At 39.5% G+C, this 72,089-nt stretch overlaps 6 protein-coding genes across 6 annotated transcripts; 4 read left to right on the plus strand and 2 right to left on the minus strand.

Annotated features, from left to right (window-relative positions):
• The first annotated feature begins 683 nt into the window (after positions 1 to 683).
• Positions 684 to 1,613, plus strand: LOC142855655 (olfactory receptor 1078-like). Its single transcript, XM_075982111.1, has one exon. It carries the CDS (start codon positions 684 to 686, stop codon positions 1,611 to 1,613), a length of 930 nt encoding a protein of 309 aa, XP_075838226.1.
• A 12,682-nt stretch (positions 1,614 to 14,295) lies between these two features.
• Positions 14,296 to 17,803, plus strand: LOC142855389 (olfactory receptor 1078-like). Its single transcript, XM_075981889.1, has 2 exons — positions 14,296 to 15,210; positions 17,759 to 17,803. The coding sequence occupies exons 1-2, from the start codon at positions 14,296 to 14,298 to the stop codon at positions 17,801 to 17,803; spliced, it is 960 nt and encodes a 319-aa protein (XP_075838004.1).
• Positions 17,804 to 30,995: 13,192 nt separating this feature from the next.
• On the minus strand, positions 30,996 to 32,594 carry LOC142856605 (bifunctional phosphoribosylaminoimidazole carboxylase/phosphoribosylaminoimidazole succinocarboxamide synthetase-like). The gene is given in 5 exon segments (XM_075984292.1): positions 30,996 to 31,134; positions 31,136 to 31,199; positions 31,202 to 31,225; positions 31,428 to 32,162; positions 32,165 to 32,594. Coding segments are annotated over 5 exon segments (1,326 nt in total). The 5' UTR covers positions 32,559 to 32,594; the 3' UTR covers positions 30,996 to 31,025.
• A 12,517-nt stretch (positions 32,595 to 45,111) lies between these two features.
• Positions 45,112 to 46,071, plus strand: LOC142855656 (olfactory receptor 7A17-like). Its single transcript, XM_075982112.1, has one exon. The coding sequence runs from the start codon at positions 45,112 to 45,114 to the stop codon at positions 46,069 to 46,071; it is 960 nt and encodes a 319-aa protein (XP_075838227.1).
• Positions 46,072 to 56,512: 10,441 nt separating this feature from the next.
• Positions 56,513 to 57,472, plus strand: LOC142855391 (olfactory receptor 7A17-like). The gene has a single exon (XM_075981890.1). The coding sequence runs from the start codon at positions 56,513 to 56,515 to the stop codon at positions 57,470 to 57,472; it is 960 nt and encodes a 319-aa protein (XP_075838005.1).
• An 11,390-nt stretch (positions 57,473 to 68,862) lies between these two features.
• Positions 68,863 to 69,795, minus strand: LOC142855657 (olfactory receptor 1073-like). Its single transcript, XM_075982114.1, is given in 3 exon segments — positions 68,863 to 69,438; positions 69,440 to 69,537; positions 69,540 to 69,795. Coding segments are annotated over 3 exon segments (930 nt in total).
• Positions 69,796 to 72,089: the final 2,294 nt, after the last annotated feature.

A 72,089-nucleotide genomic window follows, 5' to 3' on the forward strand; every position in this document is an offset into this window, starting at 1 on the left:
AGCCCCATCGACATCTCACAGTCACTTATTCTCAGCATTTCCACCAGTTTATAAAGCTCCCCCAGCAATGGGACACTTCTCTAACCCAGGGTGAGAACAGCACATATTGATGGATGTAAACATGTATGTTTAGAAAGCAGTTTCACAAAACAATAATTCAGAAAAGTAACGTAAGTATGTTCTGTACCGGGACCTATAATTCCCCTGGCCATTTTTTTGTACATCTATTTCACAGTATTCCCTATGATTTCATTCCTGTGGAGCAGGCCTTGAATTCCAATTTTTAACACCAAGTCTCACACAGTTGTAGCATGTGTTGGTATGGACCTTGTAGAAGTCTTCTTGCCTCAGGCCTCAGAGTGTTTGGATTACAGGTATAAGATACCCAGCAACAGCCTCTAATTGTTTGTCGTCTGGAATATGGTTAGTCCTTCCTATATATTACTCATCTGTGAAAAGAAAGTTCTTATTAAATTTATAATAGACATGACCTCTCAAGGAAAAGGGATCAGAGAGGGACAGGGAGGGATCCATCCTAAATCAGCACGGGATGTCCTGAAAGGACTAGATCCATGACTAAGTGCAGAAATTATTTGCTAAAAATTATAAATCTGTGTGAGCAATATCTGTTGTGTGGAGAATTGCTGCAGTATTTTCTCTTTCTTTCTAGTGCAATACAATACATGGACCCATGTAACAAGACAAGAGTTTCAGAATTTCTTCTTCTGGGAATTTTAGAAGACAAAGACCTGCAACATCTTACTTATGGTCTTTTCCTCTCCATGTACCTGGTCACTGTCTTTGGGAACATGTTAATTATCCTGGCCATCTTCTCAGACCTTCGTCTACACACGCCCATGTACTTCTTCCTTTCCAACCTGTCTTTTGTGGACATTTGTTTCATTTCAACTACTGTTCCAAAGGCGCTGGTGAACATCCAGACCCAAAGCGAGGTCATAACCTATGCAGGGTGCATCGCCCAGATATATTTTTTCCTGCTTTTTGTAGAATTGGACAACTTCTTACTGACTATCATGGCCTATGACCGTTATGTGGCCATCTGTCACCCCATGCACTACACAGTAATCATGAACTACCAGTTCTGTGGACTGCTGGTTCTAGTGTCTTGGATTGTAAGTGTTCTGCATGCCGTGTTTCAAGGCTTAATGATGCTGCAGCTGTCCTTTGGCACACAGCTGGAAATCCCACACTACTTCTGTGAACCTAATCAGGTGGTCCAGCTCACTTGTTCTGACTCTTTTCTTAATGAGCTGGTGATGTATTTTACACTTGTGCTGTTGGCTACTGTTCCTCTTGCTGGTATCTTCTATTCTTACTCCAAGATAGTGTCCTCCATACGTGCAATCTCCTCAGCTCAAGGGAAGTACAAAGCATTCTCTACCTGTGCATCTCACCTCTTGGTTGTCTCTTTATTTTACTGCACAGGCCTAGGAGTTTACCTCAGTTCAGCTGCAAACCACAGCTCACAAGCAAGTTCAACAGCCTCGGTTTTGTACACTATGGTCACCCCCATGCTGAACCCCTTCATCTACAGTCTTAGGAATAAAGATGTTAAGAGTGCCCTGAAAAAACTCTTTGGGAGGAAGTTATAAGGAGTCCCATGTCTCTCCACCTAGTGTCCCTCCTAGCTTCATGTCATCTCCATCTTTCCTTTTTGTTATTAATAACACTGTGAGGCCAATTAGTGCACATGGGTGTGTGGCCTTCCACTGGGGCATGAGTAACCTACTAGTCATCACATCTCCAAAGGAGAGAGAGACTCCCGGGACCTGAGACTCAGGTCAGATGGTAGAAGAGATTGTTCCTTCTGTTTACTTCCTGAAATTCTCATCACTTGATTTAAGCTGTACATGGCAAGCAACTCATTGATTGAAAGGTCTGATCTCTGATACTGAGACCATCTTCCTGGTGTCCTGTCCCAAAGTTATTGCAAAATGACATGAGAACCATTTAGAAATACCCATTCATATAAAGGACAGGTATACCTTAAAAAGCATAGCCTACTTCCAAAAGGCATATACTTTTATTGAGGAACATGTCTTTGTTTCACTGTAGATTCCATCATGAGATTAATTATACATATAAAACATTAACTGAATATGTAAATTACAAAATTATGAGTATATAAAATTTTTTCTCTTTTGCACCATTTATTCTTTATCAATACCTTAGCTTTTTTTAAATTCTCTCATTTCCCATTTTTCTATGTGCGTGTGTGTACATGTTTCTGTATGTGCTTGAGCTCACGTGTGCATAGGTGCATAGAGTGCAAGCTCATGCAGAGACCTGGGGCTGATGCTATAAGCATCCTCCATTTCTCTTTGACTTTGTTCATTCTCAGTGCTCCTTAGCTAGCATGCTCTGTGGACCCCTAACTCCTCCTTCTGAGGATAAAATTAGAAGCAAGCCATGGTGTCCACACAACATTGGGCTCTGCCAATTCCGGTTTAAGTCCTTCTCTTTGTATGAAAGGCATTTAACTATATTCCCAGGCTTAACTTGTCTTCTTAATAATAAGGAGTTTAATTTGTAAATTAATTACTTTTTTTTAGAATGTTATAAATGTTAGTATATTACATCATTTCTACCAATCCCCCCCCCCCCCAAAATCAACCTGTGCATGCCAATCCTTCTCAAATTCATGGTCTTTTATTATTTATTATTATTATCACTCAGTATATATGCACACACAGTGTATACCACCGACTGAGTTTACTTGGTTTTGCTCATAGATGTGTGTTGTTAGGGCTGACCAAATAAGAGTGGACAACCTACTGGGGGACTTGTTCTCAGAGAAGACTCATTCTCCTTTTCTCTATTCATGGATAATTTCCTAGATTTAGAGTACCAGATGTGAATTTCTTTGTATGAGTGAGACTTAAGTTCAATAACTATTGGTTACCTCTTGTACATAAATGTCACTGTTACATTTTGGGAAAGTATTGCCATTCTGGTCATAGCTGTGGTTCATAGACTTTGTCACTGGGTAGTACTAATGATTGATTTTCTCCCTGGCCTCTTCCATTGTTCCTTCAGAAGTAGACAATATCTTCAGCAACTGAGTCTTTCACTCCCAGTCTGGGAGGTAAATAGGGCAACAGCAGTAGCCTAAACTGTTTAGATCCTCTTGGTCAACAATTCAAAAGGAACTTTTCCATTCCTGACACTGGGGGTTTTGGCTCCGAGGAAGATAATCCTCACCCTTGTGTTGTAACTTCATTTAAATTGAATATATACATATATATGTGTATGTGTGTATAGTTTAAGTAAATAGAAAATTATTTCATATGATATTTCCAAATATACATGTTGTTATTTTGTTATTTGTTCCCTGTCTCAGTTCTGTGTTGCCCTCCATTTCCCCTCTAAAGGTAAGTTCCTATCTCTTGGTTTTCCATTTAAACCCCCCCTTTTAAAAATATTTATTTATTTATTTATTATGTATACAATATTCTGTCTGTGTGTATGCCTGCAGGCCAGAAAAGGGCACCAGACCCCATTACAGATGATTGTGAGCCACCATGTGGTTGCTGGAAATTGAACCAGGACCTTTGAAAGAGCAGACAATGCTCTTAACCTCTGAGCCATCTCTCCAGCCCTCCATTTACCCCTTTAAAGCACATATCATAGTTGTCCCCTGTCCAGAGGTCTTTCTCTGTCTTACCTCTGTCATGATAATTTTTTAAAAAACCTTTTCATTTTATTGAAAATAGATTCTATTCTCATAAAATATATCTTGATTATAGTTTCTCTTCCCTCTACTCCTCCCAGTTTCTCCCCACTTCTCCTTCCATCTGGATCCCTTCCATTTTGGTTTCTCATTAGAAAAGAATAGGCTTTTAAGAGATAATAATCAAACATGACAAAATAAGATATATAAGATGAAGCAAAAATTATCTTACTGAAGTTGGGCACAGCAACTCAGCAGAAGGAAAAGAATCTGAAGGACAAGGAGAGATTTGATGGAGACCTCCAATTTAGACTTTCTCTCCACTTAATGTCTGTCTGTGAGTCTCCCATTTGTTCCCGTGTGCTGCTAAAGGACTCCTCTCTGATGATAACTGGATAAGGAACCAATCTATGCCTATAGCAAAATATTACTAGAAATCATATTAGTGATATTTTTAGAGTAGTAATGTTTAGCTTTACCCTAGGTCTCTGGACTATCTAGTTTCTAGGTCTTGGTTACCCAAACACTGTTGGTATGAGTTCCTCCTTGTAGAGTTGGCCTTATGTCAGTTAACATATTTAGTGCCTTCTCCCATGATTTCTGTGTCACCATTGCCCTAGCATGTTATCCAAGCAGGACAGACTGCATGTCAGAAGTTTTGTGGCTGGGTTTATGTCCATGTTTCTCTTTCAGTAGCCCGCAGAGTACCTTCCTGCGCCAAAGAAACTAGAACATGGGTATGAGGGGTTCATTTAAGCACCAGCTTGATTTCTCCACATTCAGTGAGTTCTGTGGAGTGTTGTTTTTTGCAATGGGATCCTGCTATCAGTTTGCAGAAAGCAACCTTTTGTCTAGCAACAGTCTGAGTTGTTTGGAGATTTCCATGAGATTTGTTTGGGACCATGACCATTTTTAATATTTTGGTTTCTATATACTCACATAAGAATATTCATATCTGGGATTCAGAAATAAGAGAGACTATACAGCTTTTGTCTATCTGGATCACCTTACTTGGTGCAATATTTTCTAGTTCCATTTGTTTACTGAATATTTCATGACATTTCTTTAAAGTGAACAATATTCTGTACTGTGTGTACCACATTTTCATTGTCCATTCATAAGTTAAAGAATATGTAGATTATTTCCATTTCTTAGTTGTTGTAAATATAGAAACAATAAACATGACTGGGTAAGTATCTGTTGAGTAGAATGTTGACTTCTTATGGCATATATGGTCACCACTTAAAAACAATCACCTAATGCTTCTACCAATGTATTTTTAAAGTGCTTTCATTCTTTTCTATTATAGTAAAAACTTCATCAAACTGTTATCATATTGGGACATGGAATTTGTAGTAACATAATCTGCATTCCTGGGTCCATGTTACTCATATTCAGCTATAAAGTAAATGGTGTCTTATTATCTTTGAGATGAGAGCTGTGATTTTTACCTCAACATATCTTTTTTTTCTCATTTTTTTATTGAGAAAAGGAAAAAAAACAAGTTTCCGCCTCCTCCCAGCCTCCCATTTCCCTCCCCCTCCTCCCACCCTTCTGCCCCTTCTCCCACCCTTCTCCCCCTCCCCCTACTCCTCTCCTCCTCACTCTCCAGTCCAAAGAGCAGTCAGGGTTCCCTGCTCTGTGGAAAGTCCAAGGTCCTCCCCACTCCGTCCGTATCTAGGAAGGTGAACATCCAAACTGGCTAGGCTCACACAAAGCCAGCACATTAAGTAGGATCAAAACCCCATGCCATTGTCCTTGGCTTCTCATCAGCCCTCATTGTTCGCCATGTTCAGAGAGTCCGGTTTTATCCCATGCTTTTTCAGTCACAGTCCAGCTGGTCTTGGTGAGCTCCCAATAGATCAGCCCCACCTCAACATATCTTTTGATAAGAATGTATCCATTCTTATCCTGACTCCTATTTACTTTCTTTCACAAATCTACTCTTCCATTTTCACTTGTTCATATTTTAAATTTTAATTAACACAGTAGTTGTATTTGCTTACAAAAATGTGAAGTATTAATAAAGGTCTATAATATGTAGTGATCCAATCATGATAGCACTTAAAATTCCTTATGCATTTAATCTTTGAATCAGCAAATAGTATTAGAGCATATTTATGATATTTCACTATATCTATGTTATATATACTAATCATGTGAAGGTAACTATATCTCCATCTTCATATTACATTCTAATTGGACCCTTCCAAACTCCTAATAAAGTTATTTATTATAAGAATCACTAACAGAAAAAAAATACAATGTGATATTTAAAAGCTATTTCTCTGAACCCAATTCTTCTGCCTCTATTCTCTTGATTGGGTAGAGCTTTGTGACTACATTTGATAGAAAGCTCCCTTCCAGAGGTTTGCTCCTCAGCAGGTCTATTCATTGTGATACCTTAGTCTCCCTCTTGCTTATAATCAAATGCACCCTGAGGTTCTAAGAACTGCTACAAAGACATTTTCATTAGCATATTAATGTATGTGACTCCAGGTCCTTCATATAAAACAATCATAAGCAGTACTTCTAACAAAATTTCAAATAAAAAGAATACACCATTTCTTCTTTAGAATTACCTACAGTGTATAGGATTGTTTTGGCTATCCTGGGTTTTTTGTTTTTCCATATAAAGTTGATTATTGTCCTCTCCAGATCTGTGAAGAATTTTGATGGGATCTTGATGGGGATTGCATTGAATCTATAAATTGCCTTTGGTAGAATTGCCATTTTTACTATGTTGATCCTCCCAATCCAAGAGCAAGGGAGGTCCATCCTTTTTCTGGTATCCTCTTCAATTTCTTTCTTCAATGCCTTAAAGTTCTTGTCAAATAGATCTTTCACTTCCTTGGTTAGATTTACCCCAAGATATTTTATGCTGTTTGTGGCTATCGTGAAAGGTGAAGCTTCTCTGATTTCCCTCTCTGCTTCCATATCCTTTGTGTATAAGAGGGCAACTGATTTTTTGGAGTTGATCTTGTATTCTGCCACATTACTAAAGGTGTTTATCATCTGTAAAAGTTCCTTGGTGGAGTTTTGGGGGTCGCTTAAGTACATTATCATATCATCTGCAAATAACGAAAGTTTAACTTCTTCCTTTCCAATTCGAATCCCCTTGATCCCATTATGTTGTCTTATTGCTATTGCTAGAACTTCAAGCACTATATTGAAGAGGTATGGCGAGAGTGGACAGCCTTGTCGTGTTCCTGAGTTAAGCGGGATGGCTTTGAGTTTCTCTCTGTTTAATTTGATGTTAGCTGTCGGCTTGCTGTATATAGCTTTTATTATATTTAGGTATGACCCTTGTATCCCTAATCTCTCCAAGACCTTTATCATAAAGGGGTGTTGAATTTTGTCGAATGCTTTTTCAGCATCTAATGAAATGATCATATGGTTTTTTTCTTTCAGTTTATTTCTATGGTGGATTACATTGATAGATTTTCGTATGTTGAACCAGCCCTGCATCTCAGGAATGAAGCCTACTTGATCATAATGGATAATTTTTCGGATGTGTTCTTGGATTTGGTTTGCCAGTATTTTGTTGAGGATTTTTGCGTCGATGTTCATGAGTGAGATTGGCCTGTAATTCTCTTTCCTGGTTGAGTCTTTGTGTGGTTTTGGTATCAGAGTAACTGTAGCACTCATAATTGGTTTCTAGTCATAAATAAGGGTCACAGAGTCTACAATAGGTGAATCTAAAGAAGCTAAGTAAGAAGGTGAACCCAAGGAAAAACATATAGTTATCCTCTTGGATAAGGGAAGTAGACAAAATTGCCAGGGAGAAAAGTGGGATCTTGGGGGTGGGGTGGGATGGGAGTAAGGGGAGATGGGGAGAGAAAAGTTAGAAGGGAAGGAGGTGGGGCCTTGGGGAAACAGGAGGATTGTGATAAAGGAAGGTTGGATAGGGGAGCACGGAACCACAATTCTTAGTTAAGGGAGCCACTTTAGGTTTGGCAAGAGACCTGACCCTAGAGGGGCTCCCAGGTGCCCAAGCTGAGGTCCCCAGTTAGTTCCTTGGGCAGCTGAGGATAGGGAACCTGAAATGACCCTATCCTAGAGCAATACTGACGAATATCTTGCATATCATCCTAGAACCTTCATCTGGTGATGGATGGAGATAGAGACAGAGGCCCACACGGGAGCACTGGACTGAGCTCCCAAGGTCCCAATGAGGAGCAGAAGGACGGAGAACATGAGCAAAGAAGTCGGGACCACGAGGGGTGCACCCACCCACTGAAACAGTGGGGTTGATCTATTGGGAGCTCACCAAGGCCAGCTGGACTGTGACTGAAAAAGCATGGGATAAAACCAGACTCTCTGAACATGGCGAACAATGAGGGCTGATGAGACGCCAAGAACAATGGCACGGGGTTTTGATCCTACTTCATGTGCTGGCTTTGTGGGAGCCTAGCCAGTTTGGATGTTCACCTTCCTAGATATGGACGGAGTGGGGAGGACCTAGGACTTCCCACAGGGCAGAAAACCCTGACTGCTCCTTGGACTGGAGAGGGAGGGGGAAAGGAGTGGGGGGAGGGGCGAAGGGTAGGAGGAGGGGGAGGGAAATGGGAGGCTGGGAGGAGGTGGAAACTTGTTTTTTTTTTCTCCTTTTCTCAATAAAAAAAAAAAAGAATTACCTACAGTGAAGATTCTTGGTGAAGACCTAACGTTATATATGATACAAGGTTTTGGTGCCAAGGGTGGGAGAGAAGCTTTGGGCATGCCATTAAGTTATGCATCCAACTCCTGTGCCTAATTCTATTGCAGAATCCCCACCTATATAGAAACCTGTAGTGTCAACGAGATAATTGAAGTTAGAGACACCCAGTGCATCTGCTTCATTTAAATCGGGCTGATGAGGGAGGGGGAGCTGACTGAGGGAGGGGGAGGGAAATGGGAGGCGGTGGCGGGGAGGAGGCAGAAATCTTTAATAAATAAATAAGTAAAAAAAAGAAAAACTTTATACTTGAACTTGATTCCTTTGAAAAAGGAAGTTGCTCTAGAATTGGTTTCTTATATTCTTATTGTTGGCGTTTGAGGATCAGAACATTATTTGCATTGAGAACTGTTTTGCAGATATTTAGCTAGACTCTTTGGATATTGTCAAATAACTTATGGAATAAAACATCTATAATTTATTACTGGCTCAGTGTGTGAGAATTGGAACCCTATGCAAAGGTTCAAACTTATGACACCTTTCACTCCCAATTCAGCAATAGATATGGAATTCATAACAGTATGTCTACCTCATGAAATACTCTTTACTAAAAATCAGATTGCATAATCTCTGTAAGATTTCAAACTTGGGTTTTGCTATGATTTAAATGTGAAATGACCCCCAAAGGGACAAACAAAAATGTGTTTGAGCATTTAGGCCCCAGCTCATGGTGTTGTTAGAACTTTGTAGAACCTATATGACATGAAGCCCGGGAAAATCCCTATTTGAGTTATTGCCCAGAGATTTCTAAGAGATTCTCATAACATACACCCTAATGATTTTCCCCTTGGTTACTCCACAGAGGTGGAAGGTATGTCCCTATTGCTGAAGACACTGTGTACTTTGGAAATGACTGCAGGGACCCATGAGCTCAGACTGACCTGAAAGTTCCTTCCTCAAGACTATCTTTTGTAGTACCATAAGGCAAGCTTACAAACAAGAGACACTGTGGCCCTACGCAGCTATGATACCTATGAAACATACCAATGACCAGCACAGCATAATAACCTTAAGGGTACACTAATGGTTTGCATACCTTGGTCGTAACAAACTGTTCTCTGATTGGATTTAAAACCCTCTCAGTAAGAGGCAGACCATGCCTGTTAATGGAAACCCCTCTGTGAGAGTGGAGTTGTACAAGAGAATCTATAACTACCACTTTAATAAACCTGTAAAATCTCTGACAACAATCTGTAAACGTTTGTTCTCTTTTTTCTTAGTTTTTTTGAGAACGGTTTTTTGGTGTAGCCTTTGCTTCCCTGGAACTCGAATTGTAGATCAGGTTGGCTTTAAACTCACATAGATCTACCTGTCTATGCCTTCCGAGTGCTGGGATTAAAGACATGTGTCACCACCACCCTGACTGAACATTTATTCTTATGCCCACAGCTAATGTAGCCTTTGCTCCTCACCAAGGAAGTTTCTCTTTACAATATATAGATACCATTACAGAAAGCCACAAACAATCAAGATGCAGAATTTTGCGGCCCAGTACCAATGAATACATGTATAAAACACTCCTGCTCCAAAGGCTCAAGGTATGTTGTAGAAAGGAGCACAAAGATTGTAACACACAGATTATCAGAGGCTTTGCTGTGAGACTGGGTCTCCTAGTAATATCAGAATCTACACCTATAGAGTCTTACCAACACGACTTCTCACATCTAAACTGAACAATGATAACATCAATGACTATATCAAACTGAATGGAGGAAAATCTACAAGGCCCCCAGCCTATGTGAAGAACTATAAACAACTGAGGAAAGCTGGGAACAGGGTCAGTGACATTCCCATGGAGGAGCACAGTACTTAGATATCCTGTGTCAAATATGTTTTCATTTAGCCCTGAAAACATACATACAGGTATGACTGAAAAACTTATATTTAAACATACATATGTATAAACATATACTTACATGCATGTAATAGGAATTAACTGAAAGAGAGGTCATGAATTTGAGTGAGAGCAGGAAGGGATATATGGGAAGGTTTGGAGGGAGAAAATGAGAAATATTGTTGTCAAATGTTAACCCCCAAATAGAAGTATAAATAAGAGGTGGAGCCTTGCAGGAGTCACTGTGGATGGGCTTTGAGGTTTTATAACCTGCCTCCATTCCTCATTCTCTCTCCTCTGTGCGGACGATGTGTGATGATGACTCTACCTCCTGACTGCTGTGTCTTCCCATGCATCACCTCTGAAACTCTAAGTCCAAATAAACTCCTCTAAGTTACTTTTTGTCAGGATGCTCTAATGCAACAACAGAAATAAACTAATACAAATATTACTCCCTGAATAAATGTACTTATAAAGAAGGTATAGTGAGACTTATTGATTGATTAATTAGGACTTCAATGATATGGAAAACTTGATCTGAGGTCTGTAGTAGAAATTTCTTCATGTTGCCACAATCCAGACACCTAATATTTCTACTAACATATTTGAAAAGTATATCAATTTAAAACTTCTCTTAGTTCTGTAGCAGATAAACTGCACGAAATTGTCACCTCTTCAGAAGATGATATTTGGTCCAACCTGGACATATGGTCCTGGGCCATGTTCATTCATAATTGACTTAAGAATAACTATTCCTCTTTTATCTTAGTGATGAGAATTATTTTTACATCATCATTTCACAGAATGACCCAAGAGCATCTCTTTTAATAAGCATCAATTTTAAAATGAGAGAACTAAATGATAGCTCTAGGGTTCAGATAATAAAATTTCTAGTCAGGTTGAGTAAAGGACCTTGGAACCAAGAAATATAAGCTCCATTATTTTATGCTAAAGGAACACACAAATACCCACCTTGTTATATAAGGGCTAATAATTATGTAAACTTGCCAGGGGCTTGTATCCACCACCAACACCAATGCTGTAGTTACCCATGAGAGTCAATCAAGAAAGGCTCATCGCTGTTAAGATTCAACCTGAAGCAAGAATATAATGCTAGGAGGTCAAGGCTCTGAGCACTATGTGAATTTATGAATGAGGAAGAATTAAAGAGCAGATTGTAAAATGGCCCCTAAGGGAAAGAGAATCAGGAGGAGAATTTCTTTTCTTTCCAGGCCAGTGCTCCACAGGGAAATTGGGTGGTTAGAGAATGATGTAAACAGAGGAGAGGGTGTCTAATGAGAAGACATAGGGAGCTTCAACTGCCTCCTCCAATGACCAGAAGACTAAGAGCATTGGGCTAGACAACACGTGGGGTGTCTTTTGAGGTCTTAAGTCTCCTAAGTGTCAAACCCTTGACTTCTTACTGTTGTCCTATACTCTGAGTTAGACTTTAAGTCTCTGATTCCTTAGTCTTTTAGGAAAGACCTTGACCTTCATGACGAGACCTTCCTCCACATTCTTGGGTCAAGGTGAGTCTGAGAGCTCGGTGATTACTTCAGGGAAGGAGAAGAGAATGTAACCTGAGAACACTTACCTAAGGTCAGTGAGATCCAGCTCTACCTAGCCCAGAGTGAGATTGCTATGGTTGGCTGCTTTGTGTTTCACTATTCATTCAAAATATGCCATTTATTTGTTATTACTAATTTGCTCCTATTTTGTATGTATTCATAATGCTAAAACAGGAAATGAATGTTGAACTGATTAGCATCAGGTTCATGGATGAAAACAAATTGATAGCAGGCTTAAAATGATTCCAGTAAAAGAACGTAATTCTGTGGATCTTTGCACTTACAGTTGATAATCAGGGTATTAGTTATGGAGTAGAACTTCTTTCTGTTTAAGATGAGATATACTCAACTATATGTGTATTGAGGAGAAGAATGCAGAAAAGGGAGTTCTTGAAAATCTTACCTAGCAATATAAAAGTTTTTGATGTACTATTCAGTCTGTATTATCCCTTCCTCTGGGTATCCACATGGAAAGTACTTTATATGTAAGTAATATATGCCTATGAGCCTAGTTCATAATTATTTCAACACCTGTGAGACTGTGTATTTATATTTGTTAGTCATTTCCTTTATGTGGTGCAAGCCTCTAATCAAGCCTTTGCTTTGTATATTGAGGCAGAACACTTTCAATCCCAGTTTCTTTGCTTTCTGTCAAAGAAAGTATTCTTTTTTTTGCCTGCACAGATTACCCATTTGCCATATAGCACTATAGAATGTATTTTTCCCATTTCCATTTTATCACTATTCATCACTCTTTTCATATAAATGTGTGTATATGTCCACTCAGATGAGTTGAGGAAGTTAATAAAATTTAGTCCTTTGCTCATTTGTCCATTACAAAATAAAATTTTATGTGTCACTATACAGTAAGAGAAAATGGCATGAATTGTACCCAGTCAGTGTGCGTAGATCATGAGGAGCATATCCCTAGCAACAGAGGCTCAGATGCAATGGCATGGTCGTCGTATTGTGGACATGCATACTTCTCAGAGCAGGGATGCCTGGACCCATGTCCTCCAATATAATTCTTATAATATAGAAAGATAGCTAATTTAATTTAATCATAGTATGCCATCTATCCACTTTGCTCAGTGGTTGTCTTTACACTAAAATTAATAATAAGCAATTAGCACATATTATGAAGGAGGTCAACTTCACAGTTTCTCTCCTAGCTTGGAAAGCTCCACATTCCTCACGCCCCTGTAATGCCATTTGTCATCGCTTCCCTTTCTCCTTGACCTAACACTGGCTCCTTTACGGGTGTGAACATCTGAAAGAAACACCTGCTTCAGGGCCTTTCTGCAGGTTGTTCCTCTGACAGGTGAAAATTTCTGAAACAATTTCCTGACTCTTTCATCTCATCATCCTCTTTCTCCCTTCACCATTAATCATCATCATCATCATCATCGTCATCGTCGTCATCATCATCATCATCATCATCATCATCATCATCATCATCGTCATCGTCATCGTCATCGTCATCATCATCATCATCATCATCAAGGTATTGTCATTTGTTTCTTCCGCTTCCTTCTAATTGCTATCTATATATTGCACAACATGTTGGATTTGTATTATGATGTATTTGTGTATCATACACTTTTTTGAGTTCTTTTAAACATCTATTTATTTGTGTTTGGATAGATGAAGAGATGGCTCAGATATTAAAGGCCAGGCTCACAACCAAAAATGCTTTGTATTTGGAAATGTTCACAGAGAACAGAGGACAACTTGAGAGGGTTCTTTTTTCCTTCTACCATGTGGGTGAGCCCTTTCTATTGGCTTCAGATTACCCAGCTTGCTGGTCTTTGCTTATATCATCTTCTCTGCCAGCAATGTCTGGGCATCTATAAGAATTATTATTTATGGGTGTTAAAGGTACAGTTTATTGAGAGTGTGCTTTGTATGCCCATGGGTTCACACACCAACCCCTCACACATGCTCCTGTATATCCACTCCTTATAGATGCTTTTTTTCATAACATCTTAACCATCTTTCACGGTATTACTTATTTCAAAAGAATTTAACTGAGGTATAACTACTTTTTGCAAAGATAAGAAATATTTAATTCATATAATCTGGTTAGTTTGTCTCTATGAAAAATATGTTTATACATAAAAATGATATACAATTAATTTATTTGGATGTCATCTTTGTTATCAATGTGTGGAAGATTTTGTTTCACAGCAGCGTCTGGTCACAGTGGAGACAACACCTGGAATAGGGATGGGTGGCAGTTTACATATTACTCAACCTTAAAAAATAATTATCATGAAATATGTGGTATTTATAGCCTCTCAGGGAAATGCCACAGTGTAAGACAGGGATTCCTAGTCAGTACCAGCACTAGCAATGGCCTTGAGGTGGCAGGTAAAATGAAGAAACTTGGGTGCCATAGAATGCAAATTGTATTGCCTAAAACTTTCAGCAACATCAATTTTCATGAATACTTCTCATGCTCTTTTGTCACAGTGGCTTAAAGCACATGGAGCCAAGAAACAACACACACCTTTTAGAATTCGTTCTATTGGGATTTTCACAGGACCCAGACCTACAGCCTGTTATATACAGCCTTTTCCTCTCCATGTACCTCATCACTGTAGCTGGAAATATGCTCATTATTCTGGCCATCATCTCAGATGCCAACCTGCACACACCTATGTATTTCTTTCTCTCTAACCTGTCATTTGTGGACATTTGTTTTACCTCCACTACTGTCCCAAAGATGCTAGTGAATATTCAGACAAAGAGAAAAACCATTCAATATGCAGACTGCATCACCCAGATGTACTTTTTTCTGATTTTTGTGGAACTGGACAATTTCCTCCTGGCTGTGATGGCCTATGACCGCTATGTGGCCATCTGTCATCCCCTACATTATACTAGCATCATGAGCCGCAGACTCTGTAAATTTCTGGTTCTGGTATCTTGGATTGTGAGTGTCCTGCATGCATTGTTACAAAGTATGATGGTGTTGCGGCTGTCCTTCTGCACAGACTCGGAAATCCCACACTTCTTCTGTGAGTTGAACCAGGTGGCCCAGCTCACCTGTTCTGACACCTTTCTTAATGATGTGGTTATGTATTTTGCACTTGTGCTTTTAGCTACTGTTCCTCTCTCTGGCATCCTTTACTCTTACTCCAAGATAGTGTCCTCCATACGTGCAATCTCCACAGCTCAGGGGAAGTACAAAGCATTTTCCACCTGTGCATCTCATCTCTCCGTTGTCTCCTTATTTTACTGCACAGGCCTAGGCGTATACCTTAGTTCTGCTGCAAGTCACAGCTCACAAGCAAGTGCAACAGCCTCTGTGATGTATACAGTGGTCACCCCCATGCTGAACCCTTTCATCTATAGTCTGAGGAATAAAGATGTAAAAAGAGCACTGAAGAGACTTTTAGTTGGGGTTGAAGAACTTAGCGTTATTGCAATCTTCAAAGCTTAACACCCAGAAGCTTGGATTCTGGGGTTAGGTGGTAGTAGTATGTTTATTTATTTTCTGGAGTTTGCATTACCTGGGTCCAAGCTCAGCACTCTTTATGAACCTCTATTTTACCTGTCTCATACCCTGTCTCCTATTCAGCATTTCTTCCATCTGTTGTCACAATCTTCTAGTTATTTCAAACATCAGACCAGAAATATGTAGAAATACATTTGCCTCATCTGAAATTTACATTTTAAGATATATACCAAATACATATATATTTCTTCTAACGTGACATAAATTATGTCCACAAATATTTATTTTGCTTTACAGAAAGATATTATAAGATATACATATATATGCTGTATGAGTTTTACTGTATATGTGATAATAAAACTACAGGTAGCAATTAGTGTAATGTATATGCTTGTTGTAGAGGAAAGTCTGAGGACATAGCTCTTTTTTGCCTTTTTGCATGTTAAATTATGAACATAACTACATTGACTGTTATTTATAATATGGGCTTTAATATACCACTTGCTTTATAGTTGAAAATTGCAGCCTTTAATGGTCCATTTGTTTCATTTGCATTGACTTAGTGTTTGCATCTATTTGTGGGTATAATATTTTGATTCATGTACACAATGAGTAGTGGTCAAGTCAAGGTAACTAGCATATTTGTCACTTTAAACACTAATCAAATTTTGACAGAGTATATTTGAAAGTCCTTTGTTCCCACAATTTTTATACATAGCATGCATCATTGTGCACCTTATTGTGCACGGAGTTTCACGTTTCTTTCTGCGCAACATAGATCCCAAGTTTAGGATCTTTTGCAATGCTTGTTGTCCAAAACTAGAACCAAAAGAGGCTTCAGAGCTGTAGAGCTGTCCACTCTCCATTAATCTCAGGGCAAACTTTTAAATATTTATATATAATATATACAGAGAATAAGTCTTTTTTCAAGACAGGGTTTCTATTGTATCCTTGCTGTTCTGGAACTCACTTTGTAGGCTAGGCTGGCTTCAAAGTCACAAAGATCTGCCTGCTGCCTGCTTCTGTCTGCCAAGTGCTGGTATTAAAGCTATGCACCCCAACACTTAGCTAAGAACAGGAGTTTTTGTTCATATATATCGCTTTACATACATACATACATACACACACATGTATATATTTCTTTTGCCTGAGAAAGTTTCCTGTGACCAGAGATACATAGTTATTCAACATAGAAAAGCAAACAAATTTTTGAGTGAAATTATTCATAAACAAATTTATTTTAAAAAATTCTCTGAGATAGATATAATTTCATCATTTACTGAAGAGTAAAACACATTAGCATATTAATGAAATGGATGTGCTTGCCTATCTTACACAATCTAATCCAAATACATGCCGATTTGGTTCTTACACGGTAAATAATGATGTTAGGAGTTCATGAAATCTTTCTTTTTGTAAATTAAACATGACTTTATGTAATCAGAAATATTATCTGTAAAGTAAAATCATTGCAGTCCATAATATACATTTTTCTTCAATCTGGACTGTTTCAGATGGTTGTAACAGATATCTAGAAGAGTCATTATATCTAGGGCCAACATTAGAATGTAATGCTTGTTTCTCACTCTATCTCTGGCAACAGTAGAATGTATTAGTGTTTGTAGAAAGTACCTAGACCTTGAAGAAATCATAGTAGAGAACAGTGATTGTTTTCTGTGATTTGTAGAGTTGCTTTTCTGAAGGGGTTTTCCATCCATTGCATGACTTTGGACACAAGACTATCCAGGCACACTTGGAAGTCTTAAATTATGGTGTATGGCAAACAGTACACAATAAAGACTAAAGGTTGTGGGGTTGTGATGACTTCCTCCAGAGAACACATAGAATAGATCAAAGGAGCTTTGGCATGAGAAATTCGTTGTATCCCAAACACAACCTTTGTGTACAATTAATAAATATGCTACTGAAGAATAGATAAGGAAAATATGGTAAATTTATACAGTGGAGTACTACACAGCAGACAAAAATAAAAGCATCTTGAAGTTTGCAGGCAAATGGATGGAGCTAGAAAATACCATACTGAGTGAGATAGCCCAGACCCAGAAAGACAATTATCACATGTAGTAACTCATAAGTGTTTTTTAAACATAAAGCAAAAAAAAACCCAGCCCATAAATCACAATTTCAGAGAACCTAGACAACAATGAGGACCCTAAGAGAGACATACATAGATCTAATCTACATGGGAAGTAGAAAAAGACAAGATCTCCTGAGTAAGTTGGGATCATGGGTATTTTGGGAAAGGGTTGAAGGGAGGAGGGTAGAGGCAGGGAGGGGAGCAGAGAAAAATGTAGAGCTCAATAAAAATCAATAAAAAATATAAGAATAAATAAATAAATAAATAAAAATATGCTTCTGAACAGAAGTTCGAGACTCACTTCACAGAATATGTTCCTCCATGCTGCCAGAGAGTCTAAAATTACATTCTGGGATGTTTCTCCTTCTTTGAATATTCCCTGCAACATAGAACACCCGACGGATTGTACTTTTGGGAAGTGTTCGGAGTACATGACATCATGCATAATGCAAAGCGGCTGCGTCCTATATCAGAAAAAAGGCGGCAGTGAAGTGGAATATGGACATTCACTGCCATAAACATTTTAGATTTATTCCATGTTTGATTTTAGATAATTTTTGGTCTTCACATATTCAGAAATATTTTATTGTCACTTTTTTCAACTCCAACATTCATCCACTCAGTCCCATATAAAGTCAAGAGTTACTTTAGTTAGTTTTGCTGTAGACAACAGGTATTTTAACATATACAATACGTTTTGATCATAAGCTTTCTTCTTGCCAAATTTATCCCCGTTTCTCCCACTCTTCCTCCCTACCCAACTTCATGTTCTTTCTCTCTCTTAAAAAACTAACACAAAATCAAAGCAAACAAAAAGAGCACAGAGCACGCATGCACACACACACACACACACACACACAATGCACACAATGATAACCATTTTGTGTTGGCCAGATACTCCTGAGCATGAGTGGTTTATATACCCATTAGAATTCTTTTGATTCCCCGCTCCACTTTTCCACCAGCTATCACTTCCTTAGCTAGGAGCGGGACTTTGTGTCTACTTGTCCTTCTCCATACTGGAGTTCTGTTTGGCTTGAACCTGGCTTGAACTTGTGCAGGTATTATGTATGCTGTCACAGTCTATGTGAGTTATCAGCCCTATTGTGTCTGGAAAACACTGTTTAATTAAAGTTGTCTACCACTTCTGGCTCGTACAGTCTTCCTGCCTCCTCTTCAGCATAGATGCCTTAGCTTTGAGGGGGAAGTTATGATAAAGACATCCAATTTGAGGCTAAATGCATGAAAGTCTCATACTCTCTGCTCATTGTCTAGTTGTGAGTCTCTGTGTTCATTACTATCCACTGAAGGAAGAAGTTTCTCTGATGAGTATTGAACAATGCACTGGTCTATGGGTATATATATACCATTTGTGGCTGTTTTATTCCTACGTTTCTTTGGCAGAATGATAGTAGTAAGTTACCCCTTAGTATTTATGTTATCAATATGGAGAAAGCAAGGTGGTGCTCAGATAGAAGTTTCATCTTTACTGACTGGAAGGTGTTAACATAGTAAATGAAGAGAAAAACAGTTCTTAGTCTTATCTAGTGACGAGCCTTGCAATTTACAAGAGATACACCCACAGGGAAAACAGTAGCACAAATGTTATAGGAATAATCAACCTCTTTTAAAAATTAGACTTAAGGCCCACTCCATGAGATGAAACCCATATCTGATAGCGATATTGATTTCAAGAACCCCAAACTAAATAGATCATGGGGTCTAGGGAAAAACAGTTTTGAAATGACAACAATAAAACACCAAGTAAATATATTAGAAATTTTTAATGGCTAGGGACTGGGAAAGAAGCAAAATTAAAACAGCATTAAAATGGCAACACTGGGGACCTTGGTTGATGTAATTCTTCTTATATTAACTATTATCTGTATCAATATCTCAAGTGTGATACTTCACTATAATTTGTAAGATGTTACCATTCGGATGCAGAGATGGCTTAGTGGTTAAGAACATTGGCTGGTCTTCCAAAGTCCCCAGGTATGACTCCTAGTGCTCACATGGTGATTCAGAACCATCTACAGTTCCAGTCCCAGGGGACTTTCTGGGATGTGATGCAAAGACATAATAAACTACAGGCAAAGTAATTGACACAAAATTTTAGAATGAGATATCACCATTATGGAAAGCATTTGTGGATCCCTCCTTCCTCTCTCTCTCTCTCTCTGTCTCTGTCTGTCTCTCTCTCTCTCTGTCTCTCTATCTCTCTTTCTCTTTCTTCTTTTCTATTTATCCTTCCCTCTTATTCTCTCTCCCCTTTCTCTTCTCTTCTTCTTCATGCTTTAATACTTTATTTTAGACTGTATCATATTATACAACCCAAATTGAACTGAAACTCATGATCCTCTTGCTTCAACCTCTTAAGTTCTAGAATGGCTGGTGCACACCCATTTGACAGGCTGTATTATTTTTTACATATTCCATAATAATCTTCAATTACTCCTAAAGGGAAGATTATTTTAAATTAAATTACACAAAAAGTTAAGATTTGAATTTTGATTTTAGGTATGAAATGTGGTGCATGTGCACAGGGAGGTTCATCTAGTAATAAAGTTTAAGTGATCAGCATCTGGCTAAGTAAAAAAGGGAAATTCACAGAGGTAATTACATGTTTTTTATTGTATATGGAATATAGAAAAAAGCATATGAAAATAAGCATATATATGTATTATGTTTCTGTTGCTGTGATAAAATATTATGACCAGAAACTCACGGAAGAAATTTGTTTGGCTTATGTTTCTAGAGGGAAAGCTTAGAACAGCACAGGAAGTGTGGAAGCAAGATACATGAGAAAGAATCTGTAAGACCACATCTTAAACACATACAGGAAGCAGAGAGAGAAAGAGAGAGAGAGAGCGAGAGGAAGTGGGTCAATGCTATAATTCTTCAAAGCCCATTCCCAATGGTGCACTACCTACAATAAGGATAAAAGTCCTAAAGGTTATAAACACACACACACACACATACACACACACACACACACACACACACACACACACACACACACACACACACACAGAGAGAGAGAGAGAGAGAGAGAGAGAGAGAGAGAGAGAGAGAGAGAGAGAGAGAGAACACTACCAACACAGGATGAGGTGTTCAATTACATGTGCCAATGATGGCATGCCTCATTTAACTCACAACAGTGGATTAATAAACGGTCAAGGGGAAAATCAAAAGGGAAATTAGAAACGGCAATGAGAGGACTTGATGTTCTTACAGAGGCTCAAAGTTCAGTTCTTAGCACTCATTTTGGAGATAGTATGTTCATCATAACACCAGTTTCAGAGCACCTGTCTAGTATTAGAAACATCATGGGATTCAGACACAGGGCCCAGAGATGCCTGCGCTGGAAACTGATCTGAGTGCCTCCTCTGAAGACTAGAGTTCACGATATCAGAAAGCACCATGCATACTTTCAAAGGAGGGAAGCAACCAGCAGTCCTACTCAGCTATGATGTCTATGAACCATAACAATTTCCAGCCTGGCACCACAACTCTAGGGGTGTAATAGTGGTATACATAACTTGGCAGTCAGCAACTGAGACAGGGCAATAGCACAAAGCACAAGCAAGCACATGCAAACTCACGATGAATGAGCAAAATTAGCCAAAACAACCTGTGAGCAGTCCAAAAGTGCAGTAACTAATGACACACGCTTCGCAATAGCCAATTACAACATGCTAGCAGCAACCTCCTGATTCAAACCAACCAACCAAAAACGTAGCAGCTTAATTTCCCTAAACCCATAAAAACACCTGACCTTTTTATAATAAAGAAGAGCTTTTACATTGAAATCTTTTGAAGTCTGTGTCATTTCCTCCATCATCTCAGCCCCTGCCCCCTGGGGAATGGAGATCACACAACAGACAGCAGCAACAAGCCTGCAAGAAGCAACAACTCTCTAATTAAACTTCAGACCCTATGAGCAAGAGAGAAACTATGCCTTTTAGCATCCAGGTGTAATATGAGGGCCAGCTTGTTGGGGTTTCCATCCTGCCCGGTACCCCACAGCTGGCAAGCCCCAAGGAAAATCACCCAGTCTGCATTAATTACAAACTGATTGGCCAATTAGCTCAGTCTTCTTATTAGCTCTTATAGCTTATGTTAACCCATTATTCTTATCTATGTTAGCCATATGGCTCGATACCTTTCAGTCAGGCAGGTTACATCTTGTTTTTTGGTGGTCTGAGCTGGAATGGGAGGAATGGGCTTCCTCCTTCCTAGCATTCTCCTATTCTCATTGCCCGCCTCTACTTCCTGTCTGGTTGACCCGCCTATACTTCCTGCCTGGCCAATCAGCGTTTATTCAAAATAAACAGATTGACAGAATACAGACAATTCTCCTGCACTGTCCTGTCCTTGGGGACTGGGAAGAATACATGCTTGCCAGTACTCAAGCAGTACACTGGTCTACTCAGGATCCTGGCTACTTGGTCTCTGTCTGCATGCACTATGCCCCCTTAAGAAACAAGCTCTGGCCAGCTCGTCTAACTCTACCTTCCTGTCTCTCTGCCTCTCTGCCTGTTTCTCTGTCTCTCTCTCCTTCTCTTCCCCCTCTCTCTGCCTCTTTCCTCTCTTCTGCTGTACATGTCTCCAGAGGACCCATCTTTACCCTCTGCTCTCCCTTTCCCATTCTCTTCCCCCAACAAAATAACCTCCCTGTGAGCCCCTTCACATGATGGCTTCTCTCTCTCTCTCTCTCTCCCTCTCTCTCTTTCTCTTACTGTGTTTTAAATTGAAAGAATGCAAGGTGCTAGAAACCCAGCTAACTACCAAAGTTTAGTGAAGTTATTGATCTTGGACATGAACCTACAACCAACACTTTACTAAATGAGCATAATCCCTAACTGTACTGTATTTGTCCTTGTGCCAACAGATAAATGTAGTTTCTGTCATCATCAAAGAAATATCTCTTTACAAGAGATAGATACTATAACAGAAAACCAAAAATGATAAACAATGCAGAGTTGTAGAGTTAAGTCTCAATGGATATTTCTATAAAACACTAGTGTGCCTAAGGCTCAAGGAACATTTGGAAAGAAGGCAGCAGAAAAATTGTAAGAACCAGAGAACCAGAGATTTTTCTATGAGGCAATGTTGCCTAGTAATTTAAGAAGCTACATCTATAAAGCCTCTAAACATGATCTGAACAAGGATAACATAATAGACACGGTAACATGGATGGAAGAAAGAGAATGAGGCCTCAGTCCTACAAAATGAAATACAGGAAACTGAGGATGAGAGAAAGAGTCTTCCCAGAACACACCAATTGGTAATACAATTCTGTCTTCCCTGAGAACAAACATTCACACAACATTATACAAACTGATGTTTTTTTAATGTGTTAGGAATATATGCATGTAACAATTAATGAAAAAGAGATCATAATCTTGGTGGGGGACAATTCTGTATTCTGTCAATTACATTTTAAATAAATGCTGATTAGCCAGTATCCAGGCAGGAAGTATAGGTGGGACAACCAGACAGGAAGTAGAGGTGGGGCAATGAGAACAGGAGTATTCTGGGAAGAAGGAAGCTCTTCTGGCAGTCCTGTCCAGACGAAGAAGAAGAAGGATGTGACCTACGCCACTGAAAAAGGTACTGAGCCATGTGGCTAACATAGATAAGAATAATGGGTTAATATAAGCTACATGAGCTAATAAGCCTGAGCTAATGGGCTAATCAGTTTATAACTTATGTAGACCTGTGTGTGATTTTCTTTAGGGCTTATCAGCTGTGGGAACTAGGCAGGACAGAAACCCCAATAAGCAGACCCTCATGTTACAAAGGGTGCCCACATTGAAAACTGCATCCACATAAAACCTGACGGAGCTTGGGAAGTAATTCTAGACAGAAAAGAATAGAGTAAAGCATGGCTTCTTGGTAGCAGCAATTTCTTGGATCTGCTCTGCTTGCTAGAGGCAAGCAAGCACTCTTGTTTAAGAAAGGCTTCCTGACTCAGCTTTAGCTGCAAACCCCTGCAGCTCTTTAAGAGGTCCTGCCACGAAACACTTCAATGGTGTTGATAAAAGCTGACTGCACGCTTTTTGGTTTTCAGCTGTAGCAGGAAAAAAGCTGTGCCATTTTATTTTATTTTTTTTGCAGTGAGAAGAATGTATTGTTATTAGCATCAACAATACAAATATTTTAATTTTCTTTTTTTCTTTTTTTTATTGATAAAAAGAGAATAAAGAAAAGAAAAAAAAACAGATTTCCACCTATCCCAGCCTCCCATTTCCCTCCCCCTCCTACCACTCTTCTCCCCCTCCTCCCACTCTTCTGCCCCTCCTCCCACCCCAATCCCCTTCCCCCCACTCCTCTCCCCCTCCCTCTCCAGTCCAAAGAGCAGTCAGGGTTCCCTGCCCTGTGGTAAGTCCTAGGTCCTCCCCCCTCCGTCCATATCTAGGACGTGAACATCCAAACTGGCTAGGCTCCCACCAAGCCAGCACATGAAGTAGGATCAAAACCCCGTGTCATTGTTCTTGGCGTCTCATCAGCCCTCATTGTTCGCCATGTTCAGAGAGTCCAGTTTTATCTCATGCTTTTTTGGTAACAGTCCAGCTGGCCTTGGTGAGCTCCCAGTAGATCAGCCCCACTGTCTCAGTGGGTGGGTGCACCCCTCGTGGTCCTGACTTCTTTGCTCATGTTCTCCCTCCTTCTGCTCCTCATTGGGACCTTGGGGGCTCAGTCCAGTGCTCCAGTGTGGGTCTCTGTCTCTATCTCCATCCATCACCAGATGAAGGTTCTATGATGATATGCAAGATATTCGTCAGTATTGCTCTAGGATAGGGTCATTTCAGGTTCCCTATCCTCAGCTGCCCAAGGAACTAACTGGGGACCTCAGCTTGGGCACCTGGGAGCCCCTCTAGGGTCAAGTCTCCTGCCCACCCTAAAGTGGGTCCCTTAACTAAGAATTGTGGTTCCGTGCTCCCCTATCCAACCTTCCTTTATCCCGATCCTCCTGTTTCCCCAAGTCCCCCCTCCTTCCCTTCTACCTTTTCTCTCCCCATCTCCCCTTACCCCCATCCCACCCCACCCCCAAGATCCCACTTTTCTCCCCTGCAATTTTGTCTACTTCCCTTATCCAAGAGGATAACTATATGTTTTTCCTTGGGTTCACCTTCTTATTTAGCTTCTTTAGATTCACCTATTGTAGACTCCGTGACCCCTATTTCTGGCTAGAAACCAATTATGAGTGAGTACATTCCATGTTCATCTCTTTGGGTCTGGGATACCTCACTCAGGATAGTGTTTTCTATTTCCATCCATTTGCATGCAAAATTCGAGAAGTCATTGTTTTTTACCGCAGCGTAGTACTCTAGTGTGTATACATTCCATACTTTCTTCATCCATTCTTCCATTGAAGGGCATCTAGGTTGTTTCCAGGTTCTGGCTATTACAAATAATACTGCTATGAACATAGTTGAACAAATGCTTTTGACATTTGATAGAGCATCTCTTGGGTAAATTCCCAAGAGTGGTATTGCTGGGTACAGGGGTAGGTTGATCCCTAATTTCCTGAGAAACCGAAACACTGACTTCCACAGTGGTTGCACAAGATTGCATTCCCACCAGCAATGGATGAGGGTACCCCTTCCTCCACAGCCTCTCCAGCAAAGGCTATCCTTGGTGTTTTTGACTTTAGCCATTCTGACAGGTGTAAGATGATATCTCAAAGTTGTTTTGATTTGCATTTCCCTGATTGCTAAGGAAATTGAGCACGACCTTACGTGTCTTTTGGCCATTTGAACTTCTTCTGTTGAGAATTCTCTGTTCAGTTCAGGGCCCCATTTTTTAATTGGGTTAATTAGCATTTTAAAGTCTAGTTTCTTTAGTTCTCTATATATTTTGGAGATCAGACCTTTGTCTGTTGCGGGGTTGGTGAAGATCTTCTCCCAGTCAGTAGGTTGCCTTTTTGTCTTAGTGACAGTGACCTTTGCTTTACAGAATTTTCTCAGTTTTAGTAGGTCCCATTTATTCAATGTTGCCCTTAATGTCTGTGCTTCTGGGGTTATACCTAAGAAGCGATCACCTGTGCCCATCTGTTGTAGGGTATTTCCCACTTTCTCTTCTATCAGGTTCAGTGTTTTCGGACTGATATTGAGGTCTTTAATCCATTTGGACTTGAGTTTTGTGCACGGTGATAGATATGGGTCTATTTTCATTCTTCTACAGGTTGACATCCAGTTGTGCCAGCACAATTTGTTGAAGATGCTCTCTTTCTTCCATTGTATACTTTTAGCTCCTTTATCGAAAATGAGGTGTTCATAGGTTTGTGGGATAAAATCCGGGTCTTCTATACGATTCCATTGGTCGACTTCTCTGTTTTTATGCCAGTACCACCCTGTTTTCATTACTGTAGCTCTGTAATAGAGTTTGAAGTCAGGGATGGTAATGCCTCCAGAAGATCCTTTATTGTATAGGATTGTTTTGGCTATCCTGGGTTTTTTGTTTTTCCACATAAAGTTGATTATTGTCCTCTCCAGATCTGTGAAGAATTTTGATGGGATCTTGATGGGGATTGCATTGAATCTATAAATTGCCTTTGGTAGAATTGCCATTTTTACTATGTTGATCCTCCCAATCCAAGAGCAAGGGAGGTCCATCCATTTTTTGGTATCCTCTTCAATTTCTTTCTCCAATGCCTTAAAGTTCTTGTCAAATAGATCTTTCACTTCCTTGGTTAGATTTACACCAAGATATTTTATGCTGTTTGTGGCTATCGTGAATGGAGAAGCTTCTCTGATTTCCCTCTCTGCTTCCATATCCTTTGTGTATAAGAGGGCGACTGATTTTTTGGAGTTGATCTTGTATCATGCCACATTACTAAAGCTGTTTATCAGCTGCAAGAGTTCTTTGGTGGAGTTTTGGGGGTCGCTTATGTACATTATCATATCATCTGCAAATAACGAAAGTTTAACTTCTTCCTTTCCAATTCGAATCCCCTTGATCCCATTATGTTGTCTTATTGCTATTGCTAGAACTTCAAGCACTATATTGAAGAGGTATGGAGAGAGTGGACATCCTTGTTGTGTTCCTGAGTTAAGCGGGATGGCTTTGAGTTTCTCTCTGTTTAATTTGATGTTAGCTGTCGGCTTTCTGTATATAGCTTTTATTATATTTAGGTATGACCCTTGTATCCCTAATCTCTCCAAGACTTTTAACATAAATGGATGTTGAATTTTGTCAAATGCTTTTTCAGCATCTATTGAAATGATCATATGGTTTTTTTCTTTCAGTTTATTTATATGCTGGATTACATTGATAGATTTTCGTATGTTGAACCAGCCCTGCATCTCAGGAATGAAGCCTACTTGATCATAATGGATAATTTTTCGGATGTGTTCTTGGATTCTGTTTGCCAGTATTTTATTGAGGATTTTTGCGTCGATATTCATGAGTGAGATCGGCCTGTAATTTTCTTTCCTGGTTGAGTCTTTGTGTGGTTTTGGTATCAGAGTAACTGTAGCTTCATAAAAGGAATTTGGTAATGACCCTTCTGTTTCTATATTGTGGAATACATTGAGGAGTATAGGTATTAGGTCTTCTTGGAAGTTCTGGTAGAATTCTGCATTGAAACCATCTGGCCCTGGGCTTTTTTTGGTAGGGAGGTTTTTGATAACAGCTTCTAATTCTTCGCGACTGACAGGTCTGTTTAGATTGTTCACCTGGTCCTGGTTTAATTTTGGTTAATGGTATTTATCTAAAAAAGTGTCCATTTCTTTTACATTTTCCAGTTTAGCGGCATACAGGCTTTTGTAGTAAGATCTAATGACTCTCTGAATTTCCTCTGTGTTTGTGGTTATGTCCCCCTTTTCATTTCTGATCTTATTAATTTGCAAATTTTCTCTCTGCCGTTTGACTAGTTTGGATAGGGGTTTGTCAATCTTGTTGATTTTCTCCAGGAATCAGCTTCTTGATTCATTGATTCTTTGGATTGTTTTATGTGTTTCTAATTTGTTGATTTCCACCCTCAGTTTGATTATTTCCAGTCTTCTACTCCTCCTAGGTGAGTCTGCTTCTTTTTTTTTCTAGAGCTTTCAGGTGGGCTGTTAAGTCTCCAATGTGAGCTTTTCTGTTTTCTTTAAGTGGGCACTTAGTGCTATGAACTTTCCTCTTAGGACTGATTTCATAGTGTCCCATAAGTTCGAGTATGTTGTTTCTTTATTTTCATTGAATTCAAGGAAGACTTTAATTTCTTTCTTTATTTCTTCCTTAATCCAGGTATGGTTCAGTAGTTGACTGTTCAGTTTCCATGAGTTTGTAGGCTTTCTGGGGGTAGCATTGTTGTTGAATTCTAACTTTAATCCATGGTGGTCTGATAAGACACAAGTGGTTAGTATTATTTTTTTGTAGCTGTGTAAGTTAGCTTTGTTACCGAGTATGTGGTCAATTTTCGAGAAGGTTCCATGAGCTGCAGAGAAAAAGGTATATTCTTTCCTCTTTGGGTGGAATAATCTATAGATGTCTGTTAAGTCCATTTGCTTCATTACCTCCATTAATTCTCTAATTTCTCTGTTAGGTTTCTGTCTGATTGACCTGTCCATTGGTGAGAGAGGAGTGTTGAAGTCTCCTACTATTAGTGTGTGCGGTTTGATGGCTGCCTTGAATTTTAGCAATGTTTCTTTTACGTAAATGGGTGCTTTTATATTAGGGGCATAGATATTCAGGATTGAGACTTCTTCCTGATGAATTGTTCCTGTTATGAGTATAAAATGTCCCTCTCCATCTCTTCTGATTGATTTAAGTTTGAAGTCAACTTTGTTAGAAATTAGTATGGCCACACCTGCTTGTTTCTTAGGTCCATTTGCTTGATAAGCCTTTTCCCAGCCCTTTACTCTGAGTAGGTGCCTGTCTTTGTGGTTGAGGTGTGTTTCTTGTAGACAGCAGAATGTTGGATCCTGTTTTCGTATCCAATCTTTTAGCCTGTGCCTTTTTATAGGTGAGTTGAGCCCATTAACATTAAGTGATATTAATGACCAGTGGTTGTTAACTCCGGTCACTTTTTTAGTAGTAGGGTTTGTGTGTTTCCCTTCTTTGAGTTGCGCTGGTGAAGGGTCTCTAGATGTCTGAGTTATTGAGGTCTTTGTTGGACTCCTTGGTTAGTGATTTTCCTTCTATTATTTTCTGTAAGGCTGGATTTATGGCTACGTATTGCTTAAATTTGTTTTTATCCTGGAAAATTTTGTTTTCTCCATTTATAGTGAATGAAAGCTTGGCTGGATATAGTAGTCTGGGCTTGCATCCATGGTCTCTTAGTTTTTGCAGTACATCTATCCAGGACCTTCTGGCTTTCATGGTTTCCATAGAGAAGTCAGGTGTAAGTCTGATAGGTTTACCTTTATAAGTAAGTTGGCCTTTTTCCTTTGCAGCTCTTAATATTCTTTCTTTATTCTGTATATTTTGTGTTATGATTACTATATGGCGAGGGGATGTTTTTTTTTGATCCAGCCTATTTGGTGTTCTGTATGCTTCTTGAACCTTCATAGGTACATCCTTCTTCAGGTTGGGAAAGTTTTCTTCTATAATTTTATTAAGTATATTTTCTGGACCGTTGAGCTGCACTTCTTCTCCTTCTTCTACTCCAATTATTCTTAGGTTTGGTCTTTTTATTGTGTCCCATATTTCCTGAATGTTTTATGATGAGAGTTTTTTGGACTTGCTGTTGTCTTTGATCAGTGCGTTTATTTTCTATATGTTATCCTCAGAATCTGAGATTCTTTCTTCTATCTCTTGTATTCTGCTGGTTATGCTTGTTTCTGTAGTCTCTATTCGTTTACCTAGATTTTCCATGTCCAGCCGGCCCTCTGTTTGTGTTTTCTTCTTTGCCTCCATTTCAGTTTTCAAGTCATGAACTGTTTCCATTATCTGCTTGATTGTTTTTCCTTGCTTTCCTAGGGTATCATTCACTGATTTACTCAATTCCTCGAACTTTCTGTTATACTTCTCATCCATTTCTATAAGGGCGTTTTTTATATGCTGTTTAAGGGTGTCAATCACTGTCATGAAGTCAGTTTTTTCTCCTTCTTCTTGATTAAGGTGTTCATGTCCTCCTGTTGTGAGGTCGCTGGCTTCTGGTGGTTTCGTGTTGTTTTTCAGATTGTTGGGTGAATTCCTGCATTGGCATCTCCCCATCTCTTCCTCCCAATATTCTCCTATGGATCTTCTTTTACAGGATCAGGTCTTCTTGCCGACTGATGAACCTTCCCAGTGATGTCACTCCCCAGTGATGTTTCTCCTGGAGTCCAGTTCGGATCTCCTTGCTGCTTGGTTAGCTCACAAACCAAACAAAGGGCCCACCCTGCTTGCTGCAGGCAGGCTATGGAGACAAAGGAGCTACCACCTTCCCCTTTGCACTCACCTTCGGGTTCAGTCCCAGCGCCCAGGCAGGCTGAGCAGGGAGGCATTCTGCCGCCCAAGAAGGGAGGGATGGAGCAAGACAGGGGGTGGGGGGATCTGGATGTAAGCTGGATGAGATAGGAAGAGAGAGGAGGTACCGGGCAGTATAGCCCCTGTAGGATGACCAGGAAGTGTAGGCGGGCTGTTTCTGGGTGCCGCAGCACTCACTCACCACAATGATGTTTCACTAGGTGCCCAGATCGAAACCCCGTGCTGCTTGGTTCGCTCACAAACAAAGGGCCCACCCTGCTTGCTGCAGGCAGGCTATGGGGACAAAGGAGCTACTGAGCTCCCCTTTACCCTCCGCTTTGGGTTAGGACCCAGCGCCCAAGCAGGCAGAGCAGGGAGGCGCTCTGCCACCAAGGAAGGGGGGGGGGAGGGAGACAGGGGGTGGGAGGATCTGGATGTAAGCTGGATGGGATAGGAAGAGAGAGGAGGTACTGGGCAGTATAGCCCTGTAGGTTGATCAGGAAGTGTAGGCGGGCTCCCGGGTGCCGCAGCACTCACTCACCACAATGATGTTTCACTAGGTGCCTTGATCGAAACTCCGTGCTGCTTGGTTAAACTCCGTGCTGCTTGGTTCGCTCGCAAACAAAGGGCCCACCCTGCTTGCTGCAGGAAGTGTAGGCGGGCTGTTCCCGGGTGCCGCAGCACTCACTCACCACAATGATGTTTCACTAGGTGCCCAGATCGAAACTCCGTGCTGCTTGGTTAGCTCGCAAACAAAGGGCCCACCCTGCTTGCTGCAGGCAGGCTATGGGGACAAAGGAGCTACTGAGCTCCCCTTTACCCTCCGCTTTGGGTTAGGATCCAGCTCCCAAGCAGGCAGAGCAGGGAGGCGCTCTGCCACCAAGGAAGGGAGGGGCAATATTTTAATTTTCAAATAGTGAACTATAGAAGATCAAGTAGTAACTACTGATTTATATAAAGTCATTATTAGCATTTAGAAATAATGAGAAGTTACAGGTGATTATTATTCCACACGGATGCTGGGAACCAAACTCAGTCCTCTGCAAGAGAACCACACTGACTCTTAAGCACAGAGACATAGCTCCAACTCCATAAAGAACATTTCTTTGCTAATGTTACACAACTGCCCAACAATGACCATATAGTGGGTGATATCTAGAGGATGATTTGTTCAGTAGTTAGTTGAATTGATTTCTCTGATGTGAAATCATTTTGTTTGAATTCTTTCCTTTTTAATCAAAATCCAAACTAGGAATGTGTAACTTTTCTCCTAAAAGGTAAATTTTTTCTCTTCCTTCCTTTCCTTTTCTTTCTTTCTTTTTTTTTTGTACAAATTGCTTTCTCTGATTTTCTTGTCAGCTTGCTTTAAAGATATCCACGTTCAATATGCTTGCTAGAAGTTTGGCCCACACCAAATGATTGTTTAGCCCAAATATCTGAGCGCAAACTGGGCGGATCCTTCTGGAGAGATGTAACAGCGTAAAGGAATGCAGACAGATTGTAAAAATATATATACAGCTTTAATGGCGAAATAGACTTACAGAACCACCCTTCCCGTGGAGACCAGGACAGCAGAAGCAACGGCTGGGAGCATGCTCACCAAATTTATAGGCAAACATTAGCCCAAGGCGAACACGCTCCCTAAGGGGCGGGACTTATCCCTACAGAGAGAGTATAGTTGAACAGCCAAGACCACTGGGCAATCGAAGAGATGACCACACATCCTGAGCTGCCCAATCTGGTGTGATGGGGGGACAGCTGATAACTGGATATGCAGTGTTACCAGACATCACTGGGCCCAAACCATTGCTTCTGCCTGCCACTGCGACAAATATAGTAGGTATACCATCCTCTTCATACTCTGCTTTAATCCTCAACGTCTCATCTGCTCTTTTATGGGCAGATGTCACTCGGAGTTCACATGGAATCCCGAAGTTTCCACAAGCCTTCTTAATTTTCTCACAGTGACCAAGGTCAGAAGCTGAACCCATCAGCACTACAACCCTGCACTGACTGTCTGACTTCAGAAGCAACTCCACTCGATCTGCAACCCACTCAAAGTTTTTCTTTACCATCTGGAGTCCTTCCGGAGTTACTTCCTTGAGGTCACGGTAAGACTGTTTGTCTTTCTGCTGGCTCCGATCTCCCGATGGCCAGAGTCTCCAAGAATCATTATCAATTACATCAGCAAGAACAATCTCTTTGGTAGTTACATCAACACCAAATTCAATCTTCATATCAACCAGCGTGCAGTTCTGGGGCAGCCAGGCTTTCTCCAGTATTTCAAAAATAGCTTGTGTAGCATGATTCATGATGTCCACTTCAGTCTGGCCTATAGCAAGTCCAGCAAAACAAAACTGTGCAGCAATGAGTTGCTCCTCAGACCACTGTGGATCATTATTGGCATATCCTTTAAGAACATCTCCACTTTTGGTGGGTAAAACTTATTCCCCTCTTTTACACCAGGGTTCCTTTTGAGAAAAGATCCAGTTGCTATTCTTCGGCACACCCATTCAATTGGAATCATTTCACATTGGGGTGCAATGAAAGCAGTCTCCCCACATTTCTTGGTGAAAGCAGTCTTGATACCGGCATCCTGTAACAGCTGAAAAATACAGCTGGTGATCTTGTTGGAGATTGCAGCTTTGCCTTCCAGGTGGTTCTTTCTGGCTGGATCTCCCGCTGTAATCTGGTCCTTGGATTGCAGGAGGACTCTTCCTGGACTATCTAACAATTCATAGACTTCTTTTGTCTTACCCTCATAAAGTTTTCTCCCAATGTTCAGTACCTCAGCTGTCGCCATGATCCTAGGTGGGATGAAGGTGCAAGTCAGAGCGGAAAAGTGATCAGCTGTGCCATTTTAAAATGTCGGCGTTCTGGGCCATCCTGCCAGGAAAAACTCTGACTCTTTCAGGCAGACAGTCTGACTACAGAACATTTGAATGTGGTTTGTGAACACACTGCCACAGCTTGCTTGCTGGCAGAGACCTTGAAATGCGATAGAGTTGTGGCAATAAACATGGCTATGGCCAGTACCTCTGTCATGAGGCTGGAAAGCTAAGGAATAAGCTGGATCCAGCCGCCAAAGTCATGGCTTTAATCCTATCCATATTGCTTAGTAAATTAAAGACTCGTGGTCAGAAAAAGAGAGATATACAGTAAAGAGAGATTCAAAGATGAAGAAAACCTCTAAATGGTTTACAGTGTGTTAAAAATATATGTAGGCTTAAAAAAAGGTTAAAGTCCTTAAATAAAGAAGAAAGAAAGAGAGTAGTTGGGTGTGGTGGTACACACCTTTAATCCGAACTTGGGAGACAGAGGTAGACTGACCTCTGTGACTTCAAGTTGTGGTAACACACACCTTTAATCACAATGCCTGGGAGGCACAAACAGACAGATCTCTGTGAGTTTAAGGTGTGGTAGCACACACCTTTAATCCCAGAACTGGGGAGGCAGAGACCTGCAGATCTCTGTGAGTTCAAGGACAGCCTGGTCTACAGAGTGAGTTCTAGGACAAAGATACACAGAAACCCTGTCTCAAAAATCCAAAAATTAAAAATAAAAGAAATAGAGTTTAAAATAAAGCCTCATGAAGATGGAAAATACACAGAGAATCTTGATACTGTATGTTATTATGCTCTCTTTGAATTGTTTGAATGCTGAGGAAGGAGCAACAGATAATTGTTTATATATGCTGCTGAATTAATCCAAAATAGGTGTTTTGAATACTTTGACTTCAAAATGGAAGTCAAAAGATATGTCACTTTGGGGAAGAGATTTTGCTTTTGTTTCCACAGGAAATGAGAGGCTGTGGATTCATTCTAAGTTAGGAAAAATCAGGTTTGATCAAGGAAGACCACCTGAGAAATCTCCGGTAGGAACAGATAGCCTGCATGTCTGAGTTCTATATCCAGAACAGGTTCAAGACTGCTGCCTGAGATGATCAAGACTCACAGGATACTCCAGTCAAGACTCGATCATAATTCAAAATTTTCTTTGGGTCCCCATAAGATTATCAGCACCCCCAACCAACAGGAAGTAGCCTAGAATACTATGCCCACATTCCCAAAAAATGGACTATGGATATTTTCTTTTGTTTTAAAAAAGGGGGCAAAATGATGGGGGACAATTCTGTATCTGTCAATTATATTTTAAATAAATGCTGATTGACCAGTATCCAGGAAGGAAGTATAGGTGGGGCAACGAGAACAGGAGTATTCTGGGAAAAAGAAAGCTCTTCTCACAGTCCTGTCCAGACGCCGAAGAAGGATGTGACTCACCCCACTGAAAAAGGTACTGAGCCATGTGGCTAACATAGGTAAGAATAATGGGTTAATATAAGCTATAAGAGCTAATAAGAAGGCTGAGCTAATGGGCCAATCAGTTTATAACTTATGTAGACCTGTGTGTGATTTTCTTTGGGGCTTATCAGCTGTGGGAACTGGGCAGGACAGAAACCCCAACAAGCAGGCCCTCATGTTACAAGAGAATATATAGGAGTGTTTGGAAGAAGTAAAGAAAAGGGAAATGTAGGCAGAGACTGATCATTCATTCCTAGCTGCCCAGACTTGAAATAATCACATAGAAACTATATTAATTGCAACACTGCTTGGCCAAAGATTCTAGCATATTTCTAGTTAGCTCTTGAATCTTAAATTGACCCATCTCTACCATCCTATATTTTACCATGAGGCTCGTGGTTTATCAGTAAGGTTCTGGGTGGCAGCTGGCACTTTTCATCTCTGGCAGCTACATGGCTCCTGCGTGACTTTGCCTACTCTTTCCTACTCTATATGCTTGGAATTCCCACCTTGCCCTGTTGTGCACTGCAATAGGCCCAAAGCAGATTCTTTATTAACATATGGGATTCACAGCATACAGAGGAAAATCCCACATCACCTCCCCTTTTCTGTCTACATAAAAAGGAAAAATTTTAACTTTAATGTAGTAAAATTACATATAACAAAACAGGTATCAAGGAAGAATTACAGTTGCAATATTTATGTCTACTTTATCTTTTTAAATTGATTTTATTGATCTATACATTTTTCTCTGCTTCTTCCCTCCCTTTTAACCCTCTCCCATGGTCACCATGCTCCCAATTTACTCAGAAGATCTTGTGTTTTTCTTCTTAATATGTAGATTAGATCCTTGTATGTCTCTCTTAGGGTCCTCTTTGTTGTCTAGGTTCTACAGGACTGTGAATTATAGCTGGTTTTCTTTGCTTTATGTTCAAAAACCACTTATGAGTGAGTACATATAATAGTTGTCTTTCTGGGTCTGGGTTACCTCACTCAATATGATGTTTTCTAGCTCCATCCATTTGTTTGCAAATTTCAAGATCTCATTATTATTTTCCACTGTGTAGTACTCCATTGTGTAAATATACCACATTTTCCTTATCCATTCTTCAGTCATACGGACATTTAGGTTGTTTCCCAGGTTATATCTGTGACAAACAATTCTTCTATGAACATAGTTGAGCACATGTCCTTATGGTATGGTTGAGAATCCTTTGGATATGCACCCAAATGTGGTATTGTTGGATCTTGACGAAGGTTGTTTCCTAATTTTCTGAGAAATTGCCACACTGGGCAATTTCCAAAGGGGCTGTACCAGCTTGCACTCCACCAGCAATACAGGAGTGTTCCCTTCAACCCACAACCTCTCCAGATTAAGTTGCGATCAGTGTTTTTGATCTTGGCCATTTTTATACGTGTAAGATGGAATCTCAGAGTTGTGTTGATTTGCATTTCTCTGATGACTAAGGATGTTGAGCATTTCCTTAAGTGTTTTTCAGCCATTTTAGATTTCTCTATTGAGAGTTTAGGTCTGTACACCATTTTTTTATTGGATTATTTGTTCTTTTGATGACCAATTTCTTGGGTTCTTTGTATATTTTGAAGATCAGACCTCTGTCTGATGTGGGGTTAGTGAAGATCTTTTCTGATTCTGTAGGCTGTTATTTTGTCTTGTTGACCATGTCCTTTGCATAACATTTTCATATCTCCCTTTAAATGTAAATTTATAAACAATATTTGGGAATTTTGGCATAGTTCTCTACAAACTGCTTCCTGCCTTTGGTTGGGTGAAGTAATTGGGGGTTCTCAGAGACCTTTCAGGGAGTCTTAGTCCATCAAACAACACTAGTCTGGAAAGAATCCACAGGTTCTCATTCTCTGTGGAAACAAAAGCAGAACCTCTTTTCCAAAGCAAATATCTTTAGACCCAAATTTTCAAGTCAGGATACTTTAAAGTATAGATGTTGGTTTAGCTTAGCAGCTCATACGATAAAATGTCTTTTTGTACTTAGCTCATTCACAGTCAAAATGTCAAAGAAAACACAGTAATATACACAATCCAGACTCTCTGTGTATATACCATATTTATGTGGCTTTTTTTACTCCTTTAATCTATGACTCTCTGTACTCTGTCTCTTTAAAGACTTTTTTAAATTATTTACTTCTTTTTATTACTCTCTATACTTTTTTCTTCTTTCTTTCAAGCGTACATATATTTATCCAACACCATGATGCATTCAGAGGTCTTTTTCATCTGAGTCTGTCTTTATTGCATTTCTGCAATCCTTTTCTGATCAGGACCACTTCTTAAAATGTTAAGCAACATGGCTAGGACTAAGGCTGCCTTACCTTTTGGCTCTGCCCAGTCCAACATAGCAGAGGTTCATTCACTACCTCAACTCTGGTAACCAGTTGGCCCATGCTGCTACCAAGTAACTTGCAGCATGCTGCCCACAAACCCCATTCAAGTGCTTGGCCTCCTGAAAGAGCCAGAGTTTGTGCTGCCCAAATCAGGAAGCTGCCATTTCTCATGCTGAGTCAGCAAGCCTTTCCTTAAAGGAGCTGTGGCGTTCCTGCTCACCACCAGCAAATAGAGCCTATCTGAAAAAAAAAATGCTGGCTACCAAGAAGCCATGCTTAACTTTGTGTCTAGAATTCCATTCCAAGCTTTCTCAGGTCTTATGTGGATGTAGCCAGCTTCACATTGGGCCGCCAATCTGTAGGTGAAGACTGCTTGTCTGTTCCTGGCTGCCCAGACCTTAAATAATTAAGCAGAAAATGTTAATTGCAATACTGCTTGACCAATGACTCTAGCACCTTCCTAGCTAGGTCTTACATCTTAAATTAACCAATTTGTATTATTCTATATCTTATCACAAAGCTTGTGGTTTACCGGTAAGGTTCCAGGTGGTTGCTGGCATCTTTCTCCTCCAGCAGCTACATGGCGTTTCCATTTCTCTGCCTACTCTCTCCTCCCCTATCTACGTGGAGTTTCTACTTTACCCTGTTCTGTGCTGCAATAGGCCAAAAGCAACTTGTTTATTAACCAATGGTTTTCTCAGCATACAGAGAGGAATCCCACATCAGAGAAATGATGTGAGTTTATTATAATCTGAAAAATAAGCAAATTTCATTATTTTTCATTAATTAATTAATTTCATTAATTTTCATTAAGAAAAATTTCATCATTTGTCTTCCATTGTCCTTACTGTATTGGCTTTGGGAAAGTACAGGGGGAAAATTGGACAGATGAAGACTATGGACAAAAGAGGCTCTCCAGTAGGTGAAGACCATCAATTAATTATCTTCCTTTACTTCAACTACATGTCTCATCACAGATAGCTCTTGGTGGTTTATTTTTCCTTTTTTTCTACTCAAATAAATTCATTTTGTGTTTTTTCTATTATATTTGCAATGTTCTTTTTGATATATGAGTTAGTTTTGATAATACCTAAAAACAGATGTATGATTTTCTGTTATAACATATAAAATTATACACTCTGGGCTGTCAAACTGAAACTCTTGTGTGAATGTGGCTTTTTTTCTTATCATGAGATCTTAGAGAATGACTTCCACATCTGGTCTTTACCTATTTTGAATATTAAAAAGTAAGGTGTTGAGTATATGTTTAGAATCATAGGAACAATTAGAGAAGAAAAGAGTAAGCTTATCTCAAAGAAACTCACAGTTTGATATAGGGACATGAATACAAATGAGTCAGGCAAGATGGGTATGGGCTAAGCACTTTTAATCCCAGTATTTAGGAGGAAATGGCAGGCAAATGTCTGAGAAGGCAAGTTGCAGGCCAGTCAAAGACTCATAGTGAGTCTTTTTCAGAAAATAAATGTTTTATAGAGTTCTATTTGTCCTTTCAGGAGCTAGGGGAATCAGTTAATGTAACGGTAGACTGATGGGCTATTAGCATGGTCCAAGTTCATTGCCCAAGGCAACTGGAGAAACAAAGAAAAAATTCCATCACCTATGGATTATGAGGTCAAATTACCCCATATTCTGCTTATTTACGGAAAAATGAATACCAGAAGGAGTGTTCATGATATAAATTTAGAGAACATTGGCAGTGATTTTAACAGTGGTTAACATTTTGCTTTTTAGTGTTACACAGAGTGGCTAGTTACCCATCTGTCTCATTGTTCCACAGTTCAGTCTGACTTTGTGATTTTCCTTCATCAGCTTATTGAATGTTGGGTTTCTAGCTGAGGGGAAAGGCACATATATCTGGAGGTGGAGACATATACTAGCTCAGCCACTCTAGGAATCAGTATAAGGGAATGATCTTGTTATGCCATTCTTGGCTACATATCAGAAAGCAATCAAGGCAATATACAATAGAGGTACATGTATATACAATTAATGGAGTCAGTTTAAATGCCCACCAATGGATGGATGCCTAAATAAATGGTGACTTAAGCACAGAAAAGAGTTTATTCATCCATAGAGAAAAATGAAATTATGTCATTGGCAGAAAAGTAGAACTGGAGATCATTGCGGTAATTGAAACATACCAGACTCAGAAAACCTACTAGCATACATTTTCTCTCATATGCTGAATATAGATAAAAAACATATGGAAGTAGAAGGAGTGATATTTAGAGATTATCTATTAAGAGATACAGGTAAAACTAGATAATAAAGAGGTAAATATGACCAATGAGCATTGCATGTGTGTATGAAAGTATTATAATAAAGCCTGTGGTCGTATACAAAAAATACATGCTAAGAAAAAGAAAGGAAATTGGAGTGTGGATTAGAGTCAAAGACACTATAACTCCCACTGATAGGAATCCCACAAGATCACCAAGCTACACAACCATTATATATATACATGACCTAACTTAGACCCATACAATCACCATGATTGTCTCCTCATTCTCATCTCTGTGAGCCCCTATGAGCCTTGTTTAGTTGATTCTATGGATTTTGTTCTCATGGTGTCCAGACAACACTGGCTCCTACAACCTTCCCCACCTTCCTTTATCTATGAGGTTCCCTAAACTTTACCTAACATTTGTCTGTGGGTCTCTGTATCTGCTCCCATCAGTTGTTGGATAAAATCTCTGTGATGATGATGATTGGGCTATGAGAATCACAGAATATTAGTAGGAATCACTTCATTTCATTGACCTCTTGTCAGTCCTGTTTGGTTCTATTCTAGGTCTCTGGGCTATCCAGCCTCTGATTCCTGGCCATCCAGGCAGTGTCAAGCGCTGGCCCCCTCCTGTAGTGTGGCCTCCAGTCCTTGATTTACTACGCCCTCCAGTTCGGTGCCAGCATTACCCCTGCACATCTTGCAGATAGGAAAAATTGTAGGTCATTGGCTTTGTGACCGAATTGGTGTCCTAATGATACCCTTGCCTAGTTACAGAATGGCCAGTTCATACTCTGAATCTTCCATTACTAAGAGTCTTCACTATGATCGTCCTCATAGATTCCAGTGCGCTAGGTTTCCACCAATTTAGTAAATGGATTACTAAGATACTGCTGATAAATGACTAATCTCAAAAATTGTTCAAGGGATCAAAATGCACATAATGATTATCAGAGGACTCATTAATAATGACATAAATTTCTTTCTTTCTTCTAGCCTAATGAGGAATGCATCCCTCATTGTTTTGTAAAAAGCACAAGGAAGCTCATTAACTTAGAACCCATGGTCTCAAATGAAGGGCAAAGAGCTCTCTCTGTTGATGAACAGGAGAATTGGGTGTTTCTGAAGCCACCAACGTAAAGCAATGTTTTGGTGACCTCACACATATTTACATCAACTTTCATAGCTTTAAACTTTGGTTGAAACCTTAAATCAAGATGAAGTAAGCTGGTAGAAGGTTAAATCAAGAGAGTTCATGGGGAAGGAACAATGACTAGTCATCTGGGCTTTTAACCTCCTCATTTGAGAACAGGCAATCCTTAGGACCAATTTTCTTTCTGTACAGAGCAATGTTCCATGGGGAAATCATGTGCTCAGGGGTTGGAATAACAGGAAGGAAATATTCTCAAAGGAGAAACTTCTGTCATCTTTGTCTCCCCAGTGTAGTCTTTCTGATTTGTAAACTAAGTACACATTAATTTTCTCATTTTGAAGTCCTAACTCTGTCTGGGGATTAATATTTCTTTGTCCTGCATGTGTCAAGTACAGCTTCAATTCTCCATCATCAGCCATTCAAAAGGGAGTTGGAGCTTTGATGCACAGACCTACCTTTCAGAGGTCCATCCAGGTGAGTCGTGGAGCTCTGCTGGTATTGCAGCAAGAGTTCAGAAAGTAGAAGTACAGAAAACATACATGAGAGCAAAGTTAGCCTAGCCAAGACTGGGAGACGTAAGGGAGGCTTTCTGGGTTGGTCTTGGAATGTACCAATTCATGAAACTGAAAAGAAAACTGAACTCAGTAATTGGGGTGAGAATTAATCCTTCAGTGACAGTTTTGGAAGGATAATTATAAAAGGATGGCTTTATGAACTCATAAAATATTTCCATATAAATGAGAACTTGTGTTCCTTGACCTTGGAAATTATGGAACATATATAGCAAAAACACTGATTGTAAAGTTATATACACTTCATGCCTTTTATGTTTAAAATGAACATAATGTCCTGTTAATAAGAAAGACCCAGGTGAATAATGTCTGCACTGTTGCAAAAGTTCATGAATTTTAAGCTTTGTAGTCATATTAAAAAGTGGAAAAGTTATATTAGAAAGATTGCTTGCTGTCATTTCCTTACTGATGAATACAAACAATTTTTGTGACTTTTTTCTAAAACCTGTTTACTTCCTCTATTGCAAATAATGCATATCCTTTACATTTGTTAAGTAGAAATGATGTGTTTATTCCACTTCAAAACAGAATTCTTTCACATGTACAGATTAGACTTCCCCAGCACCTTTTCTCTTTGATAGTCCAGTGTATGTGTGTGTGTGTGTGTGTGTGTGTGTGTGTGTGTGTGTGTGTGTGTGTGTGTGTGTGTTTGGGGAGAAATTATGTAGTTTTGTGAGGTCCAGAGTGATAGACATATTCTTTCCTCCTAATTGTCCCAACATTTTATGAAATATTAATTATATAACACACTGGGTCTACCTGTGACATGTTTGTACATGTGTAGAATGTGCTACTATCTTGTTCATCTCTTTCTTGTGACTCTACCATCACATTTGATAGTCTTCTTAGTACTTCCCATTGCACTTCCTTCTACTTTTTTTAATTCTAGATTATATAAATATATGAAAGAAAAAATGCTGTTTGTGTTTGTCTTTGGCTTTATTCACTGTTGCTAATGCTCACATATACTGTCTTTCTGCCCCAGCAGAATGTGACTGACTGAATAGCCTGTTACATACCCTCACTTCATCTATGAGTGTTAATCCTTGCTGTATCTTTGGTCTTTTATAATTCTGTGCTTGATATTAAGTCCAAGATCTCATATATGCCAGGCAAATGTCCCACCAGTGAGTTATCAAACCCTTTGAGATGGTCTCAGTAAATCATTTAGGCTAGGCTTGTCCTTGCTTTACAGCCAGGGATGACTTAAAAAAAAAGTGCAGCTCAAGATTACAAAGTCAAAAAGACAAAACTAAAATGTTCATAGCTTATCCCTTAAACCTGTGATCCTTCTGCCTCAGTCTTTCTGGTAGCTATGATTGTGGGTCTGTTACCAGGGCTGGCCTTTGCCTTTCTGGACAGGTCTGTTTCAACAAGTCTTGTGGCTTTTGGTTCTCATTAATTCGTGATTTGCATTTAAGTGAAGTTTAAGTTTCACAAACATGTGTGATTTATTTATCTTCATATGACACAGAATGATAAATATATGTCTCTGAGTCAATTATACATTATTAAAGATAATGTGACATGTTGATCCAGAAGTGTCATGGGAGTAGCAGGGGATGAAGTTACTTGGTGTCCACAGGGATTGATTAGAGAAAGTATGTTTGTGTAAGATAGAAATGTCCTAGTGTTCTGGCAGAAGATTCTATACAGCAACACTAAGGATACCTTTTTAGTGATAAAATTTGCTTATTGAAAATTTTACCCTCTCCTGTCTCCCCCCTGCCAGTGCTTGCTCTTCTCACTATGAGTCCTTTCCCTACACCCACATCTTTTGTTATTGTTGCTGTTCTATGACTTAATGACTTTAAGTATGTCAATCTGTGTGATCATGGGTTTAGAATTATCCATTGGATTCTGGTGGTTTCAGCAAAGCTACACAACTGATCACCATTTTACTCCAGAGTCCAACCATCCCCACCCCCAATTCAGCAGGAAGGGGTAAGGGTCTGTGATTTCCTCCATAAGAAATACCTTTGCATATTAATTATCACTAGAATAAGGGCTTGCTTGGGTGTACACATAAAATATATCTAAAGAGTCTAATGTGCATTATTTTTGCTTTTGGGTAATTTTTTCTCATTTATTGTACTTGCTGGGTGTCATGAGATAGAATGGGAGGCAGAACTTTGCCCTGTGACCAAGAAGTCTACTTTTCCTTCTAGTATCATGAGAATCAGCTCATTTCATTGTTTTCACCTGACAAATCTGTTTACCTCTGTTCTTCTTTAATTGTTTAGTGGTCATGTAAATATCTCTCATTGTGTAATGTCCTTTTTAAGAAGTTATGGAACTGGGCCAGCAAGTTCGTTCATCAGGTAAAGGTACTTGCTGCCAGGGCTGATGGTCTGAGAAGTTGATGTGTCCAGCACATCAGTAACCAAGTGATAAAGCTCATACTTCAACTTTGCCCCTTCTGCTTCTCCTTCAATACACTGAAAGTATTTTGTCTTCCTTCACTCTATCATATTTATCTAGATAGTGTTTCAACCAGGGACATTTTTAATTTTCACTTCAGAAGTGTATCTAAGAGTTTCTTATTAATGTTTTTTATTTATTCTATATGTCTTTTACACCATTATCTTGATCCCATTCATTTCCCCATTCTCTTACATCTGCCCTCCACCTCTGTACTCCCCCCCAAATAAAAGAAAATGCAAGAGAAAAGGGGGAAAAGTTAAAAATCTCATTATGAAAGCTGCAGTGTGACACAGTGAATCATGCAGTAAACCCCTTTATCCCTATATCTTTACTTGCAAGTATTAATTGCAAAGAATCATTGGTGTGGTCCGAGGCCTTTGTTTTCTACTATTATCTTGATGCTGGGCCCTCCCTAGGACTCTTCTTGGATATTCTGTAGTTTCTCTGTGTTGTGGAGATCCTGCAGCTTTGGGTCTGTGGGTTAGGTCACGTCACATCCTTCAGCAGATCATAGACGGGGTGGATGTTGGGGTGGACCAAATGATAACCCTGGTTCTGGACCTGGGTAGCTGCAGAGATGGTCTGCCTGCCAGGGCTCCCCTGTATTCATCAAAAGGTGAGTTCTCCGGCATTGTTTCAGGTAATTCACCTCTTGCAGCAATACACAAGGGGTTGGGCTGATTCTCTGCTTTCGTGCCCTACGGATGGCACTCCCACACCTATACCCACAGGCCAGCTCTATTTTGTTGCCCAAGCAAGATACAGGAGCAAGCGAGAAGCAGAGGCAGCCCTCCTGTTCTCATGCCGCCACTATTTGGGACCTACAGCATTTCTGCTGCCTACTGCCGCGGGGATCTTGCAGCATTTTTTTTTTTTAAAGAATAACACCAGGTCCTTCACATCTCAGGTGTTGATGACTGGGAGATGGGGCATCTCTCCTTTGCTCATTCCATTACATGTCAGATAAGTAATGGGGACAGGTCTCCCTTGCTCACAACATCAGAGTTGGGCACCCTTACCTCCAACCACTGGAAAGCTCTGTTGTGCTGCCTAGGTGAGGGGCAAGGTTCACTTTCCTGAGTGCTGCAGCTGATAAGAGGAAGTCAGTTCTGTTGTCTGTTGCAGGCGGTAAGGGACAAGAGGTGAGAGGGGGCAATTTTCTCCCTTCTACACTACCACACCAGAGATGAATAGTGGGGACAGCGCTCCCATACTTACAACTTTTACCTCCACCTCCACCTACAAATTGGCTCCATTTTGTTACCCAGAAGAGGTGGGCCTGCTCTCCCAGGTGTTGCAGCTGATGGAGGCAGAGACTACTCTCCCACCCTTGTGACCTCTGGGCCAGTTCTCACACACATCTCAGGCTTTGGTGGGTGTGGGGCAGGAGGAAGAAAACTTTATGCTGTTCATGCCACCATAGGACAGATGGATGAGGAGCATTAGTGATTTTTTAATATAAAGTCTCTGAGAACAAATTGAACATGACACGGGAATTTCTACTCAGAAATATCACTAGGACTCTCTTTGTGGTATAACTACACAACACAGAATTAAGTTTCATGACTATAGAAGACTACGCTTGCAAAGTTCCTCAGTAGTAGATACATGCCTAAAATATAAATTATATGACCAGGAACTCCTTGTTTGGTGAGCTCATAGTCCCTAGGGAAGAATGTGCAGTTATTATTGTGCTAAATGTGCATAGTATGAACATGAGTCTAAATATTAATATCTATGTTGATAGGTGATATTCCCAGTCCTCATTAGAGAAGCTTCTTTTTTTTCAGTGGATGCAGGATGATATAGGAAATGATAACTTGTCCAAGTGTGGACAGTAAACATCTAAAAAATGTTTAGCCCAAGATGACACATCTAAATCAAAAGATTCAGGGAATAGTGTGAATGGGGAAGTGGAAAGAGTAGGAGACAGAAGATTGGAAGGGTTTCCTGTGGTATCATGCCTTTTGAACACAGTAAGGTCCTTATACTTATAAAATCACAACAGCTATGGTTGTCTGCACAAGACTTACACAAGATCAAATCAGTCATGGTGGAAGCCAAAAGGCTTCATAAGACCTTAACCTTGGCTGCAAAGCCATTGAAAGTTGTTAGCTGCCAGAGGAGAGAGTTAATTATTTTCAGACATGTGACCACTAGGAGGTTGACAATGGGGGGGGGGGGCGGGAAGAAGAAGTAAGAATAAAGGAAATGAAGGAAGAAATAAACATTGATGTTAGGTTACTAATGAGTAACTGAATCTTCTCCAAATTTCTTATTTTAGAAGGCGTATCAAACACATGGATCAAGGAAATGACACTCAACTTTCAGAATTCCTTCTTCTTGCATTTTCAGAGAATCAACCTCAAATTCAACCTTTCATATTTGGACTTTTTCTCTCCATGTACCTCGTGACTGTCTTTGGCAACTCACTCATCATCATGGCCATCATTGTAGACTCCCACCTGCACACGCCCATGTACATCTTCCTCTCCAATCTGTCCTTTGTAGACATCTGCTTCACCTCCACCACCGTCCCACAGATGTTGGTGAACATCCAGACACAGAGCACAGTTATCATCTATGCGAACTGCATCACTCAGGTGTACTTCTTACTACTTTTTTCAGTACTGGACATCTTTCTGCTGACTGTGATGGCCTATGACCGCTATGTGGCTATCTGCCACCCCCTACACTACATGGTCATCATGAATACAAGACGCTGTGGGTTACTGATTCTAGCATGCTGGATCATAGGTGTTCTGAATGCCTTGTTACACAGCCTTTTGGTTCTGCGGTTGTCATTCTGTGCAGACCTGAAAATCCCTCACTTTTACTGTGAACTTGATCATGTGGTACACCATGCCTGTTCTGATACGTCTCTTAATGACATAGTGATTTATATTGCAGCCATGTTCTTGGCTGTGGGCCCCCTTTCCGGCATCCTTTACTCTTACTCTAAGATAGTGTCCTCCATACGTGCAATCTCCTCAGCTCAGGGGAAGTACAAAGCATTTTCCACTTGTGCATCTCACCTCTCTGTTGTCTCTTTATTTTATTGCACCCTCCTGGGAGTGTACCTCAGTTCTGCAGTGTCCCAAAACCCCCATGCCACTGCAGTGGCTTCGTTGATGTATACTGTGGTCACCCCCATGCTTAACCCATTCATCTATAGTCTAAGGAACAATGATATGAAGAAGGCTCTGAAACTACTTTTAGGGAGAGTGACCAGAAACCGACCAATGGACTTGCCTTCATAGTTGTGTACTTAGGATTGTTGAACCTAGGGTTATGGCATTAGCAATTGTGGTCTTTGACCATAAATTGTAGTAAAACTTAGTCTCACAATTTCTTCTAATTCTTCTGTCCATTATATCATTTCTTCATATAATTCCTTTCTTTACAAGGATTAGTGTTCCTTTTGGCATCTGTGTTTTACTTTGTCATTTCTTATTTTCTTGAATACCCATCCTTGGATCAAATCCTCTAGAAATTTTCACTGTAACCAGAAAATAACTGAGACTTCATAAGTGATTTATTCTGGAATAACAAGTGTTGAGTTATTTTTTTTCTTTTACTAAAAAGTATCCTTAAGTTATGCTCCTTCTATGGACATAATTCCATTTGGCAAATAGGGTACATAATTGTATAACTTCTAATAATTTGAACACTATCACTGAATCAGAGGTCAAATAAATGGTTGTAAGGAGGAAAGGTTGGGAAGAGATGCATGGATACTGTCTTCTGGATGTGCTATGCTATTATACTCCTGAAATCACAGCAGTTTCGGTTGCCCTCTACAAGACCTGCAAAGTTTTCATTGTTGTGTAGTAGTTTTCTTCAAGAATAGAACTTTCCATCTTGGAGGAAAGCTCCTTAAGCACAAGGTATTTGCAGGGAAGTGACTATCCAGATGTTCTAAGAGTATGTTAAATACGCCATCATACAGAGAAACTCCTTAGGTTTAGAGAGTAAACAACTCAATAGCTTGAGCAAGTCCATTGAACTGACTAGATTCACCAGACCTCTCCTGTACTCATGTACATAATCAATAAGGATGGCCAAGACACTTGGAGACAAACTATTGTCTAGAAACTCTCAGCTAAACTCAGCTGCCTAAAGGAGCTCACATCAGCTGAGAAGCCTAGAAGAAGAAAACAAAAGCAGAGCCGTCTGTGAGAGGTTTAAAAACCAATCAGCTGAAAGGACACTCTTCAACTTCATGAGCTGCCTACAGGTTAAGAAGTATGTTCTAGGTTTTCAGCTTTCATGAGCTGTGGTGGGGTTCGGTGATGCAGCTCTTTGAGTCATTTCTGCTCCTGTAAGTAACCTCTCACCAATATTCCTATTAGTTACACCAATAAAAGTCATTGGTTCACCAAGTTGGTCTTTGGTGGTATTCTTATTTTGATCTGCCCTTGATCTGGGGTTGGTAGATGTCTTCACATCTCATGAGAGTGTCAACACACATAAAAGTCAACATTCTAGCACGGAGGGAGAAATGGATTATTGTTCTCACTTCTAGCTGAGAACTACAGGTAGATGATAGCAGTTAGCACATGGAGAGTTTTTAAAAAATAGGTGGACCCTAGTATGTTGACCATTCATGGGTACATGTCCTCACACACATGAGCATATGGACAGTCATAATTGGGCTTAGTGTGTTAAAGTGAGTTTATAAAAGAAGATGTAGAGTTAGGAGGGGCATACAGTAGGGGAGTTTGAGAGGAAAAAGTGGTTAAACCAAAATACATTATATATGTGTAAGGAAAATATATTTAAAAATCTAGGTAGGTCCACAAATTTTATATATTCTTTCTTCCTTCTTTCACATTATTTTCAAGACACTGATTTACTAAGTTACTGAGAGCTGTTCGTCAATGACACCATCAGCTGCCTTATAACATCTGAAAAGGCTGAGTAAACCTTGGGTTCCCCCACAATTTCCTATAGCATTTTAAATTTTATTTGCACAATAATGTAACTATGATTTGTGGCCTATTGTTGAAGTCAGTGGAACCATTCATAAGTCAAAACACCTCGTTTATATTTTGCTAAATTTTTAATAATTCTAAAAATGTTCCTTTCTTCCCAAATGTAATGGGATTAGTATTTCATTTTAAAGGTGAACATATTTTTATAGTAGATGGCAATAATAAAGAAACTCACAACAGTCTAAGCTGTGGCAAGTCAGACTACAAAATAAGTACCCTGAAAGAGGAGTTCTATATCTTAAATATCATCATATAACTTTCATCCAGCAACTGATGGAAACAGAGGCAGAGACCTGCATTGGAGCACTGGACAGAGTTCCCAAAGTCCAGTTGAAGAGTGGGAGAAATGAGAATATGAGCAAAGAAGTCAAGACCATGATGGGTACACCCTCTAAAACAATCTATTTGAGCTAATGGGAGCTCACCAATTCCAGCCAGACTGGGAAGGAGCAAGCATAGGACCAAACTAGTCCCTCTGAATGTGGGTGACAGTTGTATGGCTGGGGCAGACTCAGGGGCCACTGGCAGTGGACCAGGATTTATCCCTAGTGCATGTGCTGGCTTTTTGGGAACCTATTCTCTTTGGATGAATACCTTGCTCAGCCTAGATACAGTAGGGAGGGCCTTGGACCTTCCCCAAGCAATGTACTCTCTGAGGAGTGGATGGGGGTGGGGTGTGCTGGTATGCAGAGGGAATGGGAGGGGGGAGGGAGTGGTAACTTGGAATGGTATGTATAATGAAAAAAAGTTTTGTTTTTTTTTTTTAAAAAGACTAAATCCTTTAAAGAGAAAAAAGTAGCTTGGAATGGCATGTATAATGAAAAAAGTTTGTTTTGTTTTTTAAAAAAAGAATAAATCCTTTAAAGAGAAAAAAGTAGCTAATTTTAGGAAAAATGTATAAAGGAACCTGAACACATTTCATAATTATATGATATCTCATAAATAATGGCATAATGCAATTTTTCTATTTGCCTAACAAGTAATACACCCCATGCTATTTTGGAAAAAGAACAAGAAACCAATTAACATAGGACTCATGATTTCACATCAAGGAAAACTCCCTATTGTTGAATAGAATTGTTGTGCATCTGAAGCTACTGATGTAATACAATGCTTTGGTGACTTGAGACATATTTAAGTCAACTTTCATAGATTTAAACTTTGGTTGAAACTTTAAATAAGGATGAAGTAAGCTGGTAGGAGGTTAAAGCAAGAGAGTTCATGGGGAAGGAACGCTGACTAGTCATCTGGGCTTTTAACCTACTAATTTGAGAACAGGCAATCTCATGACTAATTTTCTTTCTGTGCCCCATGGGGAAATCATGTGCTCCTGGGCTAAAAGAACAGGAGGGAAATATTCTCGAAGGAAGAGCTGCTGTCATCTTTGAATGTCTCCCCAGTGTCGTCTTCCTGATTTGTAAACTTGAACTACACATTAATTTTCTCATTTTGAAGTCCTGACTCTGCCAGGAAATTAATATTTCTTTTTGTTCTGCTTCAAGTGTCAAGTACAGCTTCAATTCTCCGGCCATTCAAAGGGGATTTGGGGCTTTGACGCACAGACCTACCTTTCAGAGTTCCATCCAGGTGAGTCGTGGAGCTCTGCTGGTATTGCAACAAGAGTTTAGAAAAATAAAAGAACAGAAAATGTCCATGAGAGCAAAGTTAGCCTAGCCAAGACTGGGAGATTCAAGGGATGCTTTCTGAATTTGATCTGGAATGCATTGACCCATCAAGCTGAAAAGAAAAGAATCCACTGAGCCCAGTAATTGGTGTGAGAAGTAATCTTTAAGTGATAATTTTGGAAGAATAATAAAAACGATGGTTTTATGGACTCACAAAATATTTTTTTTTCTAAGGGAGAACTTATGTTCATGGGCCCTGGAAATATATACAGAGTACTGTATGTTATTTTTATGCTAAATATAGTGTCATATTATAAGAAAGCTCCAAATGCATGATCTTTGCACAAAACTCACCATGCATTTGGACACTTCTGTGCAAACAAAAAGGTCACTGTAGCAGACTAAACTTTTGCTAATTTGTATCTAGAAATGTAACTTGGACAGAGTATTATTCTAGTGCTTGCAGTCATAGTGTCTTCAGGGTTTAATTAGACAAAAGATGTTTGTCAGTGTAATAGGACAGATTTGCCCTAGTGTTATGATGGGAGGAGTCTGTGCAGCAATTAATTTCCCTGTCTTTTCACATCTGCCCTCTGCTCCCTACCCAAATAAATAAAACAAAATTTAAGAGAAAAAGAAAAAAATTAAAAATCTCATCAAGGAAGCTTTAGTGTGACACAGTAAATCGTGCAGTAAACCCCTGTCTCTATATCTTTACTTGCAAGTATTCACTGCATAGAGTCATTGGTCTGATCCAAGTGCTTTGCTTTCTACTACTCCGTTGAAGCTATATACTCACTAGGACTCTTCTTGGATATCCTCTAGTTGCCTTGTGTTGTGGAGATCCTTCAGCTTTGGGTCTTGTGGTTCAGGTTCCTTCATATGCTTCAGTTGATCATAGATGGGGTGGATGTTGGCGTGGGCCAAGTCATAATCCTGGTTCTGGACCTGGCTAGCAGTTTGGTTTGCCTGCCAGTTCTCCCCTGTCCTCATCACAAGGGGAGCTCTCCTGTATTGCCCTGGCTAATTTACCTTTTGCAGTTATGAGCAAGGGGTGGGGACAGTTGTTCCACTTGGAAAGTCCATTTTTTAAAATACGTATATATATGACCATGATGGAACAATACTTTCACACAGTTAGATCAACCTTCTTTTCAAGTAAACTTAGATAAAGGTCTCACTATTTTCCGGGCTGTTATCAAATTCTCATGTTTATGACATCCTCTGCCTCAGTCTGCTGTGAAAGGGGTGTGTCACCACACCTGGATTATGCATCAATGATTTCATGATACCTTTTATAAATGTTCTCCCTCCCACTAATTTATTTTACTGCATTTACTTTCATGTACAAATTAAATAATTGCAAGAAATATCTTCCTTGAGGCCTTGCATGTATGTTCCTCCTTGTATAAACAATCTCAGATTCATTCTTGGGATCGACCTGTCTTCCTTGATGACTGTGTCTGAATGTAACCTTGCCCAGTGATCTCAGAGCACCTATGAAAGACATTATCCCCATTAACTGTTGCCTGTTGTTATATTTCTTTTTCTGCATTCCACTTGCTGTAGTGTGCACCTTGAGTGTCCCCAAATGCTTGTGTGTTAAATTTTTAGTTCTCAAGTGCTGCTATTAGTAGGTGGTAGATCTGTTAAGATGGAGGCTTTGTAAAAGTCTTTAGGTCATTGGACTCTGGACTAAGTGGATACTGTTGTACCCCAGTCTCTTCTTTCAATTTTGTTTTGTGGCCATATGGCAGTAGATCTCTCTCTCTCTCTCTCTCTCTCTCTCTCTCTCTCTCTCTCTCTCTCTCTCTTTCTCTTTCTCTCTTTCTGTCTCTCTCTCTCTCTGTTACTCTTCTCTTCTCTTCTCTTCTCTTCTCTTCTCTTCTCTTCTCTTCTCTTCTCTTCTCCTCTCCTCTCCTCTCCTCTCCTCTCCTCTCCTCTCCTCTCCTCTCCTCTCCTCTCTTCTCTTCTCTTCTCTCTCCTTCCCTCCCTCCTTCATTTCTTTCTTCTCCAATTCTTTTAATTTATGGTCATTGTGTACGTGTGTGTGTGTGTGTGTGTGTGCACTGTGTGTGTGCACTGTGTGTGTATTAGAGAACTTCGGGTATCCTGCTTTATCACTGCTCCCCCTTTACTCTATTTTGGACTCTATTACTGAACCTGGAGTTGTCTTGTCTACCTGGAAGTCCTAGAAATTTTTCTGCCTCTTTTTTCTATAGCACTGGGCTTAGTGACACAAGTCTGGTCTGTTTTTAAAAAATATGTGTAATATATCTGAACACAGGCTCTTGGGCAAGCATTCTTATCTGATAAGTCATATGCCAAGCCCTAGGATGAGTGGCTTTGTTTGACTGTGTGCTCCAACCATGTTGGGCTGCCTCCATGAAGGATGAAATGCACAGGGCCAGGAACCAGGGGATGTGAGCTCAAATAGACCCTTCTTTATAATCTGACTATCTCAGACATTTGTTTATAACACAGCATTGACTCTGTCTGATATAATTCAAATGAAAAAATTTTGCTTATACCTCATCTCCTTTATTTTATTGTAAGAATTTTGTTTGTCTTCACATTTTCTTATTATCTAGATAGTATCTGGATACTGACCATATTCAGACTTTATTTCTTTAGTGCTTCAAAAGGTTTCCAATTAAAGTTTTTATTTAAGACTCTTTATTTAATAAAATATAATTACACCATTTCCTTTTTTCCCAATCTCTCCAACTGCTCACATGTTTCAACTCTAATTTCTGTCAAATTCATGGCTTGTTTGTATTATCATTGGTGTGTGTGTGTGTGTAAACACATATATGTTGACTCAGGCTTCTGTCTCACCTGGTCTGGCAACCATTCCATCCCAAAATAACACACAGATGTATATATTAATTATAAACCTCTTGGCCTACTAGCTCAGGCTTCTTATTATCTCTTTCTTAAATTAGCCCATAATTCTTGTCTGTGTTAGCCATATGGCTTGGTACCTTTCTCAGTGAGGCATTATCATCTTGCTTCCTCTGCATCTGGGTGGCAACTGCAGAGTGACTCTTTCCTCTTTCCAGAATCCTCCTGCTCTCATTGTCTGCCTTTACTTCCTACCTGGTCACCCCACGTATACTTCCTGCCTGGCTACTGGGCAATGAGCATTTTATTAAAATACAAGGGACAGGGTACATATCATTGTCTTACAGTACTTCTCCCCTCCCCAATTTTTTCAAAACAAGAACTCTGAATTGAATCTCCTTTGTTTAGCTTTTCTCCTGGTCATTATCCATAACAACTTGTAGCCAACATTCTAAACAAAAGCAAACTTCTATAATCTATTTTGAGGGAATGTGGGCATAGTTTTCCAGGCTACTTCCTGCTGATTGGTAGTGCTGATAATCTTATGGGGACTTAAAGAAAAATTTTAGTTATGATGAAGTCCTGACTGGAATATTCTGTGAGGCTTGATCATCTCAGCCAGCAGTCTTGAAACTCTTCTGGTTGTAGAACTCAGACATCGGGGCCATCCACTCCTATCAGAGATTTCTCAGGGGGTCTTTCTTGATCAAACCTGACTTTTCTTAATTCAGAATGAATCCACAGCCTCCCATTTCCTGTGGAAAGAAAAGCAAAACTTCTTATCAAAAGTAACATATCTTTTGACTTATATTTTAAAGTCAAGACAGTTTCAAACTATATATGTTGGATTAATACAGCAGAATTTATAATCAAATGTCTTTTAGCAGTCGTTGATTCTTCCTTAGCCATCAAACAATTCAAAGAAATCATAATAACATGCAGTATCCAAACTCTCTGTGTATTTTCCATCTTTATGTGGCTTTATTTTAAACTCTATTTCTTTTATTTTTATTTTTAAGTTTTAGGGTTTTTTTGAGATAAGGTTTTTCTTTGTATCTTTGGCTGTCCTGGCACTCACCCTGTAGACCAGGCTGTCCTCGAACTCACAGAGATCTGCGTCCCAAGTGTTGGGATTAAAGATGTGTGCCATCACACTTAAGTACTCTCTTTCTTTTCTATTTTAAGGACTTTATCTTTTCTTTTTTCTCTATATTTTTAAACATACTGTAAACCATTTAGAGATTTTTTTTAATCTGAGTCTATCTTTACTATATATCTCTTTTTTTTTCTGACCACATGAATCTTTAATTTGCTAAGTGATATGGCTAGGATTAAAGCCGTGGCTTTGATGGCTGGATCAACCCCATTCCTTAGCTTTCTGAAAAATTTTCTGTACCTTGTCACTTGTATTTTAATAAAATGCTTACTGGCCAGTAGACAGGCAGAAAGTATAGGCAGGGAAATCAGGCAGGAAGTAGATGTGGGACAATGAGAACAGGATGATTCTGGGTAGAGGAAAGAGTAAGTCTGCAGTTGTCACCCAGACACAGAGGAAGCAACAATAGAACACCTCACTGAAAAAGGTAACAAGTCACGTGGCTAACACAGACAAGAATTATGGGCTAATTTAAGAGGTAAGAAAGAGTCAATAATAAGCCTGAGCTAATAGGCCAAACAGTTTATAATTAATGTAGACCTCTGTGTGTTTCATTGGGATGGAACAGCTGTGGGACCAGGTGAGACAGAAACCTCAATCAACACATATAGATGCAACCTGTTGAGCCTATTTATTACTTCTTATATGTATATGATTTTAGAACTGAGCATTTGGGCTTAAATAGCCAGGTATTTGCTTTCCTGTCATATCTAGAAAACACAGCAAACTCTAGTCCTCTGGTTTTTACAGTCTTTCCTCCACATCTCCTGTGATGTTCTTTAAGACATTGGTGTAGTTTTAGATGTATCTCTTGGGTTGGGCACTAACAGGCAGCTGTTCTCTGATGAGTTGCAACTTTTTTGTGTGTGTGTGTGTGAGTGTGTGTGTGTGTTTTAAAATTTTTATTTCTTAATTTCCTACAAAAATTAACCTGATTACTTTTAGTGTTGTAAAATGTTATTTGGGGTATATTGGACATGCCAGTGCCCCCTGACCAGAAGTGCCAGTTTATGTCAGTCTTGTTTAAATCCCCAGATTTAGACTTTATTTCTATGCTAATTAAACTTTTGTTTAATTTTAAGAAAAGATAGTAAAAGCAAATTCTGAGCTCTTCCTTTGAAGCACCCTTTTCAAATGTCATTTTTGAAACCATGCCTTTGACATTGTGTCTTTATGGAGCAGCGTTTTGGCAGCTGTACTGAGACTCCTCACACTGTGATGTGCTCTCCTTTGTTTTAGGGTGAAGCCGGTCCCACCGGTCCGATGGGTGCTGTGGACTGCTCTTCATTCTCGAGAGGGAGGGGGAATGGAGTGGGGGGGAAGAGGGGGAGGGAAGTGTGGGGAGGGGGCGATGTGTGGGAGGAGGGGGAGGGAAATGGGAAATGGGGAGGAGGCGGAAATTTTTTTTCAACAACTAAAAAAAAATAAGAAAAAACCAAATAGAGTCCACATAACATGGATTTAAAGGCTAAATAGAGAAGAATAATTGTTGATGACTGTGCTAAAGAAAAGCACTGAAATCCAGGAAAAGCTGACCTCCAAATGGAGAGCCAGCTTTTTTTCGACTGCTTTTCTATCGGCTACCTTTCAGAATTATTTACTAGCTAGTATATGCATTTTTATTTGAACATTTCCTTATTGTAATACAAAAAGCAAAGAAATAAAGAATGTGAGGATTACCAGAGTTGCAGCTTTTTAAAATATTTTCTGTATGCTTTAAAAATAAGCTTCTTTAGTGAAGGATAACAACTATACTTATCACTGTCACCATTCCAGGTGTGTGTTCTAAAGAGACCATAGTAGGGAGATATCTATAAAGAGTCCAAAACTGAGCAAGGGGAACAAGGAGAATGTCATAATCCTAAATAACATTTAGCATGAACTTTGGGCAGAAGTTGAATATGACACAGGCATTACTATTCAGAAATAAATAACACAAGGGGTCTGTTGAGATAGGAGCGGCGGGCTGCATCCTGCCACCTGGCTCTCGGCCACCTGACTAGCTTATGCCCTGAAATAACAACACACAAATTGTATTCTTTTAAACACTGCTTGGCCCATTAACTCTAGCCTCTTACTGGCTAACTCTCACATCTTGATTAACCCATTTCTAATAATCTGTGTAGCACCACAAGGTGGTGTCTTATCAGTAAGGATCTTAACCTGCATCCATCTTGGAGAGGAGAGCTATAGCGTCTGCCTAACTTCCCTTCTTCCCAGCATTCTGTTCTGTTTACTCCGCCTACCTAATTTTCTGTCCTATCAGGAGTCTTCTCAGGGAATTTATATAAAATTGAGAAATAAAATGTGTACTTCTACAAGTTTAGGCTTGTTTAGGCTTAAATGTTATAGTTCTTGACTAAGTTGTTTGGCCAAGAACATGTTGGTTTGACAACTCATGGACTTTAATAAGAACTTACTGCTATTGCTTTATTCAATGAACATCAAATTTTCTTCTGAGTACTTATATGTATGCCCATAAATCAGTAAAATTTTTAGTTTCCATCAAAGAAGCTTCTTTTTGTAGTGGAAAGAGGAATATAAAAACACATAACTAGTCAAAGTGTAGAAAATATGTATCTACAGATTACTTGGCCCTAAATGAGCCTCCAAAGCACAGGCCTCCCAACTAGGCTCATGGAACATCACAAAAAAGGGAACATATAGAAATATGCTGAGAACAAGGAGTACTTTGTGGAATAGTGGCCTCTGGACATGACAAAGCCAGTGAACTAATGAATTCACAGTACCCATGGTAGCCTTCAAATGATCTGCACAAGATAAAACCACTCAACCTGCCTCCATGAAGAGGAAGGGAATCACAAGGTCTCATCCCAAACTGAGGAGTCATGGACTGCTGCTAACAGTCAGTTTTCTTCAAGGGTGTGGTCTCTGGTAGGTTGTCCATGCCCCAGCATCGGTCAATAGCCTCAAACCCATGAATATATGGGCAGCATTAAAAGGGTCCAGTGGTCCACGATATAAATGACCAGAAGGAAGGAAGGAGAGAGCATTGGTGTCAAGTTATTTCTCAGTAACTGAATACTTCCCAAATTCTTCTTTTGGTAGGCACATCAAACTCATGGAACAAGGAAATGACACTCAACTTTCAGAATTCCTTCTTCTTGCATTTTCAGAGAATCAACCTCAAATTCAACCTCTCATATTTGGACTTTTTCTCTCCATGTACCTCGTGACTGTCTTTGGCAACTCACTCATCATCATGGCCATCATTGTAGACTCCCACCTGCACACGCCCATGTACATCTTCCTCTCCAATCTGTCCTTTGTAGACATCTGCTTCACCTCCACCACTGTCCCACAGATGTTGGTGAACATCCAGACACAGAGAAAAGTCATCACCTATGCAGGTTGCATCACCCAGATGTACTTCTTATTGCTTTTTTCAGGGTTAGATATCTTTTTGCTGACTGTGATGGCCTATGACCGCTATGTGGCTATCTGTCACCCCTTACACTATATGGTCATCATGAATACAAGACACTGTGTATTGCTGATTCTAGCATGCTGGATCATAGGTATCCTGAATTCCCTGTTACACAGCTTTTTGGCATTACGGCTGTCATTCTGCACAAACTTGGAAATTCCTCACTTTTTCTGTGAACTAAATCAGGTGGTACACCATGCCTGTTCTGACACCTTTGTTAATGACATGGTAATTTACATTACAGCCATGTTACTGGCTGTGGGTCCCCTGTCTGGCATCCTTTACTCTTACTCTAAGATAGTGTCCTCCATACGTGCAATTTCCTCAGCTCAGGGGAAGTACAAAGCATTTTCCACTTGTGCATCTCACCTCTCTGTTGTCTCTTTATTTTATTGCACCCTCCTGGGAGTGTACCTCAGTTCTGCTGTGACCCAAAACTCACATGCTACTGCAATGGCTTCATTGATGTATACTGTGGTCACCCCCATGCTAAACCCCTTCATTTATAGTCTGAGGAACAAAGACATAAAGACAGCTCTAAAAATCCTGTTAGGGACTGTAATTAGAAACAGACCAATGGATTTACCTCCATAACATATCTGTTTTGTAGTAGTCAATGTGCTGGATTATCCAATTGAATCTATTGATTATATTGAATAACAAAATTTTAATCTTTCATCTTCTATAATTGTTCTTGCTTTTGTCATACAATTCAAGTCTTCTCTTAATTTCTTCTGGCATGTGTAATCCATTGCCATTTCCTTTTTGCCCCAGTGTATTCCCATCCTTGGATCAGAAACTGCTGTTAATTGCTGCTTCATTTAGAGAATGACTGGGATTTCTGAAGAATTAGTTGTTTTGGAATATATATGTTCAAAGTTCTCCCCCTGTCACTAAAGGAATATTCTTAAGTTTGATCCTTCTGTGGAAGTAATTCTCCTTGCCAAATGAGGTGGATATACACTGTATCTAATTTTTAGCATCATAAACATGAAACAGCCTTTGCAGAGTCATAAAACATTATGAAAGTGGGGGCAGAAAAATCACACAAAAAAGCAGAGGTTGCATGGACCACTGGGAAATTTTGTCTTCTGGACATAACATGAGTGTCACAATCTTAAATCCACAGTGGGTATGGTTGCCTATACAAGACCTTCATGAGATCAAGCCAGTCAAGAGTCCAGTGTGTAGCTGAAAAAGGCTTATAGGGTCCCATTCCTAGCCGAGGAACTATCAGCAATTAAGGACTACAAGTGGAGGGAGGGTTATTCCTGTTTGGAAACTTGACCCCTGGCCTTGTTCATGGTCCCCCATACATGTGCATATGGCCAACACTAAAGAAATTATAAGAGACATATATTTGGGAGGTGGACATAGTAAGGGGATATGGGAAGAGTTGGAGAGAGGAATAGGATGTGGATGTCACCAAAATATATGTATACATATGCAAAATCTCAAATAATAAATAAAAATATATTTTAAATATCGAGCCACAGGTTTTTTTATGTGTTCTTTCATTTTTCTTCCTTTTTAAAACAGAATACTGAGTGATCCAGGCTGACATTGAACCTCTACTTTCTAAATTATAGAATTTGTCTTTCTCTTTCTTCCCAGACTCTCTCCCTTCCTTTGTTTCTCTTCTTTTGTTCCTTCCTTTCTTTCACCTCCCTCCATCTTCTGCTTATCTCTCTATTTCTTTCACCTTGAGAACTGAAGTCAGGGACTTGTGCATACAAAGAATATGTTCTTTGCTGATCTATGCCATTAATTTCTCAATGTGATTTTATGTCATACCTTACCTCCTCATTATACGCATGCATACTTTAACATAAAAATATCTTCTCTACTGGACGTTTGATTTTATTTTCTCCCCAAATGACCCTTGGTAATTGCAGAGCACATGATGGCAAAAAGCTGATTATTTCCACTGGAGTTTACATGGAGAGAAATACTTAAATATATAGATTGACTTGATATGGCCTTAAAATCACAGGTGATTTTAATATGAAAAAGCAAACAAATTTACATAATTAAATGACTTTTATTATGGAAAATACTTCTTTTTCATGTTGTGTTTCTACTCTTGGAACAGTGATAATAGTAGATTGTGTTCACTGGGTTTCAGTATTGGTTGAAGCATTTCTTTTTTTAAAATATGGTCCAGAGAATATCATTTATGTTAGCAAAGGTAAGGTTATCAAAATTATATTGTGATGAATTGTGGTTATATACAATTCATCAAAATATATTAACTGACTAAGTAGAGGGCCAACAATATTTAAAACACACTACTGGGGTCAACAAGTTTTGTTTTCAAAATTGTACATAACATTTATACAATGTCTTAATAAAATATATTCTTATGAATTTATGTAGGTAAAATATCACATTTAATGCAAGGAATAAAATTATGACCTGTCTTGTACTATGCTATTCGGAGACCATGCTTATTAATTTTTCTGAAAAATCAGAAAAAAATAAAACATGTTCTTAAAAATTATTTGTGTTGCTAGTACTTCAATGACAAGATACACAATAATGTAAGGAAAATAGACAGGTACAAAAGGCTTATTTTTATAAATAAGTGAGATTTATGGTTATATTTGATTATCAACTTTTTTGAACTTTCTTGGTTTGAATTTCTAAATAAGGTATAATCTGAGGTAAGCTGCAGAACACTATATTAAAGAAGATGTGGTTTGTAACTTAGAGACCACATTCTTTTTGTATTTTATTACTTTAAAAAATACCAATCCAAATTCCCACTTCCTCCCCTCCTCCCACTTCCCTCCTACTCCCTTCACACATCTTTCCCCCCACCCCCTCCAATCTTAAGAGAGGGCAAGGCACCCTGCCCTGTAGGAAGTCCAAGGCTCTCCTCACTACATCCAGGCTGAGCAAGGTATACATCCAATGAGAATAGGATCCCAAAAAGCCAGTACCTGCAGTAGAGACAAATCCTAGTGCCATTGTCATTGGGTCCTCAGTCTGCTCCAACTGTCAACCACATCCAGAAGGTCCAGTTTGATCCCATGCTCGTACACTCCCCGTCCAGTTGGAGTTGAGCTCCCATTAGTTCAGGCACAGTGGGTGAACTCCTCGTAGTCCTGACTTCCTTGCTCTTACTCTTCCTTCTTATGCTCTTCAGCTGGACCTTGGGAACTCAGTCCAGTGCCTCGATGCGGTTCTCTGTCTCCGTTTCCATCTGTTGTTAGATAAAGGTTCTATAGTGATATTTAAGATAATCATCAGTCTGGCTATAGGGCAAGGCCAGTTCAGGCACCCTCTCCTCTGTTGCTTAGGGTCTTAGCTGGGGTCATCCTTGTGGATTCCTGGGAATTTTTCGAGAGCCCATTTTCTTGCTAACCCCAAAATGGCTCCCTCAATCAAGATATCTCTTTCCTTGCTCTCATCTCTGTCCTTCCTCGATTCCCTCAAGCTCTCCCCAACCTTCCCCTTCTCCCCTCCTCTTTCCTTATTTTCCTTCCGTCTACTCCCTGTCCCCATGCTCCCAAATTTTGTCAGGTGATCTTGTCTGCTTCCAGTTTCCAGGTGGATCTATATATGTTTTTCTTTGGGTTCACCTTATTACTTAGCTTCTCTAGGATCATGAACTATAGGCCCAATGTCCTTTATGGCTAGTATCCACTAATGGGTGAGTATATACCATATTCAGATTTTTGGGTCTGGGGTATCTCACTCAGGATAGTGTTTTCTAATTCCACCCATTTGCATGCAAACTTCAAGATGTCATTGTTTTTTACCACTGAGTAGCACTCTAGTGTATAGATATGCCACACTTTCTTTATCCATTCTTCCATTGAGGGGCATCTAGGTTGTTGCCAGGTTCTGACTATTACAAATAGTGCTGCTATGAACATAGTTGAACAAATGCTTTTGTAGTATGACTGAGCATCTTTTGGGTATGTTACCAAGACTAGTATTGCTGGATCCTGAGGTAGGTTGATTCCCAATGTTCTGAGAGACCACCACACTGATTTCCAAAGTGGTAGCACAAGATTGCATTCCCACCAGCAATGGATGAGTGTTCTCCTTACTCCATAGCCTCTCCAACATAAGCTATCATTGGTGTTTTTGATTTTCGCCATTCTGACAAGTGTAAGATGGTACCTTAAAGTTGTTTTGATTTGCATTTCCCTGATAGCTAAGGAAGTTGAACATGTCCTTAAGTATCTTTTGACCATTTGAAATTCTTCTGTTGAAAATTCTCTGTTTAGTTCAGTACCCTATTTTTAATTGGGTTATTTAAAATTTTAATGTCTAATTTTTTTGAGATCTTTATATGTTTTGGAGGTCATTCCTTTGTCTGATGTGGGGTTGGTGAAGATCTTCTCCCTCTCAATAAGTTGCCTTTTTGTCTTAGTGACAGTGTCCTTTGCTTTACAGAAGCTTCTCACTTTTAGGAGGTCCCATTTATTCAACAGCTTGGTATTAGCATAACAACAGAGACATTGACCAATGAAATCAAATTAAAGACCCGGATATTAATTCACAGACCTATGAACACCTGATTTTGACAAAGAAGCTAAAATTATACAATAGAAAAAAGAAAGCATCTTCAACAAATGGTGCTGGCATAACTGGATTTCAACCTGTAGAAGAATGAAAATAGATCCATATATATCACCATGCACAAAACTCAAGTCCAAGTGGATTAAAGACTTCAATATAAATCCAACCACACTGAACTTGAAAGAGGAGGAAGTGGGAAATAGCCTTCAATGCATGGGTACAGGAGACCACTTACTAAGTATAACCCCAGTGGTTGAAGCATTTCATGTTGCTTCATTGAATTACTTTTTTGTTGTTGCTTGAAAATGTCTGTGTTATATGCAAATATGGCTTCTACTGTTGATGGACTTGAAATGTATCCTTTTGATCTAAACTGAGTCATGACACCAAATATACTGTGACTGAAGAGAGTCATCCTTCTTAGGCACTTCATTGATTCTTGAGAACCTGCTCATTTTCAGTCTTTTGATGACATACCAGATCAATGTTTCCTGATCCCCTATAAAGAAATAATTTACACAGTGTTTACAATGGAATCCAATTTTATGAAATTGACTTTTATAATATAGTATTTGTGAACACTGTCACCTGGTATCCAAACAAATAGCAAAATAACAGAAAGCTGACTTCTGTTTGAACTCAGCTCCCCAGCATTAGATGTGTATAAAACCAAGCTAAAATCAAATAGATGAATAAAGTATAAATAATATAAAATATAAATGTTAGGTATAAGGGATACCCCCCTGTGCTCTGCTATATTCTCTTAACTTTACATTCAGCTATGGGTCTTCATGTAGAACCAACTCTCATTTGTACAATAACATCTCTCTTGCCTTAAAACATACAATTATTTGGGCTGGACAGATGGCTCAGTGGTTGAGTACTGCTCTTCCAGAATATCTGTGTTCTATTTTCAGCAGCCAGTCACAATACAGCCATCTGTAGTCATAGTTCCAGGGGATCCAATACCCTGTTCTGCTTCTGTGGGTACTACACACACACACACACACACACACACACACACACACACACACTAAAAATAAGCAATTTAAATTGCATTTGTTCAATTATTTACTTTTCTGTGTACACACATGCATCATAGTCTGTATATGAAGGTCAGGGGATGACTTTCTGTGATCAGCTCTCCCCTTCTGCCAAAGGATTCACCTGAGTTCTCAGGTCAGTGATATTTGCAACAAGTGGTTTTGTATACTTGACCATGGCAGCAGCTCTGTATTTTGCTTCTCTACGGCTATACATTATAGTCAGTTCCATTTATGCATTGGTATCAACCCTCTAGTTTACTGAAAAAATAACATACAACCTCAAGTTAATTCCAATTCTCTAATGACTGTGTATAACCTATTTTTTTTTTTGCTTTCTTCCATTAGAAAATGTAGCCTAAGCTTTGCTAAGTGTGACTAACTTTCAGTATTCTTGTTCTACAAAGTATACTATTTAATTGTCTCATTTAAAATTACTGGCTAGAAAATAATGATGTATGATGACTCACACAAATTTAAAGTGTTTAGATTGCTAAATCAATGTGTCATAAAATTCTGAAAATATTAGTCAGGTTTTGTTTTATGCATAATTGATAATTTGTTCAAACAGGTGCAGGTATTTGGGGCAGGGGAAAATTGTTTGCTTGAAAACTTGTCACATTTTTCTAAAACAGCTTAATTGTTTTTGGTGTCATTTAAGTTTATAAACCAAATGCTCAAAATTTAAATCTAGTGTTTAAATTTGTCAGCCTAAGCAAAAGAAATACAAAATCAAACAACAGCAGTAAAAACAACAAAACTACACATGACAGAGCATGCCCACAACCCCATTCCAGCACTTATGAGGTAAAAGTAGAAAAATCGGTGTAATTGAAAAACAAAAAATGCTGCGGATCCCCAGTGGCAGCAGGCAGCAGAAATGCTGTCGGTCCCCAAGCAGTGGTAGCGGGCCATGTGGTGGCAGGCAGTGGGCCCTGAGAGCATCCTGTTCCAGGCAGAGATGGCTGCCAGTCCCCTAGTGGTGGCTGGTCCCCAGCAGGGACACATGTGGTGGGTGGGCCAGAGACAGAGACATAGATAGGCATGCCATGCAGAGTGAGGTTGGATATTTATTAAGTGGGTTATGGAAGTATGGAAGGGAAGGGGGAGAAGAAAGAATAGCAGAGAGAGATAGAAAGGGAGAGGAGAGAGAGAGAGAGAGAGAGAGAGAGAGAGAGAGAGAGAGAGAGAGAGAGAGAAGGGAGAGATGGAAGCTGCTTCTCCTAGAGGGAAACAGAAAGAAGAGAGAGACTAAGGCTGCAAATAGGAAGGAAAACCTGCCTGCCTCAGTGGATAGGGGAGGAAGTGTGCATGGCTTGTCTCTTAAAAGACAGAACAACCATTACAATCAGTGTTCATGGTCATCCTTGGCTACTGAGTTCTGAGTTAGCATCGGTTAGAAACTAAAAAGCTTTCAGCTTCATTAGAACTAAAAGATGGTAAGGCAGGAAATATAGGGAGAAGCACTGTAAAATTCTGTCTTCTAGGTACAGTCATGACTCAATAACAAATAGCTCTAGCTATATATACTAGCTCTACAGAAGACAGATTTTCAAGTTGGTCACAGATCATAGAAGGGATCCTGGGGTCCTGATTTTCTTGACAAAATTATTTGCTACTGATGAATTCTGGAGGAGGAAAACTCATTGGCCCCATAGACTACATGGACAGCTCAAAATTCATGGTCCCACTTAGATTCAACGGGCCTCAATAAAGAAAAAAAGAGAATGAAAGGTAAATATAAGTAACAAGGGTTAAAAAGTGTAAGGAGGGGGAATTAGTAGGAATGAGAGGGAATGTCAAGAGGGCAGAGGGGTTATTATAATCAGAATGTACTTTAGAAGCATGTGACATGATGAAAGAACAAATTTAATGAAAGATTTTAAAAGGAAAGGAAAAGAAACACAAATTTCCCAATTTCACTGCCTGAGATTCTTTCTTCTATTTCTTGTATTCTCTTGATGATGCTTGTGGCTGTAGGTCCTGTTCACTTACCTAAAATTTCCATTTCCAGAATTTCCTGAGTTTGTTTAATTTATAACTTCTATTTCCATTTTAAGGTCTTGAACACTTTTATTCATTACCTTCAATTTGCTGTTTTTTCTTGGCTTTCTTTAAGATGTTTATACATTTCCTCTGATTTTTGATTATCTTTTCCTTGATTTATTTAAGGGATTTATTTATTTCTTCTTTAAGGGCCTATGTCATGCTAATAAAGTTGGTTTTAGGTCTTTTCTTGTACTTCAGCTGTGTTAGAATATTCAAGGCTTGCTATAGTAGGTTAGATGGGCTCTGTGAAGATACATTGCCCTAATTGTTGTTGTGTTCTTACATTGGCATCTAATCACCTTGGTTTGAAATGATTACAGAACAAAGTGATGATTTCTGGGTTTCTCTTTTAGATGGGTAATTTGTTCCTTGGTTTCTGTTTCCACTCTGATCTTTTGACCCATGTGGTCTGTTGTTGAGCAAGTGGTCTCTACTTGATTTAAGGATTGGACTTTTGGTAGAATGGTGGACTTCATGGTCTCTTGTTGAGCAGGGGTTCCCCATCTGAGGTTGGGGTAGGAGTTCTGGTAGCCTATGTGACCTCTGATCTAGCAGGGAGTCTTTGCCTGAATTGGAGGCAGAGTGGAGATAGTGTTGGGGGGGGCACGGAGAGTAGAGGTCTGCAGGTAGGTGGCCTACCTAATCGTCTGGTTACTGTGGCCTGTGTTTGGGCAGGGGGCATCTGCTGGAGTTGGGAGCTAGGATAACATGACAAACAGGGCAGGGACAACTGAGAACTATGACTGTTGGAAGCTAGAAAGTGGGGAAGGTCTAAGGATGGACAGCCTATCAGAAGCCTTCATGGTCTTTTGGCAGGTGAGATCTGTGGTTGGAGGGAGTGTTTGCCCAGTGGAATTGAGTCTTTCTTGTAATTTTTTTGTATTTTATTATTATATCTTAGAAACCTATTTGTTTCATAATGAGATACAGAAAGGCAGTGGGTCCAGATAGGAGAGGATGTGGTGAGAAAGTAGGAGAAACATAGGGAGAGAAAATCATAATCAGCATATAGTATGTGAGTCAAAAAATCTATTTTCAATAATAAAAAATAAAGGGAAAATAAAATCAATATATTTTATGCTAGGGTCTATATTTTCTCTAGCAATACTTTTTGAACATTTTTACAGCATCATACATTAATTACTTCTTATGGACCGATTAAATTCAATCAAGGTAGTTGATTGGTTACCACCATGAACATCCTTGGGACTATTGTACTAGAAGACACATCTTGCTTGGCATCTTGGTATTGCAACATGCTGTGTGTTCAGTGCTTGATAAAGCCATTGATATCTTCTTAACATCCCGTTGATAATAGAATATAGTGGCACTAAAAGCGGGTATTAAGGGTCTCATTTAGTATTTCTGCTGTGCAATGTTTGAATACTGCCTCAGCTACTTGGAAAAACATCTTTTACAATTATAAAAAATAAAAATAAAATGATTTGTGATGGAGGGGAAGTTTTTACAGCCAAACTGTCCTAAATCATCTAATGTAGAAGCCCAGGAAAGATGAAAGGAAACTCCCAAGCTGAACATTACTGACCAAATCGCCAGAATCAACTTAGCTTAGAATATCTCCTATCATATTGTCTCATTGAAAACAATGACACTTAATAAAATATTTGTTTTTAGCAATTCTTCTTCTTCAGCAAATGCAAGCCATTATAATAACCAATGGCCACGAGGACAACTGTGTAATTTGCTGCTTTGGTGTTTTCCCAGAAATCAAAAGACAATATTCAGCATTTATTTTGTAACTATCCCAACATACTATATTTGGACATTGCTAAATGGAGATTATTGTTATAATAAAGAATTTTCATATTTGTATAGAAAAGCTAGTGAACCAAAATTATATGACTGGACAGGAAATTAGGCTCTCTTACAGATTATATTTTTGTCATGAAGACAGAAGCCTAAAGAAGACACATAATAAATAACACTGATACTTTTCATTCTACTGAAAATTGCAAAATTCAGAATGGTGAGAAATTTTACATTTTACTTAGAACTTAAGATCACTTGGGTATCTGGGGAAAATGGGAGTTCCAGAGCAAAACCAAAATATTAACTTTACTACTACTACTACTACTAATAGCATAATATAAACATGTCATTCACGGGCTGAGAGATGACTCAGTGGTTTAGGATACTTGTTGCTCTTTCAGAGGACCTGAGTTTTGTGTCTACTACTGAATTCAGGAAGCTCACAACTTCTCATAACTCCAGCTCCAGGAAATCTGAAACCATCTTCTGGTCTTTGGCTCATGCTGTCATGTATACAAGCCCAAACACAGACTCGCAGAGACACAGATAAATCCTTTTTGGATGTATCAATTAGTATTCAAAGAATAGTTATTTAATATGGCAGATCTTTTATATTTCAATGACTATATTTATTGTATAACAAAGAAATGTTTTTACAGAGATTGAATTTATGATGCATGTGTTTACATCATCACGTATCAGGTCCACTGCCATTCTGAGGCCAAAGCAATTAACTTTTTAAAAATTTGTTTTTCTCATGACATACATTTGATCATAAGCTTCTCCTAATAGCTATGATGAAAAAGAGAACAAAATCTCCATGAAGCTAAGAAAATTCCTTACTGAGATACAAAGCACAGAAGTCTGCAAGATGCAGAGTCAGGAAAAGATGCAAGAAGGCAAGAAGGGCTTGCACAATCATAGTCGTCATCATCTATGCAAATGACCTTTATTTTCAGATGTGAGTGCACCCTCAGTGGAAGGAGCACAGAGGAGAAGCACAGCACAGACTATGTTTTAGTAATATCACAAGAAAAATAACATTATATTCCATGGTGTTAATGCAAATTATTCATCAATGAAAGGAGATCCAGAGATGGTAAAGTCAGATTGTGAGGAAAGATGGGGATATGTTAAAGGACGTGTGCAACATGAAAGAGAAAGAGATTGAGTGATGTTACACAGTCTATTAGAGGTAACAGTGTGTGGCAGAGATGGGGAAGGAAAATCTACTAAAGCATTCTTTGTTTTGGAAATACCATAATATATCTTTCATTATTAGAGACAGAGACCCACACGGGAGCACTGGACTGACCTCCCAAGGTCCAGTTGAAGAGCAGAATAAGGGAGAATATGAGCAAGGAAGTCAGGACCATGAGGAGTTGGTCCACCCACTGAGACAGTGTGCCTGTTCTAATGGGAGTTCACCAAAGCCAGCTGGACTGGGACTGAACAAGTATGGGATCAAACTGGACCCTCTGAATGTGGCTGACAATTGGGGCAGACCGAGGGGCCAATGATAATTACACTGGGATTTTTCTCTACTGCATGTACTGGCTTTTTGGGATCCTGTTCTATTTGGCTGCATACCTTCCTAAGCCTGGATGTAGGGGGAAGGGCCTTGAACTTCCCACAGGGCAGGGTACTTGCCTTCTCTTAGGACTGGAGAGTGTGGAGGGAGGGTGTGGGGGGAGCGAGAGGGAAGTGGGAGGAGGGGAGGAAGTGGAAACTTTGACTTGTATTATTTATAAAGTAATAAAAAATTAAAAACATATTTTCAAACAAATTTATGTCTTAAATGTGGGCTTTTTAAAATATGTGTTATTTGTGACTGAAAACAATGTTGAGAAAGTGTGAAAGTTGTAGAAGAGAAAATTAGGTGCTGGGAGAAGCAGCATGCTTACAGGTGAATTACCTACTTCACAGAAAAATTGAAATCAAATAAATGAAAACTACAGCAAATACATATAAGCAACAATCCCTGATTCTGTCATCTTATCCCCAAATGAAATTTCTCTTCTATTAATTCTTTGGGAGTTTTACATGTTTTGGTCATATGAGGCCCCTTCTTCAGTTCTTTACAGATCTACCTCCCCATTTCATATCTATACAAATTTGTGTCCTTTTATTTTTAAACCCTTTGAGACTAATTTGTGCTGCCTAAATACTCTTGCATGTGTGGCCTTCCACTGGAGAACAACTTACCAGAGTATACACTTTTAGCAAAAACTGTCTCTCCTTCTCCAAGCAATTAAAAATAACGACACCACTTGTGGTGGAATTGTGTGCCACCTCCCTTCTCTTTGCTTAGGTTTGCTCTGACTTGGATTTGTACAGATTTTATGTGTAATTTTGTAACTTCTGTGAGTTCATATATGCAGATGTCTTGCTGGGTCAAGAAGACAATGTTCCCTTGTAGTCATCCACTGCCTCAGGCTCTTATACTTTTATCCTTTCTTCCAAAATGATCCCTTAGCTTTGGGAGTGTGGTTGGTATACATGTTCAAGATAAAGAGAATACGAGATTTCAGAATGTTCAGCTCTTAAACTGGAATTTCTTGTTTTAAAACATAAGACCCAAGACAGTAATCACTTTTCTAGTTTTTCTCTCACAAAGTTCTTCAGAGCTCTCTTGATGTCGTTGTTCCTCAGACTATAGATGAAGGGGTTCAGCATGGGGGTGACTACAGTATACATCAATGAGGCTATTGCAGTGGAGTGTGAGTTTTGGGTCACAGCAGAACTGAGGTACACTCCTAGAAGGGTACAATAGAATAAGGAGACAACAGAGAGGTGAGATGCACAGGTGGAAAATGCTTTGAACTTCCCCTGTGCTGAGGAAATTGCACGTATGGAGGACACTATCTTGCCAGAGTAAAGGATGCCAGCGAGACAACCACCACCCAGGAGTGCAGCTAAAACATTCATTACCATATCATTTAAAAAGGTATCAGAACAGGCAAGGTGAACCAGCACACTAAGTTCACAGAAAAAATGTGGAATTTGCACATCAGCACAGAATGAGAGCTGCAGCACCAGGGAGCTTTGTAATGAAGAATTCATGGAGCTTGTGATCCAAGACACCAGAACTAGGGACACACAGAGCTTAGGTGTCATAATGCTTGTGTAGCGCAGGGGGTGACAGATGGCCACAAAGCGGTCATAAAGCCATTACAGCCAGGAGGAAGTTATCTAGCCCTACAAATAATGAAAAAAAGTAAATTTGCATGATGCATCCTTCATATGTTATGGCCTCGTGGTGTGATAAACATTCACCAGCATCTTTGGGATGGTAGTGGAAGTTAGGCAAATGTCCACAAAGGACAGGTTGGAGAGGAAGAAGTACATGGCTGTATGCAGGTGGACGTCTGAGATTGTGGCCAGGATGATGAGAAGATTCCACAAAATGGTCACAAGGTACATGGAGAAGAGGAGCCTAAATAAAAGGGGCCACAGTTCTGGGTCTTCCGAAAGGCCCAGGAGGAGAAACTGTGAATTTTGAGTATCATTTTGCTGTTTCATGTGCTGTGACTGCTGGAAAAGACAGAAATAATAAGACTGCTATGGCATGCACACTAATACCAAAATATAAAAACCACAATATAATAAATACATGTGAAGAATAAAGTCCCCACAGGCAAAACATAAGAAAGAAAACAGTCACAATGGCTGTAGAATTCACAGGGATTACTGCATAATGAGATCTCATCATTGCTAGAAACATGAAGATACTTAGACAAAGTAATGCTCCTAATGTATTATTGGATTCACTTGTCTATAGTCAGGACTACAGGTTATTTGTGTAGCTTATCAGGAAGTGTGTGTATGTGTGTACGTGTGTGTGTGTGTGTGATGGGTTTCTTAATGACATTTTCATTCAAGTATTTATTCACTGTGATTACATCCAAGTGTACTGTCCTATGTTCCTCCTCCCATACCCAATTAGTCACCTTCCTTCTCCAAAATAGTTGTTAAGAATACTTGGCTGCAGCTGCACTGATGGCTCAGCAGGAAGTGCACAGGCTCTAGTAGTAAACCCAGGTTTGGTTTTCATCACCTACATTGTGGATTACATCTGAAACACCAATTCCTCTGACCTCTGTGGAACACATATGGGGCACATACGTACAAGCAGGTAAAACACTCACACATAAAATAAATGAATCTGAACATTAAAAAAATAGGAAAACCTGTGTTTTACTTTCTTTTTCAGACCTTGAACACACAAATCATGGCCCCTTTAATGCAGCTGCTTGGGGGTTAAACAACACGGTGGAGCCATGATCCACTTGATCTCAGGATGCCTGTGTAATCAAAATGTTGCAAAATCCCACCCATGTGCATGAGATAGTTACATCAGTCAATCTCATAAAGTTATGAATAGAAAGGTGGCATAAGTGGAGAGAAGGAAATGAGGGCCTTATTTGGATGGATGTCACCTTTCAGTTATATAAGCAGAATAACTTACATATACCTGTAAATGCACACAATGCCTGTGCGAAGCATGGCAATATGCACTTTAAATTCTGCTATGTGGATTAGCCTTGGCCAGGATTTCTGTCATATAAAATAACAACAAAGGTCAGCAAAATGGATCGGCAGGTAATGGTGCCATCATGCTTGATGAACTGAGTTCCCTCCTGAGATCAACATAATGGAAGAAAAGAACTGACTCCTACCAGTTGTTTCTTGACATCCACACATGAACCATGGTATGTGCACACACGCACACACACACACACACACACACACACACACACACACACACACACTTAAGAAAAAGGAAGGACACTGTAAAATAAATAAGTAATACCAGGGAACTAGGAGGTGATGCTGTGTCTGTAGCATGGCTCACAATGATAGGACTGCAAGGGTCTGCAATATGTCTCACCTTATCCCACTGCACACATTACACATAGATAGGATTTAATATTCCAATAGAGCTGTTTACCTCAGAAGCAAAAGAGGCAGCACAGAGTTGAAGAATCCACTGTACCTGGTAAATCTTAATATTTCAGCGTCACGCAAATTTTTTCACCTTTCCCGCACATGCTAAAAAAACCACTCTGATGAAAACATGTAAATGAATTTTAGTTGAGTGTAAAAGACTGTGTTGTGAAAAGTATACAATGGAAAAAAGAGAGCATCTTCAACAAATTGTGCTGGCAAAACTGGATGTCAACCTGTAGAAGAATGAAAATAGATCCATATCTATCACCATGCACAAAACTCAAGTCCAAATGGATTAAAGACCTCAATATCAGTCCGAACACACTGAACCTGATAGAAGAGAAAGTGGGAAGTACTCTACAACACATAGGCACAGGAGACCACTTCTTACGTATAACCCCAGCTGCACAGACATTAAGGACCTCATTGAATAAATGGGACCTCCTGAGACTGAGAAGCTTCTGTAAAGCAAAGGACACTGTCACTAAGACACAAAGGCAACCCACTAACTGGGAGAAGATCTTCACCAACCCCGCAACTGACAAAGGTCTGATCTCCAAATTATATAAAGATCTCAGGAAACTAGACCGCAAAAGGCTAACCAACCCAATTATAAAATGGGGCATTGAGCTGAACAGAGAATTCTCAACAGAAGAACTTCAAATGGCCAAAAGACACTCAACTTCCTTAGCGATCAGGGAAATGCAAATCAAGACAACTTTAAGATACCATCTTACACCTGTCAGAATGGCTAAAATCAAAAACACCAATGATAGCCTTTGCTGGAGAGGTTGTGGAGAAAGGGGTACACTCACCCATTGCTGGTGGGAATGCAAACTTGTGCAACCACTTTGGAAAGCAGTGTT

This window comes from Microtus pennsylvanicus, chromosome 8, assembly GCF_037038515.1.
Source record: "Microtus pennsylvanicus isolate mMicPen1 chromosome 8, mMicPen1.hap1, whole genome shotgun sequence".
In the NCBI taxonomy this organism is placed as follows: domain Eukaryota; kingdom Metazoa; phylum Chordata; class Mammalia; order Rodentia; family Cricetidae; genus Microtus; species Microtus pennsylvanicus.

Excerpts from the sequence above, each read along its gene's own strand:
- LOC142855656 (XM_075982112.1), top strand. The coding sequence starts at position 45,112 with ATGGATCAAGGAAATGACACTCAACTTTCAGAATTCCTTCTTCTTGCA.
- LOC142855655 (XM_075982111.1), top strand. The coding sequence starts at position 684 with ATGGACCCATGTAACAAGACAAGAGTTTCAGAATTTCTTCTTCTGGGA.
- LOC142855389 (XM_075981889.1), top strand. The coding sequence starts at position 14,296 with ATGGAGCCAAGAAACAACACACACCTTTTAGAATTCGTTCTATTGGGA. Across the intron at positions 15,211-17,758 it reads GAGCACTGAAGAGACTTTTA|AACACCCGACGGATTGTACT; the intron begins GTTGGGGTTGAA and ends CCTGCAACATAG.
- LOC142855391 (XM_075981890.1), top strand. The coding sequence starts at position 56,513 with ATGGAACAAGGAAATGACACTCAACTTTCAGAATTCCTTCTTCTTGCA.